General features: G+C 41.7%; 1 protein-coding gene across 3 annotated transcripts; it reads left to right on the top strand.

Annotated features, from left to right (window-relative positions):
- The first annotated feature begins 33,087 nt into the window (after positions 1-33,087).
- LOC307158342 (myosin heavy chain, fast skeletal muscle-like) lies at positions 33,088-47,614 on the top strand. 3 transcript variants are annotated; one of them, XM_079870825.1, is made up of 41 exons: positions 33,088-33,121; positions 33,256-33,291; positions 34,443-34,661; positions 34,749-34,892; positions 34,974-35,130; positions 35,237-35,264; positions 35,436-35,538; positions 35,719-35,811; positions 35,932-35,995; positions 36,089-36,187; positions 36,268-36,371; positions 36,454-36,592; positions 36,819-36,937; positions 37,030-37,179; positions 37,267-37,437; positions 37,530-37,830; positions 37,930-37,994; positions 38,093-38,180; positions 38,289-38,406; positions 38,489-38,612; positions 38,741-38,877; positions 38,966-39,221; positions 39,312-39,554; positions 39,661-39,837; positions 39,926-40,071; positions 40,160-40,250; positions 40,337-40,726; positions 41,647-41,773; positions 43,886-44,004; positions 44,085-44,281; positions 44,365-44,548; positions 44,654-44,819; positions 45,299-45,423; positions 45,535-45,843; positions 45,975-46,178; positions 46,262-46,387; positions 46,473-46,643; positions 46,728-46,832; positions 46,956-47,051; positions 47,153-47,284; positions 47,501-47,614. In XM_079870825.1, exons 3-41 carry the CDS (start codon positions 34,455-34,457, stop codon positions 47,513-47,515), a joined length of 5,790 nt encoding a protein of 1,929 aa, XP_079726951.1. In that variant the 5' UTR covers positions 33,088-33,121; positions 33,256-33,291; positions 34,443-34,454; the 3' UTR covers positions 47,516-47,614. The 3 variants fall into 3 exon arrangements, with proteins under 3 accessions (XP_079726951.1, XP_079726950.1, XP_079726949.1); XM_079870824.1 differs by having other exon boundaries at positions 33,256-33,295; XM_079870823.1 differs by lacking the exon at positions 33,088-33,121 and having other exon boundaries at positions 33,186-33,291.
- Positions 47,615-58,287: the final 10,673 nt, after the last annotated feature.

Here is a 58,287-nt window from a genome sequence, read left to right as displayed (position 1 = left end):
CGTGAGCAACCTGTCTGTCTTCTAGTAGCTGTGCCAAGAGAAATCTGAATCATTCCCTTCCGAAACTTGCAGAGACGGAGAGTGTGAGTAGGAGGTGTCCATGAGCTAGGAGCAGGAGAAACTTTCTACTGTGCGACAGAGGGTCGCGTGGTTATGACGCAATCGTTAGCCAATTTTTACAAAAACAATTTTTACAATTTTTAAAAAATAAATAATGGACAAATGGAGTCTTTAAACGCCTCAGATGTAAAGTTATTCGCTGTCAAAGTGACGCCAAAATGAATGGGAATCAATGGAATGCTAACAGCAGGTGGGGGTCCGCTAATCAATGGCGGCGCCCGGGGAAGCTTCAGTGTTTTCCGAAACATTGGCCCCCTGATTCTCCGCCAAGGACCTCAGGTTTAATCGACTGAAGTGATCCCCTGATCAATGCACAGAGCACGGTGGGTTACGCAATACTCGTGCCCTCATCTCAGGGAACCGAGGTTACGTTAGTAACCGAGACGTTCCCTTTCGAGAGGTCTCTCGTATTGAGTAAGGCTAGCTTGCGCTATGGGAACCCCCTTCAAAATGCCGTGCATGCTTAACTTCGCTCCATAGAGTATCCCAAGGCAAGATGCCTGAGGCTTATAGAAGAGTAAAGTATGAACCCAATAAAAGCCAGTCCGTGACAGGCTTTGTATAGGGAAAACACAAGGAATGGGCCTAATGAGAGCCAAACCTTTACTGTATATATAATATACAGTCCCTCCAGAAAAACGTGATTATGCGATCGCATTCAATGCATAATCAGCCAAAGTCTGCATATTTTGGGGGGCCGCATTTTTTCAAATACGTCGCACTTTCGCCGCATAAATTGCCGATTTCCGTGCGCAAAATATGCTGGGCTTGCATGATTTCATAATACCCTCATTTTCGTTGTAAAAAAGTCACATATATCTTAGCAGAAAGTTGAAAAATGTTGCGTTTACTTCACACAAGAGCAGCCATTTTCCCCTGTTGCCATGGGAACGTTAGGAAGTGACGTTATTACAGTTGTAAGTATATTAGTAGTATGTACATTTACGTTACAGTAAGAGATTGCACTTTGTGCATTGGAAGCACTTATTTTAACAGAAGATGTCTGTTTTGTATAGTTTCCTCTGTAAAACAGGAAGCACACATTTTATTTTTTTATATTTTATTTATTCATTTATACAGAAGTTGTAGCATATTCCTTTTGTAAAGCTACAGAACTTGTTTGACTCATCAGTGTTTTGTAAGTTTGAGCCATGTGTTTATTAAGGTCTGAAATAAAATAAATTATAAGAGAAATTATATATTCCCAGCACTTTCTGTGATGTAGTATGCTTGCTTATCATAGGAAGTAATAAGAAATGACTCTTTACATTAAGGTAGTAGTCTAGTGAGAACAGGGTGTTGGGAGAATCACTTTTTTTTCTCTTTTTCATCAAACCGCAGTTTTTGCAAGTTCCCGCAATTTTTGCAAGTTCCCGCAATTTCATCGCATAAAATTGCATAAATATCCCGCATATTTATGCAATAAATACTATTGCAAAGAACTAGGCAAAGCTAGACAGACTTTCTTCTCAAATATTATAAACAGCAATTTAAACAACACACGCACTCTTTTTGCTACTGTAGAGAGACTGACAAACCCTCCAAGCCAGATTCCCAGTGAAATGCTCTCAGTGAACAAGTGTAGTGAGTTTGCTTCGTTCTTCTCTGAGAAAATCAGTAATATCAGAAAGGTGATCAGCACACCCTTGAGTTGCACTGAGGTCAGACAGATCAAACCACCTGAGAAAGTAGTTACTATGTCTGATTTCAAAGATATTGATGGCAAAATTTTGGAAGAAACTGTACAGCACCTTAAAACATCAACATGCGCTCTTGACACACTTCCCACATCATTTTTCAAAAGTGTGTTAAACAGTTTAGAAGCAGATCTCCTAGAAGTGGTAAATGTCTCACTTCGCTCTGGGAGTTTTCCAAACTCCCAGAAAACTGCAGTTGTCAAGCCCCTCCTGAAAAAGAGCAATCTGGATAAGACCATATTAAGCAACTATAGACCGATCTCAAATCTTCCTTTCATAGGCAAGATCATTGAAAAAGTTGTCTCCAATCAGCTGAACAAATTCTTGAGCTTGAATGGATACTTTGACAATTTTCAATCTGGTTTCCGACCGCAGTTTCCGACAGCGCTCATAAAGATAATAAACGATATTCGCTTAAATACTGATTCAGGCAAATTATCAGTGCTGGTACTACTCGACCTCAGTGCTGCATTTGACACTGTTGATCATAACATACTTCTTGACAGGCTGGAAAACTGGGTGGGGCTTTCTGGGATAGTCCTAAAATGGTTCAGGTCATACTTAGATGGGAGAGGTTATTATGTGAGTATAGGTGACCATAAGTCTGAGTGGACATCCATGACATGCGGAGTACCTCAAGGCTCAATTCTTGCACCACTCCTGTTCAACCTGTATAATGCTCCCAATGAGCCAAATAATGAGAAAGAACCAAATTGCTTACCACAGCTATGCAGACGACACACAGATCTACTTAGCCCTATCGCCTAACAATTACAGCCCCATTGACTCCCTGTGCCAATGCATTGACGAAGTCAACAGTTGGATGTGTCAAAACTTTCTTCAGTTAAACAAAGACAAAACTGAAGTCATTGCGTTTGGAAACAAAGATGAAGTTCTCAAGGTGAACGCATACCTTCACTCTAGGGGCCAAACAACTAAAAATCAAGTCAGGAATCTCGGTGTGTCCCTAGAGTCAGACCTTAGTTTCAGTAGTCATGTCAAAGCAATAACTAAATCAGCATACTATCATCTGAAAAATATTGCAAGAATTAGATGCTTTGTTTCCAGACAAGACTTAGAGAAACTTGTGCATGCTTTCATCACCAGCAGGGTGGATTATTGTAATGGACTCCTCACTGGCCTTCCCAAAAAGACCATAAGACAGTTGCAGCTCATACAGAACGCTGCCGCCAGGATTCTGAGCAGAACTAGAAAATATGAACATATCACATCAGTCCTCAGGTCTTTACACTGGCTCCCAGTTAAATTTAGGATTGATTTTAAAGTATTATTACTGGTATATAAATCATTTAATGGCCTAGGACCTCAATACATTGCAGATATGCTCACTGAATATAAACCCAACAGATCACTCAGATCACTAGGATCATATCAGCTAGAAATACCAAGGGTTCACTCTAAGCATGGCGAGTCCGCTTTTAGCTATTATGCCAGCCGCAGCTGGAACCAGCTTCCAGAGGAGATCAGACGTGCTCCTACAGTAGTCACATTCAAATCCAGACTCAAAACACTTCTGTTTAGCTGTGCATTTACTGAATGAGCACTGTGCCAATGTTCGTCCGACTGTTTGTACTGTATTTTATTTTATTTTTCTAAACTGTTTTAATTATTCTTATTTCTTTTATTATTTTAATTTCTTCTATGTAAAGCACTTTGAATTGCCATTGTGTATGAAATGTGCTATATAAATAAACTTGCCTTGCCTTGCCTTGCATATTCCATTGCATTTTTTAAGAAAACGTGCCGCATAATAAAGGAAATTTGCCCACAACAATCACAAAAAAAATAATTTTTCTGGAAGGACTGTATATACAGGTGCTGGTCATATAATTAGAATATCATCAAAAAGTTGATTTATTTCAGTAATTCCATTAAAAAAGTGAAACTTGTATATTATATAGACTCATTACATGCAAAGTGAGATATCTCAAGCCTTTATTTGTTATAATCTTGATGATTATGGCTAACAGCTTGTGAAAACCACAAAATCAAAATCTCAGAAAATTAGAATATTACATGAAATCACACAGTAATTACACAGTAATCCCATGGTCATTGAACCAGGTTTTGGTTATTTTGGCAGTGTGGGCAGGTGCAAATCCTGCTGGAAAATGAAGGAAGCATCTCCATAAGGCTTGTCTGCTGAAGGAAGCATGAAGTGCTCTGGAAATGTCCTGGTAGACGGCTGCGTTGAGTGGACAGCACAGTGGACCAACACCAGCCGATGACATGGCTCCCCAAACCAACACAGACTGTGGAAACTTCACACTGGACTTCAAGCATCTTGGATTGTGTGTCTCTCCATTCTTCCTCCAGACTCTGGGATCTTGGTTTCCAAATGAGATGCAAAATTTGCTCTCATCAGAAAAGAGGACTTTGGTCCACTGTGCTTTATTAAATCCAGAGTCAACGCAGCCGTCTACCAGGACATTTTCAGAGCACTTCATGCTTCCTTCATTTTCCAGCAGGATTTGCACCTGCCCACACTGCCAAAAGAACCAAAACCTGGTTCAATGACCATGGTATCACTGTGTAATTACTGTGTGATTTCATGTAATATTCTAATTTTCTGAGATTTTGATTTTGTGATTTTCACAAGCTGTAAGCCATAATCATCAAAATTATAACAAATAAAGGCTTGAGATATTTCACTTTGCATGTAATGAGTCTATATAATATACAAGTTTCACTTTTTTAACGGAATTACTGAAATAAATCAACTTTTTGATGATATTCTAATTATATGACCAGCACCTGTATATGAGAACCGTAGTTCAAATTAAACCAGGACCAGATATGTATCGGGCCCTAAATGTGATGATACACAGGGCAACTTTTTGAGCAATGTTGCTGAGCAATGTTGCCATCAACAGGCAACCAGACGAGACTCAGGGCCCACGACCAATCTAAATTATCCAGATAGAAATGTATTGCCCATTTTCAATGGGAAAGTGCCCAAGCAACAATCGCTCTGCAAGATTGCCCAGCAACATTGCTCAAAAAGTTGCCCAGTGTATCATCACCTTAAGGCTCAGGGGGTTTGTGCTTATACGTTTTGTAGGGGTGTAACGGTACGTGTATTCGTACCGGACCGTTTCGGTACAAGGCTTTCGGTACGGTGCACGTGTGCACCGAATGACCGAATGCAATATTTTGTGTGCGGAACATAGGTACATTTTCGTGTTTCCACACGAACATATTAAGAGCGCAAATCCCGCCCTGCAGCTGATTCTAAAGTTTTACCCGTCGTCACTGTAACCTAAACCAATGAAATCGACTGCAGGGCGGGAAAAAAATAATAAAAAAATCACACACCGCGGTACGCGGTACACAACATACACGGCACGCTTTAGCCCAGCCTCTCGCTAGCTAGCGTCATGGCCAATGCAGACAAGCCTTTTTTTTACAGTCTATGAGACAAGCCCATAGACAGTATGGACAAGCCGGAGCTTGAAGAGCCACCCTTTACACTTTGGAAAAGTTATATATATTTTTTTTTTTAAATATGAGCAGGCCTACAAGCTGGGATTGGTAATGCTGCACTGTAATCATAGTTATTTATTTATATTTTTCATTATATTTTGAAATGATTTTATAGATGTGTTGTATTTTATTTTATTGTATTGTTTTGTATTTCACTCATTTATTTTTCGCCTTTACTTTTGTCTCTGTCCAGCGCTTTGATCAACTTTGGTTGTTGTAAAGCGCTTTATAAATAAAAATTGATTGATTGATTGATATTTTATTATGTGATATTGGTTTGAGACTGAGAGTATTTTATTTAGTGGAGAACTTTGCAGCAGTATTTTATTTCTAATTCTTTTTTTATTTTATATATATTTTATTATATTTTATTAAAAAGTGTTTAAAAAAGTATAAACAAATTGTTAAAAAAAAGTTTATAGTAATAAACAACCTGCAGTTTAATGTTTGCATTTTTTTCCCTTACTGTACCGAAAATGAACCGAACCATGACTTTAAAACCGAGGTATGTACCGAACCGTGATTTTTGCGTACCGTTACACCCCTAACGTTTTGTATTGAAAGCACCCTTGCTTGCAAAGTGGGAACTTCCAGGTTATAAAACCTCATAAATGTGGACAGCAAGGCCGTCGGCTGCCGCACAGATATCTTCAATGGATATTCCACTTGACCAAGCCCAAGACGAGGCCATACCTCTAGTGGAATGAGCTCTGACACCTAAGGGGCAATTAAGGCCCTTAGACTCGTAAGCCAGCGCGATAGCATCAACTATCCAGTGCGATAATCTTTGCTTTGAGGCGGCGAGCTCTTTGCATACCGCTGCCAAAGCATACAAAAAGCTGTTCCGAATGAGGTAGAATGCTCCAGATAAACTTTGAGAGCCCTGAGGGGACAGATTAAATTTGCGTCTCTTTCATCCTCTGTTGAGGGAAGAGCTGCTAGCGAAATAACCTGTGCTCTGAACGGAATCGAGAGCACTTTAGGAATATAACGGTGCCTTGGCTTAAGGACAACTCTGGAGTCGTTTGGCCCAAACTCAAGGCTGGACGCGTTTACTGATAGCGCATGTAAATCGCCCACTCTCTTGACTGAAGCGAGTGCCAGTAAGATAGCGGTTTTGAGCGAGAGATGCTTCTGGTCCGTAGACCAAAGCGGCTCGAATGTGGCACCCTTCATTGCTTCCAGGACCCTGGAGAGGTCCCAGATAGGCACAGAGGGGGGTTAGGGAGGGTTTAGCCTCCTTGCCCCTTCAAGGAAGCACACGATGAGGTTGTTTCTTCCTAGAGATTGTCTGGCCACAAGAGCGTGACATGCTGTTATGGCCGCCACATATACTTTGAGTGTGTAGGGGGTGCGACCCGCGTCCAAGAGCTCTTGCAAAAAGGAGAGTACACAGAGAACGCCACCCATTTCTGAGTGTAGAGGCGCTTGGTCGAAGGCGCTCTTGCTTCATTGATGGTTTTCAGCACCCTATCCGGGAGACACCCGGGTACCCGTTGAGGGGCCAAACATGAAGGGCCCACAAGTCAGGACGGGGATGCCAGATTTTCCCATTCGCCAGCGTGAGGAGATCTCTCCTCAGCGGTATTGGCCACGGGGCTGATTCCAGAAGTTGTGTCAACTCGGAGAACCATAACTGGGTCTTCCAGAGAGGGGCTATTAGTAGCACTGCACACTTGCTTTCCCTGATCCGTTCGATGACCTGTGGTAGCATCGTGACCGGAGGAAATGCATATAGCGGACTGCTCAGACGGTCATGGGCTAGCGCGTCCTTGTTCTTTGAGAAAAATGTTCGGCAACGAGCATTGTCTACTGAGGCGAAGAGGTCGACCTCTGCCTCGTCGAAGATGCTTCACCGTCTGCAGGACCATCCCCCTGGGGGAACATTGTCTCTGAATAACATATCCACACCCTGGTTCAGAATGCCTGGCACATGCGCTGCCCTCAGCGAGCTCAGATTGTGCTGAGCCCATAGAATGAGACTCCTTGCCATGGCATGCAGTTTGCTTGACCTGAGACTGCCATGGCGATTTATGTAGGACACCACTGCCATGTTGTCCGTTCAGACCAGGACATGGTGGCCTTTTAGATATGGGAGAAAAGCTTTCAGTGATAGAGCAACCGCTCTCATCTCTAGACAGTTTATATGTATCACTTTTCTCCTTGAAACCACACCCATACTCACGCCTGACTGATACCAGTCGGCTGCTTTCCAGGGAGCCAGGGCTTTGATACAGCCGTGGTTCGCTCTGATTTGTAAGTGGCCAAATCGCCATGCGTGAGCCGGTACTCTGGGTTTTAGTCAGCGCTGGAGAGGACTCATGTGCAGTAGTCCGAGCTGGAGTACTGATGATGCTGAGGCCATGAGACCCAACATCCTCTGAAATCTCTTGAGAGGCTCTGAAAGATGCCGCTAGGCAGTGAATGGTGAGCGCACGCTCTGACGTAAGGCGTGCTTTCATTTGTACAGAGTCTATTACTGTACCCAGGAAAGAAATACTCTGGCTGGGAGACAGTGTAGAGCTGAAGATCTTTGCCCGAACCCGACGGGACCCGACGGGACCCGATGGGTTTGGTCGGGTTCGGTCTTAATTTCTATTATTTTACACGGGCTCGGGCCGGGCTCGGGCTCGCGCTTCGGGTTGCGTGGTAAATGAGCGGTCAGGTGATGTGTTTAGATTAGCGTGAAAATGGATCTTGAGGAGGTGAAACGGAGGCTGGTCTCTGGAGGACTTATTTTATTTCTTTGTTCCAACTTCCAAGTGGCCTCTAGCCTCCGTTAGTCATGAATAAATGATGTTAAAAAATGTATAAATTACTCCTTTTTTACGAAAGACAAAGGTGCTCACGTGTGCGTGCGGCGCAGTCTCTTTTTTTCTTTCTCTCCCTTTTCCGCCGAGTGGTGCGTGTGCCGGCTCGCGGTGTGAAGCGCGTGTCCGCGCTATTCTCCGACACTCTTATCACTGCTGATAGACAGCCTTTTGGACAGTCGGGCTGTAAACGGGTTCGGGCTTTTAAAAAGCTGTCAATCAAAATGTACTTGTCGGGCTCGGGCCAAACTCTGTCGGGCTCGGGCCTTTTCGGGCCGAACTTTTAAGGCCCGATTACAGCTCTAAGACAGTGTGCTCTTGGAAGCATTGATCCTTAGACCCAGGCATTGTAAATGGCTGAGGAGCCAGGATCTGTGAGTTATCAGCTGTTCCTCCGATTGGGCTAAAATCAGCCAATCGTCGAGGTAGTTTAACACTCGCACTCCCCACTGTGTCAGGGGGAGAGTGCTGCGTCTATGCACTTCATAAATGTACAAGGTGCCAGTGATAGGCCGAACGGTAGTACTGTGTACTGGTAAGCCTGCCCCTCGAAGGCGAATCTCAGGAATGGCCTGTGATGGGGCTATATTTGGATGTGAAAATAGGCATCTTTCAGATCCACTGAGAATCATGTATCATAAGCGCTTTGTTCAGGTGTCTGAGGTCTAGGATGGGCCTGAGTCCGCCATCCTTTTTCGGAACAAGGAAGTAACGACTGTAAAAGCCTGACTCGCTTGAAAGAGGAACTGGTTCGACAGCTCCCTTTTCTAACAGTTTCGACACTTCGGTGCAAAGGATGTGCGCCACATCTCTTCTCACTGTCGCCTCGACCATGGCTCGAAAGCGCGGGGGTCTGCGAGCAAACTTTAGCGAGTAGCCTCGTTTTATTATGTTCAACACCCATACTGATATACCGGGGATGGTCTCCCAGGCCTTGACCCGCATAGCTAGGGGTTGCATGAGAACTGGGGACGGGCCGCTCTGTGACAGGGACCCGGTCGCCCAGCCATCTTGCAATGTTGTGTGAACAGCGCTTATGTGCAGGGGCGCGTGCTTTACAGCGGGCACACCTTTCATCACATTTCCAGCACGAGCTAGAGTGAGAGCTGAAACTGTGGGAACAGTTTTCATGTGTAGGGGTGCGCACTTCGTAGTGGGCACACAACCTGCATTTATTACATCTCCCGCACGAGCTGGGGGGAGAATTGGTACTGTGGTGGCAGTGCTTATGTGTAGGGGTGCGTACTTCATGGTGGGCACACGTGCTACATTCATCACCTTTCCCGTGTGAGCTGGAGGAAAGTTTGATACTGTGGGAACAGTGTATGTGTGCAAGGGTGCGTATTGTGTTGTGGGTACCTGGCCTGCATTTATTGCATCCACAGTGTGAGCTGGAGGAAAGGTTAATACTGTGGGAACAGTGCTTGTGTGTAGGGGTGCATACTTCATAGTGGGCACACGCACTACATTCATTACCTTTCCAGCGTGAGCTGGAGAAGAGGTTAATACTATGGGAAAAGTGCTTGTGTGTAGGGGTGCGTACTTTATTGTGGGCACGTGACCTACAGTACATATGACACAGACAGAAAAGAGCTCTTTTCGTGCTTTATTTGCTGTAAAAACAGTGTTTGTTTGCAGGTGTGCATGTTTCATAACAGACCCATTTACTGCAACATCGATATTTCCAGCCACCTGAAATGAGGGGACTGGGAAATTTGTGAGACGCTTTTTGGAGAGTGGTCCGGCCTCGGCGGGACTCAGGCTCTCTCTTTTCCTTCCTAAAGCTAGGAAGGCTTACGAGGCTCGGGGTCCAACACAATCTTGGGTCAGGGTCCCCGTCTCTCAGGGAACTGCTAGCGCTTTGCAGAGCGAGAGCGGTGACGGACTTCAGCCGCTGGATGGGGCTGGGAGACCGGAGGCGCTGATTTTACCTGCTGAGGAGGTGGCGCCTTCTTGTGTTGGCTTGAAGCAGAGCTGGAGCGTTTAGGGAGAAAGTGGTGCATAGCCTGCGACACTTTCTGAGCCTCAGTTTAGCCCTCGCGAACCCCTTGACTGCTGGGCCGAACAGACCGGTGGTGGAGATAGGGGAGTCTGCCCTATCTGCATCCTTCATATCAGTCTAGTTACGCCAAAGGTGCCGCTAGAGCACCGTCAAGCTGGCCATGCTTCGTCCAATCGCCTGGGCTGTTGACTTTGTGGCTCGCAGGGCCAGGTCTGTGGCTCTGCGCAGATCCCTGAAAGCCTCCAGTTCAGGTCCAGACTCGTCCAAAGAGGAGAAGGAGGGCTTTAAGCGAGCTGAGTGTGGCACCTTCCACAACTTAGTCAGCCTGTCATGCACTTCTGGGAAGAAGGGGGCGGGTCTCTGCTGAAGGGCCTGGCGGCGCCCCTGCAGGAACCACTCATCAAGCCTGCTGCGTGTGGGCTCGTAGGGCGAAGACCACTCGAGCCCAAGGTCTTCAACGGCCTTGGTAAGCACACGGAGAAGCTCTGCGTCAATGCTCGTTCTCGTGCTGACTTGTGTTGACGGTGCAGGGCCTGAAATGGAGCCCGCCGACTCGTCGCATTTGAGTGCAGCGATGGAAAGGCCATCATCCTTCTCGTCCGATGCCCCAAAAGAGACGAGACCTGACGCTCGCATAGAGGGGTGCTGGTCTGCCTGAGTAAACAGGACTGGCGAGGGAGTTTCTCTAGGAGAGAGCGAGGCATGCTGGGACTGGGCCGGCGTGTGTTTGCTCGCATCCATCCGCTCAGGCATCCTTTGTGAACGACACTTCTTTTTGCGCGGCTCAAGCAAAGGGAGAGAGGTGGGAAGAGCGGGGTCGTCGTCGGTGAATTCAGCCAGTCGAGCCCGCAGGGTTTATTGAGTTTGATAATATAATTTATTTCTTTTAATATCAGTCTACTGCATTAAGCCATGTTAGCGTTACAGAGCGTCCCCGAGGACGCGGGTTTCGTGACATCATTGCGTACAATTGAAGTCTCATTTCATTGGCTAGGCGCCAACCAATAACACGGCTCCTTTGAACAACCAATAAGAACAACCAATAAGAGCAACGGAGTAAGTGACACATGTTCTTCATTCATCTTTCCGATCGACAAATATCTTGATCGCGGTTCTCTGTTCCTCTTTTAAAATTAATGCATTGTCGATATATTCTATAACAGACGCGATGGCGGAATCTACACATCTCAATTCTCCAGCGACAGACGTCTTTGTTGTAAACGAATTCAGCCCAATTATGTTACTGTTGATCATCTGTCCATCATCGTATAAAGCCCGCCCTGACAATTTGATTGGTCCGAACAGATCTGGTTTGAGCATAGTTGCTCCACAACGGATCAAGTCCAGACCGAACTTCCCGACCTCAAATGTTGTGGGCAGGGCTAATTTCAGCTGGCATCTAGGCTATAGTTTTGCACCTAATATATCGTGAAAAGAGTAGCAAAAGTCAAGGCACGAAATTTGAAATTGCAGTTACAGATTTGAGAAGTTGCAAGTGCCTAATTGAGGTTGTACTGCGAATGTGAATGTAAGATTAAATGCAAATATATATTACAAGTTTGTGTCTGTCATTGTATTTCTGTGAATGGCATTTTACACATTTGTGACTACTTGTCTGCAGCTTCAAATTCAGAATACAGGTTTGTGACTATTGTCTGCGAGTGCAAATTTCAACATTCAACTTCAGAATTTTATTTTACAGGTTTTCACATTGGAGCTGTGAGTGTAAATGTTCACGTACAAGAATATTTATTGTACAAGTTCTCAAATTCACATCTACGTGCTCTTGATTTTTGCTACTCTTTTACCTTCATACATCAGAGCCAGCGGCAAACGTCAGAAGGACTAGCCGAGGTAAGGCTGTTCCAGGCGGGGTACATGAGTGCTGAGCGCCCAGCGATCGCCTCGATCTCACAACTCCGAAAACGTCAGATAAAATTTTTAAATAGGCGCTATAAATAAACCACAGATTTGAGCTTTAAACAACTATATTCTCGACTGAAAAACTCTTAGAACTACAATAACAGTAGTAGCCTATTTTTTTATTTTGTGGCCTTTCTCCTCTGCTATTGACGCAACTGTAAGAATTGTGAAATTAGAAAATGCCGGACAGTCTGGTTGAGGAGCAACCAGACCCTGAGAAGACAGGATTTTGCTGGAAATTACCATTTGAACTCACCATTTGAGACAAAAGTCTCACCTCAGAATACATCTCTTTCCCTCATCCCCCACTCCTTCTCCCCCATGTGAAGATCACCAAAAACTCACCCAAGAATCTAAATGGTTTAATGTGAATGATTATCATCAAGTATTATACATGTTTAGTATCATTTGAAATGTTTCAGTGCGACTGGTACAAATGTCTCATTTCCAAATAAGTAAAACAAAAGGTAATAAGGTTTTTAAGAGTTTAGAGATAACTGGCACACAAAGGAAGGTGGTTTCCTGGCAAATGGTCTCATACCCCCAAAAGGTGTAACCTCTGAATGCAAATTTCCATTGTTAGCACATGTTTCCATGTGAAAGAGGTTCTGTCCATATAATGGAATGCAGCAAAGGGCTCTGCGCCTTTTTGTAATTCAAGTTGGCCCATGATGCTAAGAGTGACCAAAAACTCTTAGCATTATGTATTTTAATGTCGGGTTCGCATCTCTTAATTTATTCCAGAGCATTTGATGTTTTGTATCGATTATCTTTGAATTGATTATGAAATTGGCATGATACATTTACCTGGCATAATGAATTGTTACATTTGATTATTCTAACTGACTTTGACATTATTTTCATTAAAGAGTTAAAAAGAATAGTCAAACATTTGCTTACATTTAATGATGCACAGATATCATTAAAACCTTTTCATTTATGGAGTCAGATGAAATAATGAGAGAATACATATTCAAATGTATTGCATTTAATCAAAAAATACTTTGCCACGAGAAAAGACAGTAACACGTAAAGACCTTCCACGCTAGTCGGATGCCTGACTTTGGGCCGATCGAGCGCAAGCTTACACAATCTACTATGAAAAGTTATAGAAAATATATATTTGTACTAATTGGAAGTCAATTTTTAATATTTATCCAACTCTACTTACTGGAGTGGACTTCCATTAATATGTCTTGTCTCAGTTCTTACTGGTTGTATATAGGGCCTACATTGTGTAGGAATTATTATAGGATTTAAAGTATTACAATTCAGTGTAGTAATGTTTCCGAGACAAACAACCTCCTGATATTTGTATCGAGAATGTTGCTATTTAAGCTCCCATTACACCCCTTGGCAGAATACTACTTTGTCTGTCTTCCCATTAGAAATGGTTGCTAGAGAGTAACATTTGCCATCCAGTTACACTAGTTGACCACACGCAGGGATGGGCAGTATTTCAGATACATGTATTTAAAATACTATTTTGTATTTTAAAGCCTTTGGAAAAAATCAAATGTAATTTGTATTTAAATACATTTAAGATGAGTATTTTTGTATTTTCAAAATACATAAAATACTTTTTTGCCAGTCAACCTCTTTATCAGGGTACTGATTTTGTTCATCAACTAGTTCAGACATTAGCTCAGCATTGGATCAGCGATTTTTATAAGGTGAGAATGTCATGATCAATTCTACTTGTTGATTAAAGTTAAAATAGTGCATTATTCACTTCAGTTAACATGAAAGAATAAAAGAGCTCAGACAAGTGGGAAAATAGCGTAAGCCAATTAGTCTTGACTGGTTGTTGATTTTTGTTCAAGTAGCTTGTCAAATGTGTTTAAAGCATTACTGCATGTTAGGGCTGGATGATATGACACTACATATCATAGCGATGATTTAAAGTTTGAATTGATGGAACTTTTTCTAAATCGTTTACATAGATGGGCCTATTTGTGGGGTAAGCAAATTTATCCGTGCAGCTTTTAGTGGGCAGGAATTATTGGAACGTTGGATTGGAGAAAGAAGCACTGATAAATGATACACCACAAAAATCTTCAGCTTTATTTTTATTGTACAAAAAAAATAATAATCAAAAAGGGGTAAACAGTGTCAAATGAATCTAAATTCTAATTTTAAATTGTAGATACACTTTCTATTTTTAATAAACTTATAGAAACAAATAAACTTTACATAAAATAAACATAAAATTACTTAAAAAGCATTCGACTACCTGCACAAAAAAAAAAAAAAAAAAAAAAGAAAAAAAAAGAGAGAGTTTGAAATTCAGTTTATGCTGTGGAATCAAAACTGATATTGAGAATTGTGAAACCATGATATTGTTACTGTGACGTAAAATTTAGATTTTGGTCATACCAACCAATCCATATTCTTTGCTAGATAGCAGGAAAGGTTCCCACAGTTTTACATACAGCATGAATTTTTTAATAGTGTTTACCACAAGTACATTGTAACCAGAAATAAGTAGCCTATATAAATGGCTGCTATTTTGCATAAGTTTATTTTTAATTGCCAGAAAGAAAGAAAGAAAGAAAGGGCAGAGATGAGGTTAGGAATGAAAAGTCAGGCCTATGTGGTTTCTTCATTCACTGTGACCTATACCTGCACTGGATGGCTAATTTCACATGTATTTTGTGTATTTTCAAAATACAAAATATGTATTTGTATTTAAATAAAAAAATTTCACACAGTATTTTGTATTTGTATTTAAAAAAAAAAATTCCCCACAGTATTTTGTATTTGTATTTTAAATACATTTCCATGTATTTATGCCCATCTCTGACCACACGAGGGAGCACGCTAAGATTTCTAAATAAATAATGTGTATATTTTCGAGTCTCTTTTACAGTTCCAGCCAAAAGTTCTGATACACTGCATGTTTGTAATAATCTGACCCTTTACTTCAGTGCTTGAAATTTAGAATTATTACAAATATAAAATTAATTTAAGTAATAATTAAATAGTTAATTTGGACAAGAATGAAGAAAAAACACTCATAACTGACCCATTACTTTAAAGAATCTAGTTTTGTGATTTTAATACACTGCATAATAGCCTTCTATATTTTTTTTTTTTTTTTTTGTCTTTACTATTATTCTAAAATGTGGTCTAAATGTATCAGTCAACAGGATGTATGAAATCAAAATTGCATTCAAAATATAGAATAATAGTCTAAAATATAGACATACATTTGTTAGGAATTCATACACCCTTGTTATTTAAAAAAATCATATGACCCATGAGTCATAAGTAATTCATTTACACAGCAGTAAAGAAACTATGAAAAGAAGAGTAATCTTTAAAGTCCTCCATTAGAGAGGTTTACTCTTAAGCAATTCAGCAACATATGATTCTGATTAATTCAACACACACACACACAAAAAGCTACCATTAAATTAAACTGTTACCTTTAGGTTGGTTATCAAGAAAGTGAATTTATGAAGACCTCAGACCTAATTTGTCATAACGTGTTGCTATTAATAATTTATTTGAAATAAAATATTTAATATACACATATACAAAGCTCAAGACTGCAGTTAACTAAATTATGCCAGGTAATTAGTTGGTGCTGATGCTGATCTAAGCTTGCAGCTGTTTGTTCGAACTCCTTATGGTCCATGTTAGCAGTTGGCATGATCAGAAATAAATGTAGCTTTGACAGCGGAAACCAGATAGAGGAATGTGGGTGTCCAGGGTGTCAGGACAGGAGTCTTTTGAATGGGGTCACTGCAGCCAAGTGTCATAATTCAGGACCTTGTATGGAACAAGATGACTGTCTTGATAAAAAAGTATTAAACATTTTTCCTTCATACATGATAAACAAAATAATCAAACATTTATGGCTTAAAGAAAATGTAGATTGAAAAGATTGTTCTTTCTATTGCAACCTTATGCAGCTGAATTATTCAGTTTGTGGATAATTTAAAATATTAACTTTGATTAAAAAAGTTAGAAATCATAAAGCAAAATGGTTTATATTTATCAAGTCTAAATGAGGATAGATCAATGAGTTTTGACATTTCACGTGTTAAAACATTTAATGCACTTTTCTTTAATTTGTAAAATGTATTTTTTAGAACTCAAAACACAATATATGCTGTGTGTAAATCATGTTCTGCTTTATCTGTTTATTTCTGAGCTTGTAAGAATTGAGAAATTAGAAAATTCCGGACAGTCTGGTTGAGGAGCGACCAGACCCTGAGAAGACAGGATCTTGCTGGAAATTACCATTTGAACTCACCATTTGAGACGCAAAGTCTCACCTCAGAATACATCTCTCCCCGTCTTCCCCACTCCCCCTCTCTCACGCTGAGACCACATGAAAATTACCCCAAAATACATATGGTTTAATGGGAATAATTATCATCGAGTATTATACATTTTTGGTATCATTTGAAATGTCTGTGCGACTGGTACAAATGTCTCATTTCCAAATAAGTAAAACAAAAGGTAATAAGGTTTTTAAGAGTTTAGAGATAACTGGCACACAAAGGAAGGTTGTCTTCTGGCAAATGGTCTCATACCCCCAAAAGGTGTAACCTCTGAATGCAAATTTCCATTGTTAGCACATGTTTCCATGTGAAAGAGGTTCTGTCTATGGAATGCAGCAAAGGGCTCTGCGCCTTTTTGTAACTCAAGTTGGCCCATGATGCTAAGAGTGACCAAAACTCTTAGCACCACGTATTTCTTAATGTTGGGTTCGCATCTCTTCTCTTTATTCCAGAGCATTTGATGTTTTGTATCGATTCTCTGAAATTGATTATGAAATTGGCATGATACATTTACCTGACATAATAAATTGTTACATTTGATTATTCCAACTGACTTTGACATTATTTTCATCAAAGAGTTAAAAAGAATAGTCAAACATTTAATGATGCACAGATATCATTAAAACCTTTTCATTAATGGAGTCAGATGAAATAACGAGAGAATACATATTCAAATGTATTGCATTTAATCAAAAAATACTTTGCCTCGAGAAAAAGACAGTAACAGCCAAAAGTTCTGATACACTGCATGTTTGAAATAATCTGACCCTTTGATCTAAAGATGTATACTTCAGTGCTTGAAATTTAGACTTATTACAAATATAAAATTAATTTAAGAAATAATTAAATACCGGTAGTTAATTTGGACAAGAGTGAAGAAAAAGCACACATAACGGACCCATTACTTTAAAGAATCTAGTTTTGTGATCTTAATATACTGCATAATAGTCTTTTTTTTAGTCTTTACTGTTATTCTAAAATGTGGTCTAAATGTATCAGTCAACAGTATGACTGGTTTTTGTTTAGTCTACATTAAATTTTCTTAAACATTTTCATGTTAAAGTGAAAAATTTAAATGATAGCATTCTAAAATATAGACATTTGTGAGGAATTCATGCACCCTTGTTATATAAAAAAATCATATGACCCATGAGTCATAATAAGTAATTAATTTACACTGCAGCAGTAAATAAACTATGAAAAGAAGAGTAATATTTAAAGTCCTCCATTAGAGAGGTTTACTCTTAAGCAATTCAGCAACATATGATTCTGATTAATTCAACACACACACACAAAAAAAGCTACCATTAAATTAAACTATATGTTACCTTTAGGTTGGTTATCAAGAAAGGGAATTTATGAAGGCATCAGACCTAATTTGTCATAACATGTGTTACTATTAATCATTTATTTGAAATAAATTATTTAATATACAAATATACAAAGCTCAAGACTGCAGTTAATTAAATTATGCCAGGTAATTAGTTGGTGCTGATGCTGATCTAAGCTTGCAGCTGTTTGTTCGAACTCCTTATGGTCCATGTTAGCAGTTGGCATGGTCAGAAATAAATGTAGCTTTGACAGCGGAAACCAGATAGAGGAATGTGGGTGTCCGGTTTAGATGCTTTTCACGTGTCAGGACAGGAGTCGTTTGAATGGGGTCACTGCAGCCAAGTATCATAATTCAGGACCTTGTATGGAACACGACCAATATAAGCAAACGGATGTCTTGATGTCTGTCTTGATAAAAAAAAAAAGTATTAAACATTTTTACTTCAAACATGATAAACAAAGTAATCAAACATTTATGGCTTAATGAAAATGTAGATTGAAAAGATTGTTCTTTCTATTGCAACCTTATGCAGCTGAATTATTCAGTTTGTGGATCATTTAAAATGTTAACTTTGATTTAAAAAGCTCGAAATGGTAACAAAGCAAAATAATTTATATGTATCAACTCATAATTTATATGAGTTTTGACATTTAACGTGTTAAAACATTGAATGCACTTTTCTTTAATTTGTAAAATGTATTTTTTTTAGAACTCAAAACACAATAAATGCTGTGTGTAAATCATGTTCTGCTTTATCTGTTTATTTCTGAGCTAAACACTATATCCCCTGAAGGTATTTAGGGCTGTGAGTGATGAGAAGCTTGATAGTTGTTGGCTGTTTGTGGCTATCAATTATTGCTGTAGAGAAGCCTTTATGAGCTGCTGAACTCAGACTATTTACACAATGAGAGCTATTCCAAAACAGTTTAAAACACAGCAGGTGTGAAGTTGTCAACCTCTCATCTTAATGTGTTTTAAATGTTAAATAGTCTATGAAGCCAAGCTGCCTTACTGCATACTTCTCTAATATGTTTTGGCACGTTACTGACAGTACTTTCATACAGTTCATTCACTCTGAGGGCATTGCAATGTAGGCCTGAATATACTTTATACACAACTATGTACTGGTCATTCCCACTACAGTCCCTTACAAACATCTTGCCACTACCATACACTGAGAATGTCTCATATATTTCTCCACTTTTTGTCTCATATAAAGAAAAAAAGTGACTTTTAATTTAGTTTCAGGCAGGGTTGTAACCATTACTGACATCGACAACATTCAGAATAGCATTTGATTTTTAAACATATTTTTTTCCTTATATTTTTCTATAGGATTATTTACCATAATTGAACAAGGATTGACCCCACCCTCTGAATTCCTTTTGAGCCACTTACATCGCACAGGCATATATAACACGTCCTGTAGGAGAAATGACCAAGAGAGCAAGTATATATATATATATATATATATATATAGTACATATTTCTGTAGACTGTTTGGCTCGGACAAGACTGAGCTGCAGGGCAGTCGTCACGGTTGGCATTTGGCAACATTTGCAGGAACGTGCAAATAGGATGCCAAGCAAGTTTTGAAACATTAAGGAAATGGCTTTGAATGCGGTAAAGACCTTAAAGCATAGCAGATTTAATTTCTTCAATAACATCCGACTTTTGCATGGAATGACAAATGTAATTTATTACTCAAAGCCAATTAGTATTGAATGCATGATGGAAATTGGCTACTAAAAATGTACGACTACTAATTGGCAGTAAATATTGAACATTTATCTAACTGTACTAATATATATAAATGTCATGTTTCTATAAAAAAAAAACTATATATATATATATATATATATATATATATATATGTATATATATATGTATATGTATATATATATATGTATATGTATATATATATATGTATATATACGTATATATATATATATATATATATATATATATGTATATGTATATATATATATGTATATATACGTATATATATATATATATATATATATATATATATATATATATATATATATATATATATATATACATACATATATATATATATATATACATATATATATATATATATATAGTTTTTTTTTTTTTATAGAAACATGACATTTATTGAATACAAACATCATTATTGCCCATGCAGGAAAAAATATACCATTTATGATTAATGCCTTTAAGTGGTGTATGGGGAATGTTGACACAGCAAACTTTTTTTTAATGTTTTTAATTTATGAAAGGTTTTAGCAATATTTTAAGCAAGTAAGTCTATTGTGGAAATATATTTAGTAAAAGCTCAAAAATGGAAAAAGTAATATACAACTAGAATTTCAGGAAAATCTACAAAGAAAATGTCAGTGGTGCATGCCCATGCAAACTTGTTCTGGGTGCTTGCAATAGTGTTACTATCCAGTTGCTAATGTGTCTTCAGTGGTTGTTAGCATATTGCTGTGCTGTTTCTAGAGTTGCTGGGTGATTGCTATGTGATTAAGTACTGGCCCAAGTCAAATGAGCCCAGCCCAAAGTCTCTATGAGATTCATTAGATCTGGCTCGGGCCCCTCCTTCATTGCAAATTTATGGGGTATATTGTACTGTTTTATTTATTTTGAAAAGTTTTAAATATGAGCCATTGTTGTGAACTTGAACATTTTTAGTTATTGATTTGTATAAAAATACAACATGTACAACAGAAACAAATGATAAAAGTTTGTATTTGTGTTTATGTGTGAGTATGAGAAATCGATGTGACGTAAGAACAAATTTTCAGTTAAACTTTTCAGGTCACTGATATAGTTCAGCATTGCCTTAAGTTGCGTGGCCTTTAGATTTACTCTAATTTACTCAATGACTGATACAAAAAAAATCATAAAGAGATGTTTAAATGTGGCAAAAAGGTGTTTGAAACCAACATTGCTAGACAAAAAGCTTTTATGCAGAAGGACTTGTCCTCTGTCCCATGAAAAGTTTGCTCTGTGAATGCAATAATATGCATTTTCAAAAACTGGGTACAATGAGATGATATTATTCTACTCACCCTTCAACCATCAAACATTAAAAGTAAATTTTAAAATATTTCAATAATAAAATATTTCTTTGTAGTAATATATGTATTATGTAACATATGTTGCCTTTATCAAAAATGTTCATTAACTGGAACATTAAGTGATAATATTTCAGTGATTTCTGTAATTTTGACAGACAATAAATATTGTGTTTCCTGCTTTAGAAGCATCAGTTTTAATAAACTGATTACAAATTATCATTGTGTCATTCCATCCAAATCATAACTAAACTTTTAATTTAGGAAAGCTAATTAATTTCCCTGATCATGTTCACAGTGTGTATATCTATTGGTTGTATAAGCTGAAGTTTGTTCAGCAATGTACATAAAATCCTAAAGCATTCTTTTGCCTTTTAAAAACAATGTATAAGAAAATGAAACACCAACATGAGTATATTCCTGTATGTGTCTAAAGAAAAGAAAGTGTTTTCCAAGCACATGTTTTTGCTAGAGTGGTAGATGAACTAAAATCACTTTACCCCCCTTTACCATTTACCCTGGCCTCAAGTAACATCAGGTCATTTTTACCATCATGCAAGTCCATCATTATGCAAGTCCAATGTCCCCTTAATAGTCCTACTGATTACATTTCTTTCACATGTCATGTCCAGACACTCACTTGATGCTTGTTGATTTAGCTATTAAAAGACCCACTGAATATTTACATGACCCTTGATATTGTAATTACGAACAATAACTTAGAATTGATATTAAAATACTTATTTTGTGTGGGTCCCATTATATTGTTAGTCTTAGCCTTGCAGTTCAGTGCAAACTCACTAAGGGTCTGTGTGCAGAGTTATTTACACCATGCCTATTCCTTTTCGCATTCAGCATTTGTGCAGGAAGGTACCTCACAAAACTGGCATCATAATGGTTTGGGGATCTACAACAGTATAGGGAGAGCTTTGGTGATAACTAAGCAAATATTTGATTACTACAATTCTAATTTCTCGCTAGAAATGACAAGAAGTAGACAACATAGATTTACACACAAACTGACCACCAACTGCGACTTTCAGACATTATTTTTTAGTTCAACTGTCACAGAATGGAACGCACAGGATTGTGGGATTTAAGGCAGAGAAGGATACATCTATGCTGCAGTTCAGAAATCGATCAGATGAAGGTATCCATTACAGTTCCCCTGTACTTTCCCAAGTGTTCTGTTGCCATGGTTACTAATTACCTGCACCTGGTCCTCACCAAGACACTAATCAGCTCCCCTCCTAAAGGTACACACACTCACTCAGTCTTATAGTATAGGTATGTCAGAAATGAGTATTTTAGAAAAGAAAATGAAGACTCAAAAATATTATATTAGTATGGTGTATTATATAAAAAAAAAACTATACAGAAAATATGATATATAAACTTTCTTTTAGTTTATGTAATACACAGACAGGTATATAGGCTAGCACTATACCAAATCAAACCCGAGTGTGCTTTTTTTTTTTTTTTTTTTTATCCGCAGAGTTTGCTGTCTCGTAAACATATCGAAGTATGACTAAAACAACATGATCGGAAATGTTTTTTTGGCTGTGTTTGTTGTTTATAATTTACATGCAAATGTTGTACACCTCCCCCAAATGACCAACTTCTAAAAACAAATTTATAGTTGTCTTTATAAAGAAATGCTCGCTTATATGTAGCCTTGGAGCCTCTGCATGACGCAAACGCTTCCAGTGTGACGCTACGTTCACACTGTTAGTCAAAATCAGATTATTTGTGTGTCCGATTGGAATCTTATCTAAAATTATTGATGTCCACACTGTGTATCGCAACAGTTCAAATCTTATTTGTGTGTCCATGACGCTCTTTCATTTTCCGGATTATCTGAATTGGTTTCTATGGCAATGAAGTTTTGTAGGTAGGCATACGGCAACAACAACCGCAACATGGAGGGGTTTGCAATACAGATGTTGTCTGATTTACAACATGGCAATGTGTTGCTGCCGCGCTGGACTACTGTCTTCTGAGGCAGCGGCAGAACCGTAGGAGGCTAGTATGAGTGGCTTTATTCCGTGCTGTCATCGCCACCGGTTTCAAAAAATGTCTCTGTTATATTGTCATTTTCTGCTCGTCCTGCACTTTAAAACAACACAACCTTGTTTCTGCAGTGACTTTCAGCATGTTTCCTATAACAACATCTGACATTTGCATTTTACGTAACGTGAGAAAGTTACATTAACCACGCGAAATCCGTTCAGAACGGTCAGACTGAAACGGATTTCCAGAAATGCGATTTTAATAGTATTTCAAACCAAATATGAATGTAGCTCAAAACTGATTTGTAAAAAATGTGTGTGATTTTTGGCCGATCACACTTATCATCTTATCATCTAATCGGATTTCAAACGATATGCACAAAAATCTGATTTGGACTGACAGTCTGAACGTAGCCTTATTTCTGGCCTCATCAAGCACTCAGACTTCCTTACCCGCAAACTAACAGTACCTTGTGGATTTATCTCCTGTGTAGCCTATATATTGTCCTGCGATCCCCTGTGTGGATCTGTAATCCTGTGTCTGTGCATGCTGCTCGGGACCTAGTAAGATAATAAATCCCAAGTTATTTATCTGAATATTACATTGAACTGTTCTTCTTCAAATTTACTTGCCTGTTTCACCTGTTCCTGCACATACTGTTCAATAAATTAAAAATTAATGACCTGAAACTGAGTTATACCACTCCTTGTCTCTTGAGCATGGTAAATACTGACTGAAGGCCAGAACTCTTACAACAAGTACTTTGCAGGAACCGGTATGACTCCAAACCGCCCAGCCGACCTGTTGTTCTCCCTTTCCCAAAATGGCCACCCGATAGAGGAGAATGCATTAGAATTCTGAGAACTTTCTACAGCTGTGTATTTTAATGATGTGACATTAATGGCTCTTTTCCATGAGGGCTTGGATGAGCCTTTGTTTCCACAGATGTCCTAGGAGACAAACAACTGCACACTGGATCAGTATATCCTCCATTCCCTCCTAAGTGGATCCAACTCCGTGAAATCACTCCTCACGCCTGCCCCTGAGTCTCCAGAGTCCGTTTCAGCCCCGGAGCTCATCCCAGAGTCTGTTACAGTCCCAGAGCTCAGCCTAGAGTTCTCTTCATCCTCCAGTTTGGACACCAAATTGACTCCAGCACAGAGAGGGAGGCATTTGGGGCTGGCATCCAAGTTGGCGGATGTCGGTTCGTGCGTCTATGAAAATGTTACTGGTGGTCCCATAGCTCCCTCCCCAGTCAGGTGGTCCCAAAGCTCCCCAGTCCAGTGATCCCAGAGCTCTCCAGTCCAGTAATCCCTAGTCTAGTGATCCCAAGTCCAGTTGTCCTGGTGGTCACGAGTCAGGTGGTCCCGAGTCTGGTGGTCCCGAGTTCGGTGGTCACAGAGGTACTTCCACCATTGGCTGTTCTTCCTGTGATGGCAACTGCCTTCTCCTACTCCTCTCGAGGTGGCAGCAATGCTACAGCTCCTGCCAAGGTGGTTATCAACTCTCAGAAAAGTTATTTTCGTGGCAACAGAAAAATATCTTTCTTACGGGGTACAGTTACTACTCATAGGATGTAGCTGTGATCGCATTGTCAAAGGGACTTTGTTTTGCAAGCAGTGACCACAGAATCATTACAAAGGTGAATGTTCACAAAAGTTTTATTCAACTTAATCATGAACATTAATTTAATTTAATTAATCTTAATTTAAAGCACCCTGTTATCAAGGGATCTGCCGCTTAGACTAAACCTCTGTTAAACCTTAGTTAAATGTGGGATACTTGCAATGCCTTAGTCGTTGAACCAGCATCCAGATGCTGTCTTAAAGGAAAGTCTTCATGGTTTATTACTTCGATGGTGGTGAAGTTGCAATGGAACATGGAACATGTTCTTAATGTGTTGAGCCCCTCCATGAGGAGTCCCACTGTGTTGCAGAGTCCCAAAGTGAGGTCCCACGGCATTGCGGTTGGACCGGGTGTCTCCACTCTTTTCCAACCCTCATTAAATGGTTTTACTTCAAGTTTACTTGCATGTTTCTGTTTCTGCACATACTGTTCAACAAATTATCTGAAACACTTTACACCTTTTTTTAATTTCGTGAGTCTGGTAAATCCTGACAGTATCTCAGGACACACAAAGTGAAGCTAATATTGGAATTGGACGTGGCTTGATTCCTTCCCACCTTGGAATGCAACTTCCAAAGGCCGCGTTTTTATGATTTCATTCGCAGCCACTGACTATGCTCCTGTCTTTTGGATTAGGCAGGATTTTCACACGATTATTTTTGGTCAATATTGAAATCACGATTATTTAACATGATTATCGGTGGGCGATATGATCAAAGGCTTATTACATGATATGAGTAATTTTAAATATCAGTGAAATTTCACAAAACAATTACATTAGACAAGTAAACATTCAGCAATTCAAAAATAACAAAGAAGCTAATTACAAACAGAACAGACAACTAAATATAATGGAACAAAAATACAAATGAAATAGTGTTTTAAGTATTTCAGGAAGATGTACTAATGATGATATTCTGTTAAGTAATAGCATACAACAACAAAAAAATTAATATTCAAAAAAAGTAAAATAACACTGCATAGTCTCATTGTACACATTAAATATAGATGAAGCCTTATTAAAGCTAATTAAGTTATTCAGTCAAGATCAGTGATTGATTTTCCTTTGTCATTTGTTGTTTGATTATCATTAATGACAGACTGCAGCAGGTATATTAGGCTGCTGTCAAATTAAGAACTAATGTACGGATCCAATATACTGTTACACATGTGTTTTCTTTCTCAGCTGTGAACGTTTACTTAAGACATAACCCCTTGTGTTTACTTGAATACTCTCCAAAAATACATATTTACATTTTTGTGTATACGTGTTTAGGCTCGTATCCGAAGCCATTTGCTTATCCGTGTTGAGCTCCGACTCTGAGCGCGCACAATGAAATGCGCTTTTTAATGTGTTTTTAATAACACTGTTTAATATCAAACATGTAATAATAATAATAATAATAATAATAATTTGTTATATTTATATAGTGCTTTTCTGGGTACTTTACATGGAAGGGGGAATCTCCTCAACCCCCACCAATGTGCAGCATCCACCTGGATGATGCGACGGCAGCCATACTGCGCCAGAACGCCCACCACACACCAGCTTATTGGTGGAGAGGAGACAGGGTGATGAAGCCAATCAGTATATGGGGATGATTAGGAGGCCATGATGGCAAATTTGGCCAGGATGCCGGGGTTACACCCATACTCTTTTTCGAAGGACATTCTGGGATTTTTAATGACCACAGAGAGTCAGGACCTCGGTTTAACGTCTCATCCGAAGGACGTTAAGTTTGGGCTTTTAGAGAGAAATGCAAGTGCACCACAGTGAAAGATTTGAACTTTAAATACAATCTGTCAGGCTTCTGGGTGGATGAAGTAGTAGACGAACACGAAGATGATGAATTCCAAGGTTTTAATTCTCAATATTAAACAAATACAAACAAAAGGGAGCGTGCGCTCAGAACAAGGATAACCTAACATTAAACATTGACCGACAAGTGATGAGTGAACAGAAGGAACTTAAATACACAGACAGATGAACACAAGACAGGTGATGCAGATGATGATGATGACGAACAGGCGGGTAATGAAGGGAGTGAGTTCAGGTGTGGAAACAAGGAGGATTCTGGGAACTGTAGTGCAGACAGGACGATGACAGACGGTGAATGTGACATTACTCCCCCCTCCCGGTAGGCGCGTCCTCGCGCCGTAGAAAGACCAAAGGGGTGGGAGGGTGGGCGCCCTGGAGGCTGACGGGGAAGACAAGGCAAGGGAGACAAGGCAGGAAGCCTCCAGGGCGGAGCAGACTGTGGGTGTGGTCACGGTGGAGCAGGCTGTGGGCGTGGCCAGGACGGAGACGACCCCTCGGGCGGCCACGGCGGTGAGGACCCTTCGGGTGGCCACGGCGGAGAGGACCCTTCGGGTGGCCAGGGCGGTGATGTCCCCTCAGGCGACCACGGCAGTGAGGACCCTTCGGGTGGCCATGGCGGTCCGGACCCTTCGGGTGGCCAAGGCGGAGAAGACCCTTCAGGTGGCCACGGCGGTGAAGACCCTTCAGGTGGCATGGCGGAGAAGACCCTTCAGGTGGCCACGGCGGTGAAGACCCTTCAGGTGGCCATGGTGGTGAGGACCCCTCAGGTGGCCATGGCCCCTCGAGTGGCCAGGACGGAGCCCTATGGCCCCCCCCAAAAAAATACTTGGGAAAAGTCCCGGGTACCAGAGAGGGCTCGGTGCTGGGCAGCGACGAGGGCTCGGTGCTGGGCAGATCCAGCGACGAGGGCTCGGTGCTGGGCAGATCCAGCGACGAGGGCTCGGTGCTGGGCAGATCCAGCGACGAGGGCTCGGTGCTGGGCAGATCCAGCGACGAGGGCTCGGTGCTGGGCAGATCCAGCGACGAGGGCTCGGTGCTGGGCAGATCCAGCGACGAGGGCTCGGTGCTGGGCAGATCCAGCGACGAGGGCTCGGTGCTGGGCAGATCCAGTGATGAGGGCTTTGTGCTGGGCAGATCCAGCGATGAGGGCTTTGTGCTGGGCGGAACCAGCGGTGAAGAAGGCTCTGAGCTGGGCAGGACCAGCGGCGAAGAAGGCTCTGAGCTGGGCAGGACCAGCGGCGAAGAGGGCTCTGAGCTGGACGGAACCAGCGGCGAAGAAGGCTCTGAGCTGGGCAGGACCAGCGGCGAAGAGGGCTCTGAGCTGGGCGGAACCAGCGGCGAAGAGGGCTCTGAGCTGGGCAGGACCAGCGGCGAAGAGGGCTCTGAGCTGGGTGGGACCAGCGGTGAAGAGAGCTTTGAGCTGGACGGAACCAGCGGCGAAGGGAGCTTCAAGCTCGGCGGAATAAAAGAAAACAAAAGCTCTGCGGGCATGACGCTGTCTGTCACAGGCGCAGCGGGCATGATGCATACTGCCTTGGCTTCGGCAGATCTGGCGTGAAGTGCAGGCTCGGCTGGACTGGCGTGAAGTGCAGGCTCGGCTGGACTGTTGGGACGAAACTCTGGAGGAGCTGCCATCTTGGCAGATCGCACTGACATCAGCGGAAGATCTGCCAAGCTGGATAGCAGTCTGTGATAAAGCGATCTGGTGGCAGGCCTGATGTGAAGTGGTGGAGAAGGGAGATCGGGCTGGACAAGGGGGTCAGGCTGGATGAGTGGATCGTCCACAACTCCCACTGTGAGAGAAGAGCCACACACCCACAGAGTGCGATCAATGAATTCCATGAAGGGGAGATGAAAGTCGCCCCACAAGAGCATCTGATCCAGTGGATTACTCAATCCACTCCAAAACGTCATCTTCAGAATATGTGGATCTTTACTTACATCTTGGAAGTAGTCAAGATATATTTCAACATATTCTTCCAGAGACAAACTCCCTTGCTCCATGTTTGGTTTGGTCGGTCAATCTGTCAGGCTTCTGGGTGGATGAAGTAGGAGACGAACACGAAGATGATGAATTCCAAGGTTTTAATTCTCAATATTAAACAAATACAAACAAAAGGGAGCGTGCGCTCAGAACAAGGATAACCTAACATTAAACATTGACCGACAAGTGATGAGTGAACAGAAGGAACTTAAATACACAGACAGATGAACACAAGACAGGTGATGCAGATGATGATGATGACGAACAGGCGGGTAATGAAGGGAGTGAGTTCAGGTGTGGAAACAAGGAGGATTCTGGGAACTGTAGTGCAGACAGGACGATGACAGACGGTGAATGTGACACAATCAGATTATTAGGGTCCATGTAAAAGCAGCTTCTGTCTCCACCTTAAAAGGGATGATTATCAGCCCATGACCTAGACCAGCCATTCCCAAACTGTGGTCCGCGGACCACTAGTGGTCCGTGAGGGTACTGCAGGTGGTCCGTGGAAAGGCAAAATAAAATATAAAATAATATTTTTTTACCTTAATTTTACCAGAAAATTCCCATAAAAAAAAAAAAAGTAAAAAGAATATGTAGGCCTATATTGATATAACATTTTAATTAAATTGTCAAGTTATTGTGTGATTACTAAAATAGCCTAGTGGTGTTCGGCCGTGACATTCAAGTTCAGTGCCGTTAGAACCACAACATTGGTTCGGTGGATAGCAACAGGTTCTCTGAAGAGAAAAGGGCAGAGGCAAATATGTTCTCATTATCACATCACACGCATAGCCTTTAATGGTGCGTTCACACCGGACGAAATTTCGCTTCAAACTTTTGTTTTTACGCGCGTCAATTTCGCTCTCGACGCGCGAATTGATACAAAGTGGTCAAGCGTATCACTAGACGCGGTAGGCGCGAATTTGACATATGATCCCTTTTTGAATTTGACGCGCTATTCGCGTCCGGTGTGAACGCAGTTAGGCATAGGCAGTAACGAAATGTTTATAAATGGAATGAATAAGGCCTGTTATTATTTTAATTTCCAGTTAGTTTCTTGATCTCGCGTTTCTGAAATGTTTTCCAGATGTGCTGTTAAGTGGACAAACTCAAGCCTATAGGTACTTTTTGAGGACTTGTAAAACTAAAACTCTGAAGATTAATAATCCCCTAAAATCGCCAAAGGTTTTGAAATGTTGACTATATTCCAGTGTACTGTATAGATTTCATACTCCATTGCTATGGAAATAAGCCTGTTGTTCAAATGAACCTGATTATGCCCTCGGGCGCTTGAGTAAATAAATAAATTAAATATGTGGCAGCCATTGTGTGCAGTAGCCTAAACTTTCTTTTAACAAGCCTGTTGTACTGATGTGATGACCAATGATAGTTTTAGAGCTAGTAAGCCTATTTAGAGGTGCAGATTAATTCAGGTAGGACTCTGTGTAGACATATTTTATTATGTGTATTATGAGGTGGTCCGCGAAAATTCTTGATTACAAATAGTGGTCCACACACACAAAAAGTTTGAAAACCCCTGACCTAGACACACATGAAAGACAATACTTATTACACTCAAGAGAACCACCAAAGAGAAAATGTCAACAAAACTACTTCTCACTGGCAACAACCTTTGCGGTAACATACAAATCTGTTTAATCTACTTGGGAAAACAATTTCAGAGTCAGTCGGAATAAATCAAATGTAACAATTTATTATGTCAGGTAAATGTATCATGCCAATTTCATAATCAGTACAAAGATAATAAATAGAAAACATCAATTGCTCTGGAATAAAGAGAGAAGATGCGAACCTGACATTATAAAATACATGATGCGAAGTGTTTTGCATACACTCAGCATCACGGGCTAATTTGAATTACAAATCACCCCGAGCCTCTTGTTGCAATTCATTATATACCCAGACCAAGACAGAAACTTCTTTCACATGGAAACATTTGCTAACAATGGGAATTTGCATTCAGTTTACACCTTTTGAGAGCAGGAGGCAATTTGCCTGGAAGACGCAACCTCCTCTGTGTGCAAGCTATCTCTAAACTCTTAAAACCGTTCTTTGGGAATGAGACATTTGTATCAGTTGCACTGAGGCATTTCAAATGATACCAAACATGTATAATTACTTATTGTACACATTTAACATTGCATAGGTTTTTAGTGAGTTTTAGGTGAGGAGGAGAAGAGAGGGAGCAGGGGGAGATGATGAGACTGTAAAAGTGAGGTGTGAGCTGCACTGTGTGGTGCATCTCGGATGTTGCTGTTACATATGCAAGAGAGAGTTCAAATGTTAATTCTCAGGAGAGCCTTTTGCTTTCTCGCGTGGTAGCCCAGACTTACTGGCACCCGCCTTACGATAGGTTGTCTTGATGACACCCAGATCAGTACAACCATCCCTTGTCTTTGCTCATAAATACTTTTCATATACACAGTTGCACAACATTAAACTTCAGGTTAAATGATGAAACTTGGGTGTAAAAATAAATAACCTACAGTATATATATGGCACACATACAGTATGTGGCATACAGCTGATAACATATGTTAAAGCAGAGATAATGAATTTTTTATTAGGTTAAAGGGCATACTATGGGTTAGATCAGTCCAAAATGACCATGTGTGTTTCACAGGCTGGAATAGAAATAAGATTTTCCAGCATCTAAACTCATGTTGCCATTTAAGAAAGTCCTAATAGAAAATAACTAAAAAGATTTAATTACCAGATATGCATATTGAGATGTGGAAAACTTGTTGAGGAGGCTGAAATTACAGCTTGGTTAACTGAAAGGTCAGGCTAAGGGGAATGACACTGAGTATTTGTATAAGGTAAGCTTGCCAGCAGGATCAGGGGAAGGTATCTGTTGGTATAGAGTGTTATGAGATAACACATTTTTGTTATGAAAAGCAGTTTAGATCAGTTCATCAAATGAATATATGATCATCATCGTTATTCATATATGCTTAAATGATTGGAAAATCTGGTAACACTTTATTTTACATTGTCATTGTTACACATGTTGTAATAACTATAAATTATGCATAATTACATGCAACTAACCCTACACCAAAACCCTATTCCTAACCCTAATTACATGTAGTTAATTAGTATTACTCTTTACTTAAATATATAATTATACTGTAACAAGGACACCTTAAAATAAAATGTAACTGAAAATCCTCCTAGTAGGCTTTTAGCTGTGTCCGGAAATGACATCACTCATAGTTCTGTCATGACAACTCTCTGGAAATTGGCATGGTAATGGATATAGCAATGCTAATGTATTTGGTCTTGGTGGAAAATATCTGCTACGCTGCTGCAGCAGAGCAAGTACTGAGACTTGCTACTGCGAACACCTTCACAGACATTTCTGTGAGCATTTAAGACATGCTGCTGCTGCACATGTGACATGAATTAACCCCGTAGCAGATTTATGCAGGTGGAGCTGGGGAAGGTGGAGGGTTCTAAAAGTGTGCTGCAGACTGTAACAGCAAACAATGCCAACTATTTGAATGTTTGAGCAGCAAGCTCATTGGCCGCTGATGCAACACTATCTGTGCTATTTAGATAACGACATGATTGCTACCAATAAAATAAAGACCTATCAGCCTGCACCATTCAGAGTTTCACGCCAGAGCTATGTAATTAGAAGTCACAGAGGAAGGCAAAGAGTGCTGCCAGTGAGAGGATGGTTGTAGTCACCCTTTGACCATTGGCACTTTTAATTAAGTCTAGTGGGCTTCTGGGTGTTTAAATTAGAATTTTTGTCAGTTGGAGTTTAAACAGCCTTGGCTCATTTGAACATTCCATCAATGTAAGTCTATGGGACTTTTCCGAGTTTTGATCATCATTTTAGGAAAACCGAAAGTCCAATAGAAAAGATATAGCAACCCGAGTCAGAACAGTCTGAAGGTCTGAGCCAAGTTTGGTGGATGTAGCTTTAAACCTCTAGAAGGAAGCTCTAAGGCCATGTAAGCACTGCAGCTAAATTCAGCTAGTTCACCTTTTAGTGCTTAATCCTGTTCTGTACACACACAGTTTAGTAATTTAAGGTAGTGACAACTGCATTTACAAAAAAATTACAAAAACTGAACATCTAGTTGTTAATGACGTACAACGAGAGATATGAGAGACGACAGACGAGATATTCTGTTTACAGCATGGTAATTAGCATTGTTTGCTGGCTTTGACCACTCAAGGGTGAACATGTGGCTGAGGCTTAGACTGTAGCTGTTGAAGATCAAGAAATGTCTACAATCTTTGAATATTTGCAGAAATTATAACAAAGGGATTTTTGCAGGATGGGAATGTGCCATTTTAATCAGTACCGGCTTTCTTCTACAAAGAAAAACTGACACTTGTTGTGTGTTTTCACTGTATTAGATATATTTTACAGTGTTTTTCTATATTCTTCTATATTCTTGAACAATATATATTGTCAGATCTGTAACATATTTTATTGTTTAGCCCAATTGCTGCCATATTAGCCTTCTACAAGAACTTCCATGGGTGAAAAGGTGAAATGTTTTCTGATTCAAAAAAAGGGGAGGGGGAGGGGTGGCTGAATGTACCCTCATCCCAAAAAAGGATTTATTTACTCCAGTGTGTGTCATATGTCAAAGTAAGATATTAATAGACTAAAAATAAATAATTATAATACACAAGAACTTTGAAATGGAAGTTGTGATCTATGTAGTTTTGAGCAATAAAGGTTTGACTTATAACTGATTTCATCAGGTAGGATGTCTGTCAGTCTGTCCATACATTTCTTATAAAATGGGTCAAGAAAGCTCATCATATATCAAAATATATGAGGTTGCCCATGTATAGATTCTGCTTAGTGTGCATGATCAACTTCTATAAAAGCCAAGAGGGTAGACCAGAAGAGATGCAGAGAAGACCTCAAAAGTTTCATCAAGTGGTAAGAGCCTATGCTGACTGTGACTGAAAGGAATTTAACATCATCACTTATGCGTCTGTACTCAAAATAATTGTGTTTTTTATTTATATTAATACATTGTAATGATTTTTTTTTATTTATTTTTTTTATCCAAGGGTAGTGAACATTTCATCTGGTCTCAAGGACAAAAGGCAAGTGAGTTTATGATTCAGTGTGTGGATTAGGGTAGAGGAAAACAGTCTGTATTATAGACGGAAACTGGTGAAGCATGCTGTTTTTAAAAACCTGTAATTTATTTACAAAGAAATGTGTTTGAATTTAAGGAAGGGGTCCCATTGACCCTTTATTTTGGTGCCAAATATACCAACTATTGTGTTCGCTTTTATTGTGTTGTATTGTATTCTGTTTTTCTTCTTCCACTTTTGAGTCTATGAGAGCCCATAGAACCCCTTGTGGGAAAGTTATACAAATTTGGCCCAAATGCAGAGGACATCTGACACATTTCTGTGCAGACTCAGTCTGAGGAAACAAAAGAAGAAGCGGGAAAGGGCCAATTGATGATGCTATATAGAGCAAAACATGAAATTGGTTCAAACTACAGAACTGATGGTCTGATTAAATTCAAACTTGGGATGCAGTGTTGCTATCATAATCCATCATGAGATTTGCATACATATAAATCATTAGAAAAGTTAATATAATGAAAACAAATCTGTGACATAAATTTCTTAATATTTGTCAGGAAATATTTGTCTGTTTCATACATACTCGTAGCAGGAGGATGCACTCAGGCAGAGAGACCACAAGTGAGACTCATAGTCGGCAGTGAAAATCTCTGTATTGTCCTGAAACTTCATATACACTCTCAGAAAAAAAGGTACAAAAGCTGTCACTGGGACAGTACCCTTCAAAAGGGTTCTAATATGTACCATTTAGGTACTAATATGTACACTTTTGGTACCAATGTGTACATTTGAGGGACTAATATGCACTCTTTAGGTACCACCACAGTGACAGCTTTTGTACCTTTTTTTCTGAGAGTGTGTGCCACAATTCACATTGTACTGTATGTGCCATCCCCTGACACCAGCATTTCAATTTCATCACCAGAAAGACATATTCAATCGACATTTTTCCCATTAATGGGCCCCTTACCTGCTTTTTGCTTGCTATTTAAATGTTTATCTAGTATTGTTTTATGTGTCTGTATTCATGTGTAAGCCTACACTTAGGAATATGCCTCTTTCCTAACACAATTCATGTGTTTTATATTTTATGTGTCTTGCCTTTGTTAAATATTTATGAAATTTGTAATGGATAAGTTTATATTTTCTCTCTTTAGTAAGCCGCCACCATGAGTACAGACGCGGAGATGGCCGCTTATGGCAAAGCTGCCATTTACCTTCGTAAGCCTGAGAGAGAGAGAATGGAGGCTCAGGCCAAACCGTTTGATGCCAAGGCTGCCTGCTATGTGGCTGATGTCAAAGAGTTGTACCTCAAGGGAACAATCAAGAGCAAAGACGGTGGCAAAGTCACAGTTGTTTTGCTTGACACTAAGGAGGTAAATTTGAATTTCCATTTCATGTAGATGCTCATTAAATTACTTATTAAATTGTTTTCTTTTATATCTAATATATCAAATTTATAGGAGAGAGTTGCTAAGGAAGAAGATGTCTACCCAATGAATCCTCCCAAGTATGACAAGATTGAGGACATGGCCATGATGACCCATCTCAATGAAGCCTCTGTGCTGTATAACCTCAAAGAGCGTTATGCTGCATGGATGATCTACGTAAATTCTGAAACGACATAAGCATTTAAGTTAATTTTTTTGTGTGTTGTTGGAATCTGACCATGTCTCTGCTCATTTCAGACCTACTCTGGACTCTTCTGCGCAACTGTGAACCCCTACAAGTGGCTCCCAGTGTATGATGCAGAAGTGGTGTCTGCCTACAGAGGCAAAAAGCGTATGGAGGCCCCACCCCACATCTTCTCTGTCTCTGACAACGCATATCAGTTCATGCAGTGTGGTAAGACATTATGGAATTAAATTCTACAGAATTAATTAAGATGAAGTAGATGTTGCTGTTAATATAATAAATATTAACTGGATATTTTACAAATTTCAATCAACAGATAGAGAAAACCAGTCTGTCCTAATTACGTAAGTATTTTAATTTAATTTCAGACCATGACACAAAAGAAAAGTATAACATAGATGGAAAATTTATGGAGATATTTACAAAACAGAATTTAAGACTGAACAAAGATTGAATATACTTTGATAAGTCTACATGTCTTTCAAATTTCTGTCTTCTAATCTCTTATAAACCAGTGGAGAATCTGGTGCTGGAAAGACTGTGAACACGAAACGTGTCATCCAGTACTTTGCCACAGTTGCAGTGTCAGGTGTCAAGAAAGAGGCCAGTAAAATAAAGGTATGAGATACAAAACTATGTCAAATATATTTTTTTAAAAGATGATGATTTACACTCATCTCACTAACTATATGATTTGTGGATTTGTGAATTTGTGAAATGCCTATAAATTGTGTTTAGTCATGAAATAGAAAAACATAAATAAAAAATAAAAAATTGAAAACCCTTCAAACATCACAGGGCTCTCTTGAGGACCAGATCATTGCTGCCAACCCTCTGCTTGAGTCTTATGGTAATGCCAAGACTGTGAGAAATGACAACTCCTCTCGTTTTGTAAGTTAACCACTGTTTATTTACAGTAGATGGTCAGTTGTGTTCAGTTTTACTGTACAGAGTTTTCTATAAAGAGTTTTATATTATTATTTATGTATTATACTATTATGATTTAAACAGGGTAAATTCATCAGAATTCATTTCGGCACCACTGGAAAACTGGCTAGTGCTGACATTGAGACATGTAGGTGGACATGATTTAATTGATCCATCCTGAACAGTTGTCTTTATCTGTCACTCTTCAGATGATTGTGACTCAAGTACATTCTCTCAACAGATCTGCTGGAGAAGTCTAGAGTGTCATTCCAGCTTCCAGATGAGAGAGGCTACCACATCTTCTTCCAGATGATGACCAACCATAAGCCTGAGATTGTTGGTAGGTGCACATATTTCATTCATTCAATGTTTCAGATAATATTGTAAGATGCTCTTTCATAAATGTTGTGTATTTTACAGAAATGTCGCTCATCACCACCAACCCCTATGACTTCCCCATGTGCAGTCAGGGTCAGATCACAGTGGCCAGCATTGATGATAAAGTTGAGCTGGATGCTACTGATGTGAGTCATTGCTATTTGAATATTGACATATTCTATTTAAATATGGTAAATCATATATTTTATTATTCTCTGTAATTTACAGGACGCTATTGACATTCTTGGTTTCTCAAGTGAGGATAAAATGGGCATCTACAAGTTCACTGGTGCGGTGCTACATCATGGCAACATGAAGTTCAAGCAGAAGCAGCGTGAGGAGCAGGCTGAGCCTGATGGCACAGATGGTGAGACTTGTGTTATCCTGGGCTTTAAAATAGTAACCATTGCACCGACTTTGCTGATAACAGAAACTGTGTATAAAATGTTTAGTGTAAATATAAACTAGAAGTTGCGTGCACATCAATAAATCTAAAAATGAAAGGGAAAGGGAAAGTAGTGCCTGATTTATTATAATTTTACACAAAAGACTCTATAGAGCAAAGATAATTTATTTATAAATGTATTTAACAGAGGCTGACAAAATCGCCTACCTTCTGGGTTTGAACTCTGCTGATATGCTGAAGGGTTTGTGCTACCCTAGAGTCAAGGTCGGAAATGAGTATGTGACCAAAGGCCAGACCGTACCACAGGTATAGTAACATTAATACATATGTGTTTAACCTAAAATTCTGGCTAATTATTGCAGAAGCAGAATAAAATATCCACTCTATTCTACTTACAGGTGTACAACTCTGTTAGCGCCTTGGCCAAATCTATCTATGAGAGGATGTTCTTGTGGATGGTCATTCGTATCAACCAGATGTTGGACACAAAACAACAAAGAAATTTCTACATTGGTGTGCTGGATATTGCTGGCTTTGAGATCTTTGATGTAAGAATGATTCTTTTATCTCTTTTTATGTCAAAATGAATGATATTCAGAAGGTAGTAAATGTTTCTGTCATTTTTTGCCCTCCAGTACAACAGCATGGAGCAGCTGTGTATCAACTTCACCAATGAAAAACTGCAACAGTTTTTCAACCACACCATGTTTGTGCTGGAGCAAGAGGAGTACAAGAAGGAGGGCATTGTTTGGGAGTTCATTGACTTCGGCATGGACTTGGCTTCTTGCATTGAACTCATTGAGAAGGTTATCAATGGTTTATGAATTTATTAATTTCCATTGATCCTATTCTCCAAATCTCACATTTTTGATAATAAACAACATTCTTTTATAAACAGCCCATGGGTATCTTCTCCATCCTTGAAGAGGAGTGCATGTTCCCCAAGGCTTCAGATGCTTCCTTCAAGAACAAGCTGTATGATCAGCATCTTGGCAAGAACAAAGCTTTTGAGAAACCAAAGCCTGCCAAAGGCAAGGCTGAAGCCCACTTCTCCCTGGTTCACTACGCTGGAACTGTGGACTACAATGTCACTGGCTGGCTGGACAAGAACAAGGATCCACTGAATGATTCTGTTCTGCTGCTATACCAGAAGTCTTCTGTCAAACTGCTGGCTACTCTCTACCCACCTGTTGTTGAGGGTAAAGAAAAAAAGTATTTAACAAAACTTTGATTCAGTTTTGAACTAACTTTCTTGTTTTTGCATTTATACATGTTACTTTGCATTTTTATCTCAATAGATACTACTAAAAAGGGAGGCAAGAAGAAGGGTGGCTCCATGCAGACTGTGTCCTCCCAGTTCAGGGTATGTATAGAGATGACATCACAGCAATATTGCTTTATTTTAGAAAAAAAGAAAATAAAGAAATACAAAGCATGCCAAACTTTTTCTATTCTCCACAGGAGAACTTGGGCAAACTCATGACCAACTTGAGGGCCACTCACCCTCACTTTGTGCGTTGCCTGATTCCTAATGAGTCCAAGACTCCAGGTAAAGTATATATTTATATATATATATATAAACGTACAGATATTTTGGTTCTCAATATATATGATGAAGTTAATTTACCAAGTTCATGGTGTAAATTGTTCGTTTTAGGTCTCATGGAGAACTTCCTGGTTATCCACCAGCTGAGGTGTAACGGTGTTCTGGAGGGCATCAGAATCTGCACAAAGGGCTTCCCCAGCAGAATCCAATATGGTGACTTTAAGCAGAGGTAAATGGGACCACATGAAAACAACATTTCCTACGAGGCTCCTAATTAAAAGATATGAAGTATTTTGATAAATTTTCCACAGATACAAGGTGCTGAATGCCGGTGTTATCCCAGAGGGACAGTTTATGGATAACAAGAAGGCCAGTGAGAAACTCCTGGGATCCATCGACATTAATCATGACGACTACAGATTTGGACATACAAAGGTTCACTATTTATTATTATTATTATTAATTATTTAGCTTTACAAATTTCAAAGATTCAGTGATCATGGTCATTTAGCTTATACAGTTTAAATCAATATATTTTGATTTACTGTTTTACATAAATTCAGGTGTTCTTCAAAGCTGGTCTTTTGGGTGTTCTTGAGGAGATGCGTGATGAGAAACTGGCTGCTCTGGTCACAATGACTCAGGCTCTCTGCCGTGGCTACGTGATGAGGAGGGAGTATGTGAAAATGACGGAGAGGAGGTGATTATTGTCATGAGTAAAGATGACATCAATGATAACTGTGCAAACTTAATAATGATTATGCCATTTAATGATGAATTATTCACAGGGAGTCGATTTACACCATCCAATACAACATCCGTTCATTCATGAATGTCAAACACTGGCCATGGATGAAGGTTTATTACAAGATTAAGCCTCTGCTTCAGAGTGCAGAGACTGAGAAGGAGCTGGCAAACATGAAAGAGGACTATACAAAATGCAAAGAGGCTTTGGTTAAGGCTGAAGCCAAAAAGAAGGAGCTTGAAGAGAAGATGGTAGCACTGCTGCAAGAGAAAAATGATCTGCAGCTGCAAGTTGCATCTGTGAGTATATTTTAAATTTAACTGAATTTTGGCTACATTAAAAATGAGCAAGGTTGTTTCCAATGAAATAGCAATCTATTTTACTAACAGGAATCTGAGGGTCTCTCAGATGCTGAGGAGAGGTGTGAGGGTCTGATCAAAAGCAAAATCCAGCTTGAAGCTAAACTCAAGGAGACAACTGAGAGACTGGAGGATGAGGAAGAAATCAATGCTGAACTGACAGCCAAGAAAAGGAAACTGGAGGATGAGTGCTCTGAGCTGAAGAAAGACATTGATGACCTGGAGCTCACCTTGGCTAAAGTGGAGAAGGAGAAACATGCCACTGAGAATAAGGTTGGAGATTGAGTTGGTTTAAGATTAGATTTAATCTCTATTTTATATATTGATATAGAATATGAATTGTAATATTTAAGCTTATTTGGAACAAAAAATCCTACAGGTCAAGAACTTGACTGAGGAAATGGCAGCTCAGGATGAGAGCATTGCTAAGGTTACGAAGGAGAAGAAAGCCCTCCAAGAGGCACATCAGCAGACACTGGATGATCTTCAGGCCGAGGAGGACAAAGTCAACACCCTGACCAAATCCAAGACAAAGCTTGAGCAGCAAGTTGATGATGTGAGTTGATTATGTAAATTAATTATATCAATTCATCAAATCAACTGTTTTCTGCTGTGAACATATTTTATATATCATTGTCCTGTAGCTTGAGGGTTCCCTTGAACAAGAGAAGAAGCTCCGCATGGACCTGGAGAGAACCAAGAGAAAGCTTGAAGGAGACCTGAAATTATCCCAAGAGTCCGTAATGGACCTAGAGAATGACAAGCAGCAATCTGATGAGAAAATAAAAAAGTAATTAAAGCAGGAAATCTTTGAAAACTTTGAAAAGATTTTTATTGTTGTGTTATGTTTTTTTTTACAAGTACTTATTGTTGAACAGGAAAGACTTTGAAACAAGCCAGCTGCTCAGCAAGATTGAAGATGAACAATCTCTAGGTGCTCAACTCCAGAAGAAAATCAAGGAGCTTCAGGTATTTTGAGATTTTTTTTTCAAACATTACATCATTACGATCAAATACAGATAACCAAAAATCTAATTAACTACTTACCACCATAGGCCCGCATTGAGGAACTGGAGGAAGAGATCGAGGCTGAGCGCGCTGCTCGTGCCAAGGTTGAGAAGCAGAGAGCTGATCTCTCCAGGGAACTTGAGGAGATCAGTGAGAGGCTTGAGGAGGCTGGAGGAGCCACTTCTGCTCAGATTGAGATGAATAAGAAGCGTGAAGCTGAATTCCAGAAGCTGCGTCGTGATCTTGAAGAGTCCACCCTCCAGCATGAAGCTACTGCTGGTGCACTCCGCAAGAAGCAGGCAGACAGTGTGGCCGAGCTGGGAGAGCAAATCGACAACCTGCAGCGTGTCAAGCAGAAGCTTGAGAAAGAGAAGAGCGAATTCAAAATGGAGATTGATGATCTTTCCAGCAACATGGAAGCTGTTGCCAAAGCTAAGGTTGGGAAATATTCTAAAGAATATATGTGACCCATGCTGGCAAAATGAGTCGGAATACGCATGTGCTAATTACGAGCTACAGGCAAATGTAAATTTTGGTCGAATTTCATTTTCATTCACAAAAAATGGTTCATTAAGCCCTCTTCTAGCGATCCCAATGCTCCAAATAGTAATGAAACATCTAAAATGATCTTTATTTTTACGTTTTTGAGAGGTGTACCTTCCTAAATCTTTCCTTTGTTTTAATAATCCATGAAAAATTGCCATTTTTCTTTACTCGCAACAACTGCACAAGTTTTAATATTCATAGCTAATTCTCGATGGCGTAAGCCTGAACCAATGAAATATGATTTTTAAACTCATGCTGATGTAAACTAAACGATCATACTCGCACTGACTGACAGATCAACACAAAGCACTAAGCGCAAACCTTATCTGTTATGCTTGAACGTTTGGTTAACTGTTGGAGAAAAACATATGATATGTAACATTATATTAGATTACGTGCATTACAGTAGGTCTCAATATACAGGCTGCTGTCTCATTAATGTTAATCAAACAATTGTGGTATCATGGAAAAAAAAAAAATATATATTTTTCCTATAGATATTTGGTTTTGATTTGGTGTGTGCCAAATTTGGTGGTATTACCAGGGATTTTAAGGTATGGTTGCAAGGTGATTTTGTTTTGGATCCTTCAGAAAACTTTAACTAGATTTTTCTCAAAATATACTTTGCACAGTCCTTTTTTGTCTCATTCCAACAAATCATACATCATCATAAATGAAGGTTTTTTAATAACAATAAAAGTAAATAACTCATTTTTGAAAATGTGCTCATTGTGACTCATTTTGCCAGCACGGGTCACATACAACAAGTCTTGAAGTTCTTTCAAATATCTAATGACTTTTGTATTTGCAGGGCAATCTTGAGAAGATGTGCCGCACACTTGAGGACCAACTTAGTGAAATTAAGTCCAAGAATGACGAGAACATTCGTCAGTTAAATGATCTCAGTACTCAAAGTGCAAGATTTCAAACTGAAAATGGTAACTCATGAACAAATATTATATCAAAAGTAATTAATGTCAATAATTAACAATAATTATCAACAATAATCAATATTAATTATTAACAATAATTAATCAAAAATAATAGTGTATTAAAGCAGCACTAGGTAACTTTTCAACCTTCATAATATATTTCCAATTTCTCTTGTGATGGTACATCGACTTACAGTAGGTTGAATGACACGTCTGCCATAGCCTGACGGGGTCTGTATCGTTTTTAATCGTACTTTTAAACTTCGGGTTTCGGGTAGTAACCCGCGAACAAAAAGAACTACAAAATTCGACTGCTTTACGGCATATACGTCACTTCCACCACCACCCCCACTTCCTTAAATTCGGACGTGCGAGCCTAGCGTTTGTTTGCCAAATGTTATAGTCATGGCCGAAGCAGCACAGAAAAGCAAGAAAGCAAAGGTTTTGTCGGAGGAGAGCAAAAAGAGGAAACGAGAAAGTGATCGCATTAAAGGCAGGACGAGGATCAACATTGGGCCAGCGTTTTCTCGCTGGCGTGAGCTGAAGGAGGAGGAGGGGTGCCCGACCGATGCGGACTTGGCTGTCATGTTTATTTGTCTTGCCTCAAGCTATAATGCAAATCGATTTGTAAAATTTGCAGATTCATCTATGGTAGCTTGATATTATAATATTGGCGATATATGGTTATTATCTACCACTCAAACATTGCATTGAAGTATCATATAGATTCAGTAAAACGGTAACCAATAGACTAGGCTACTATAATGACGCTGGCTTGTAAATGTGAGCATCGCGATCATTTGGCGTTTGAAAAAAAAAAAAACACATGAAATTATATTCATATGACATGCTGAAATATATGCCACTGTACCTGGGATGAAGACATTTCACACGCGGCGCAAGCAGAACACCTGCATGTGAACTACAGTGTTCAGGGCTATAATGGTTGTCAACAAATGCACGTGCATGTAGGATGACAGAGTTTACGACAGTAGTAGAGGACAATACTGTTTCCCAACTGTAGGGGGACCCCGAGAGCAAAAGTTACCTAGTGTTACTTTAAGATTATTCAGCAGTACATTTCTGACTGTGATACTGATAAAATCTTACATCCATTTGTTTTTAAAGGAGTCATAACCTAGTATTACCTTGGATACCCACGCTCTATTATAGTCTTTCAGGCCCTTCTAAAAAAGAAAAGTGGAAAAAAAATAAACACAGAGCTCCTCAGACCCTTATTTCTGAAGGCATTATTGTCTCGCGAGATCTGATGCGATATTTTGGCTGTCGTGGACGGTCATTTTAATAATGCAAATGAGGGGCGCGTTGATTGGTTGCAGGAAGGAGGGGGGTTGACACCGCAGGTAACGCTTTAGCATATCATTCCAAAATGACATCATGGCGCAAGTTGTGAATGAACCCGACCTGGCCGCGACCGGCTTCCCGGCCAGTGTATAAGCGTTAGGCAATCAATATACAACAATAGCCGAATTCAGGATGATCTCAGTCATTTGTTTTTTGCAAAGTAACATTAGCAGCCATTCCCCATGTTTACCTCGAAGCTAATACTCCCGCCAGTGTTGTGCCTGAACGCGTTCATTGAACGATAGTTCATGAACTCGTTCATATTTTGGGCGAACGTGAACTGAACGTACCGCATTACTGCCTGATGAACTCCACTGGTCCCTGATAGCTAGGTCCGTTCTTGGTAGAGAAAACACATTTACATGTTGATTCTGGCAGTCAACAACAGAGCAACTCACGTGTGCACTACGTTTCTGCATCTTTCTCGACTGAACTGAATATGAGGGGGAGAGGGGCAGGGCGCCCCTCCTGCAGCATAGGTCTGCGGTGTCCATATATGGTATATTGACGTCAAGACGGGGCAGAAATCAAAATCTCGTTTTTTAGTGCGCGTGCACGTGGGCTATTTTACAAACCCTGAGGTAAACAAACGCTTCACTTTTAAATATCGGCTTCCCGGCCAGTGTATAATCATTATGCAATCATAACATACATTGATTCTCGTGGAAAAGTGAAAATTGCAGGTTATGACTCCTTTAAATAAACTGAGAGAGACATAGAAAAGTCTGACACAGTGAATCTAAATCTATACAGGTGAGTTTGGCCGTCAGCTGGAGGAGAAGGAGGCTCTGGTTTCTCAGCTCACCAGAGGCAAACAAGCTTCCACTCAGCAAATTGAGGAGCTTAAGAGGCATATTGAAGAGGAGGTTAAGGTAATACAGCATAATCAATTCATGAATTACTTTACTGTAGAAACAATAATACAATAATATTATGCAACTTTGTCCCTTAGGCTAAGAATGCACTGGCCCATGCTGTGCAATCAGCCCGTCATGACTGTGACCTGCTCCGTGAACAGTTTGAGGAAGAGCAGGAGGCAAAAGCTGAGCTGCAGCGGGGAATGTCAAAGGCCAACAGTGAGGTTGCTCAGTGGAGAACCAAATATGAAACTGATGCCATCCAGCGCACGGAGGAGCTTGAAGAGTCCAAGTATGTATATTATCGTATAATATTCCTAACTCTCACAGCTATTTTATAGATTAGAATTCAAAATAATATGTATTACTTAACAGGAAGAAGCTGGCTCAGCGTCTGCAAGAGGCAGAGGAACAAGTTGAGGCTGTGAACTCCAAATGTGCATCTCTGGAGAAGACCAAACAGAGACTCCAGGGTGAGGTGGAGGACCTCATGATCGATGTGGAGAGAGCCAATGGTTTGGCTGCCAACCTTGACAAGAAGCAGAAGAACTTCGACAAGGTAAACAGTTTTAGTCATATTATATTATCTTTGTAAAGTATTGCTGGAATGGGCTTTGTTCAACATTTTTTAAACAAACTCTATCCTAAAATATCTCCACCAAAGGTCCTGGCAGAATGGAAGCAGAAATATGAGGAAGGTCAGGCCGAGCTGGAAGGTGCCCAGAAAGAGGCTCGTTCACTCAGCACTGAACTGTTCAAGATGAAGAACTCCTATGAGGAGAGTCTGGATCAGCTGGAGACCCTCAAGAGAGAGAACAAGAATCTGCAGCGTAAGAATGAGACCGTTAAATTAGAAAAAAAATCTTAAAGGGATCGTTCACCCAAAATGAAAATTCTTTTACTAATTACTGACCCTCATGTCGTTCCAAACTCGTGAGACTTTTGTTCATCTTCGGAACACAAATTGAGATCTTTTTGATGAAATCTGAGAGCTCAATTCATATGAATTAGTTTTATGCTCTTTTTATAACCTTTTTGAAGTGTCAAAGAATCAATTATGTAGCTGTCTATGGAGGGACAGAAAACTTTCAAATTTCATCAAAAAGATCTTCATTTGTGTTCCAAAGATGAACGACAGTCTTACGGGGTTGTAATGACATGAGGGTGAGTAATTAATTAATGATAACATTTTCATTTTTGGTTGAACTATCCCTTTAAATGTTCTAATTCTCAGTGAGCATTAAAAAGTAAACACCTATGATTAATGAATGTGCATTATGATACATATTATATGTTTTTCTCTCTATAGAGGAAATTTCAGATCTGACAGAGCAGATAGGTGAGACTGGTAAGAGCATCCATGAGCTGGAAAAGGCCAAGAAGACAGTGGAGACTGAGAAGTCAGAGATTCAGACGGCCCTGGAAGAGGCTGAAGTGAGTATCTGTAGATCAGATTCTTGCTAGAACCATCATACAGTGTTGTATTCATCAATACACTGTGTGTATTTTCATTCTTATATTTAAATGTTGTTTTATTTTTCATAGGGTACACTGGAGCATGAGGAGTCCAAGATTCTTCGAGTCCAGCTTGAGCTAAACCAGATCAAGGGAGAGGTTGACAGGAAGCTTGCAGAGAAGGATGAGGAGATGGAACAGATCAAGAGGAACAGCCAGAGAGTCATTGAATCCATGCAGGGCACTCTGGACTCTGAAGTCAGGAGCAGGAATGATGCCCTGAGAATCAAGAAGAAGATGGAGGGAGACCTTAATGAGATGGAGATTCAGCTGAGTCACGCCAATCGCCAGGCTGCTGAGGCCCAGAAACAGCTCAGGAACGTTCAGGGACAACTCAAGGTATGCATAATGAATTCTTCTTTTTGACTTTGGGATGTATTCATATATTTTTTTAATAATCTAACATATGGTAAGTACAGCCTAGCAGAAATCACATCGAAAGCTCATTCTACAGCTATTGTTATGTTCAGGATGCCCAACTGCACCTTGATGATGCCCAGAGAGGACAGGAAGACATGAAGGAGCAGGTGGCCATGGTGGAGCGCAGAAACACTCTGATGCAGTCTGAGATTGAGGAGCTGAGAGCTGCTCTGGAGCAGACAGAGAGAGGCCGCAAAGTGGCTGAACAAGAGCTGGTGGATATCAGTGAGCGTGTTGGGCTGCTGCACTCTCAGGTAAGGGCATATTGTTTCCCTGAAATTTAAGGGAATTGAGAGCATCATTCAAAATGTTCAAACTGTTGCTTTCCCTTTTGTAGAACACAAGTCTCCTGAACACCAAGAAGAAGCTTGAAGCTGACCTTGTTCATGTCCAGAGTGAAGTTGATGACACTGTACAGGAAGCCAGAAATGCAGAGGAGAAGGCCAAGAAGGCCATCACTGATGTGAGAAACAGTAGCTGCCAAATGTTTCAAAAGACACTTGTGTAAAAAAATGTGGATCTAATGACTTTCTGTATTAATGCAAAAGGCTGCAATGATGGCAGAAGAGCTGAAGAAGGAGCAGGACACCAGTTCTCACCTTGAGAGGATGAAGAAGAATCTGGAGGTCACAGTGAAGGACCTGCAGCACCGTCTGGATGAGGCTGAGAATCTGGCCATGAAAGGAGGAAAGAAACAACTCCAGAAGTTGGAGTCCAGAGTAAGCCTCTTTATAGTTATGATATGGGCAAGGTGAAGTATGTTATATTATGATTTGTTTGAATAAAAATAATATGTTCTTTAGGTCCGTGAGCTTGAGGCTGAAGTTGAAGCTGAGCAGAGACGTGGAGCTGATGCTGTTAAAGGTGTCCGCAAATATGAGAGGAGAGTGAAAGAGCTCTCTTATCAGGTATGACCATATTCCTCACAAGTTTGTTTGGACAAAAGAGTCTGTATAATAGTGTATGTACTGACAATGCCAATTTTTAGTAAAGGATCAATGCTTAATTTTGTAAATGTGTATTTTCTGAAGACTGACGAGGACAAGAAGAACATCACCAGACTCCAGGATTTGGTTGACAAACTGCAGCTGAAGGTCAAAGTCTACAAGAGGCAGTCTGAAGAGGCGGTATGTAAAATATAATAGAACATTTTGGCACTGTAATTATTTATATTGGAATTCTAATTTGATGAAACATGATACATGAACCACATAAAAAAAACCTTTAGGAGGAGCAAGGCAATGCTCACCTGTCCAAGTTGAGGAAGGTGCAGCATGAGCTTGAGGAGGCTGAGGAGCGTGCTGACATTTCTGAGTCTCAGGTCAACAAGCTCAGAGTTAAGAGCCGTGATTCTGGAAAGGTTAGACTAAGTAGATGAGTTTTTTTTGCATTATTTATTCAACTTGTTTATCCAAATACATGAACTACCTCTTAGAAGTAGTGGAACTATAATAATTGCTTTTTTCTGATGTTACATATCCTGTATGACATTTGCACATCTGTATTCTCTTCATTATGTAAAGTGAAGAACATTTTTGTTAATAAGACTAATGTTTAACTCTTCCTTCTTTCCCAGGCCAAAGAAGAATGAATCTTTAACACTTGAAAGGAGCATTTACTGAAGTCATATAATATGAATGTTTATTGTAAAAGTACCTTTCTTAATAAACCTGTTTATTTCAGCAAATAATTAGCCTTTGTGTGATTTTTCAAAGAGATACACTATTACAACACTAATATCTGATCTGTATGATTACATTAAACCTTATTATTCGCATCACAAGAGTGCTGAGTAAGTGTCTTGAATCCAAATTTGAACTTTTAAAGGTTCCATAAAAGTTCAAAAGGTTTCATAAATTTTAATTCTCATGTTTACTGAATGCATTCGCTCAAACATTTTTGCTATAAGGTTTCCACCCTGGACTGATGTTATTGACTTTTACAATATTCTGTGAACTAGCCTTCCAGTTAGCACAATTAAGCCTCTACAGATGATCCAGAGATCTAAAAAGTAAATATAATACCTGGAAAAAGCTATCTGTAAGCTATCACATTTATCATTTTCCTTAAATTAAATTATATTATAATATATATTTTATATAATATATATTTATTATAATTATTATATTTAATATAATATAATTTAATTAATTTATAATATAATGCATGCATTTATAATATAATACCCTATAATGAGCAAGCAACAAGGTGTTTTTCTGAAATACAAAAATATGAGTGAATGACACGTGTGGAGTACTATGATGTATCACACAACTCTCCCACACCAAGCACTGAATGAGCCAGAGATGGCTCAGTCACATGCAGTCTATGATATCTCGCAAATGTTTGCGGTGATGCCCAGCTCGCCACAGCACAAATGTCCTAAATAGAAACACCCTTGAATAGTGCCCAAGAGGTAACCATTCTTGGAGTGAGCTTGAAGCCCTGATGAAGATTGTACATTTTTGCGTCTTTGTAACACATTACAATCGCGTTTACAACTCAGTGAGAGAGTGGTAAAACGAAATGGGTCCCCCCTTATAATTGTCAGCACAAGAGGCGAAGAGCAGACTGCTCTTTCATAACAAACTCATCCTCTGCACATTGACTTTAGGAACAAACTCCGGATTAGATTTCAGTGTAACTTTCGATCCACCCACTAAAAACCGCATACAGTGAGAATGTACAGACAAAGCATGTAATTCACTCACCCGCTTTGATGTGGTTCAATAGGGGGCTGGAAGAGCACATCCAGAACCACAGATAAATCCAAGGATGGGATCACAGACTTAGTGACCGGAAGTAACCATCTCGCCCCCTCATAAATCGTTATACTGTATTAAGGGGTGCTGGCTTATTGTTTCTGAATCCAGCCCCACATGACAAGCTGAGATGAACTTTTACTGTTGAAAAGGCTCTACCTTTTTCTAATAGTTCCTGCACAAAGCAGAGAACATCTGATTACGACTGTAACAGGATGGTTCCTTACCCTCCATACTCCCCACCACCAGGATGGTCCCTGTCCATACCTCCCAGGGGGTAGGCTGCGCTCCACCTTCATCTTCAGGCAAGAAATGCAGATTCTGTACCCTCTGATTACTGATTGCGACTCGTACTATGCCAATAATATTTGCTTGGGCTGTTAATAAATGTATACTTTTTTCGGTATTTTGCCTCTCGAGTCTTTCTGGTAGAAATTAATCAACACTGAACTTTTTCTTCTAGAGCTGCTGTACAACCAAGACTAACTTTGTTGCATTATTTTCCTGTTATCTTTGTAAAGCTGCTTTGAAACAATCTGTATTGTAAAAAGCACTGTAGAAATAAAGGTGACTTGAAATAATTTTGTCAGATAAATACCTTAACTAAGTTTAGTGTTTTGTTCTTACCTCATATTTTTTAAAAATATAAATATAAAAATATTTTCCTTATAATTTGATGGTTTAAGCAAACTTGTAGGGTAATAATAAAAAATAAAAAAAAAACCTCAACACGTCACTTTTGGCCACTACTGTATATTTGGTGTGGTCAGTGCCACCGTCATCATTTAACTCCAAAACATCATATTTTCGTTGAAAAGTGTGTGACCGCGTCCTTTCCGCTGCCATCTTGTTACTCCTAACTAGGTTAAGAGACCTCTCCAGCTCTCTTAAATAATTTACGAACTGAGACCAAGTCTTAACACTTAGGAACCTTTATGAATCACACTTATTTTTAAGTTTAGGAATAAGAGTAAAATTATGTCATTCTTAGAATTTTGACAGACTTGAGACTAAAATTTTACTCTGAGTGGCTTTATACATACGGTCCCTGTTCTCAGGAAACATGGGTTACAGTCGTAACCTGAGACGTTCCCTTTCAAAAGGGAACCCACACTGCGTTCTGAGGCTAGCCTGGCAAGCCAGACCTACATCCAGATGTTAAGTCTGGCAACTCCCCATAGACACGGCTCAATCCGAGGGGCGGGATAAACGGCTGTCTTTCAAATTCCCTCTGCACGCAATAGGACAGCGCTTCAACCAACCAGTATGAGGCGCCGTCTAGGGCTTAAAGGGATAGTTCACCCAAAAATGAAAATTCTGTCATCATTTACTCACCCTCAAATTGTTTCAAACCTGTAAGAATTTCTTTTTTCTGCTGAACACAAAAGAAGATATTTTGAAAAATGTCTGTAACCAAACAGTTGATGGACCCCATTGACTTCCATAGTAGGAAAAAAAAAATACTATTGAAGTCAATGGGGTCCATCAACTGTTTGGTTACAGACATTTTTCAAAATATCTTCTTTTGTGTTCAGCAGATAAAAGAAATTCTTACATGTTTGAAACAACTTGAGGGTGAGTAAATGATGACAGAATTTTAATTTTTGGGTGAACTATCCCTTTAAATCAAACTTCATTCACGCACACATATGAAACGCTTGCATACACATATACTAAGTAGTCACACATACATGTATACTGCTGAATGCTCAAACTAATACATATGAAATGCACAACGTCACACCTAAAGTCGCTCACGCACACACACGCAAACTCTACACACACGAGACGCATATAGTTCTTATTCGATCTACGTCATCAATGTTCTATGTTGACATAGAAACCACGGCTACTGTCAGCCTGTCAATTGACCAGCGAGTCAGCGTCGTATTATCCATGGCATTATCGCTTTTTTTAATTTATTTTTAACAGCGCGATGGTGTGTTGTGTAATACCCGCTGTTCTAACAACAGCAATAAGTACCCCGGAGTTAGTTTTTATGATATACCGGCTGTCAGAAAACGTGAAGGGAAGGAGACAGAGGAGTTGAGCCAGCGCAGGAGAGACTTTCCCCACAGCAAAGTCTGTTCCCATCATTTGGATAAATATTAGGTGGGCTACACAAGATAGGCAGTAATTTTTCTCAAGAAAAAAACAACTCACCTAATGATAAAAATACAGAGAGAGAGATAATGCGTTTTTTATTATTATAATAATAACTTTATTTAATGATATGAGTAAAAATATAATAAATATGTAATATAGTACACATATTTAGCAAAATACTCTCTATAACTGCTACCTCTTTTTTTCTAGCCAACTAACTTGCTATAGCCTATATATTATGGTCATTAAACCAAATGTTATGTGACATAATTGTTCTCCAGCTGTTTTATTGACGCCTTTGTTTGATTGATTGGTCTATATTATGTATGAGGAATATACATTTCGATTTCGGTAAGTTATACTGTATCTTTCAACATTGCTCATTCTTGTTTATACTAGCTAACGTTAGATATGATCGATTCACGTGCCGCTAGGGATCTGTCGCATCACATTTACAAGCGCCAAAACGGTATTGTTTGAATTTTGTAATAAAAGTGACAGAACCTGAGAGCAGAGATTTTTTTTTTTATAAGTAACTGTCTAGTCTGTCGGTCTCCGTGTCCTCTTTGCTTCGCGATTTTTCTGTGCATGAGAAAATGGATGTGTGGCGTGAGAGCGTGTGAAAAGGGTCAATTGCCTGTGTCTCACGGTGAATGCATGAGAGTTGGCAGCTCTGATAAATATCCGGATAAGTTACGGCTGGCAATAAAGACAGATCTTTACTTAAGACTATTGGGTCTATTTGATATGGGTCCACACCAATCAAGCTTATTTTCTCTTGATACCGACGAGATGAAGCCATTAGGCTACTGCTCTGCTCAAGTGAAATCTGCGTGCGCTAAGGGCAGGACAGATGTCATGTCAACAATATGGCCGCGGTTAGCTACTTCCGGTGTTTGCGAATAAGGCCTATACTCATCTGAGACGCGAACACACACACACACACACACACACACACACACACAAACTCAGATGAGTATGTGCGCGGAGAGTTCCGCGCGTCTCGTGTGTTAGTACTACTTAGTATATGTGTATGCAAGCGTTTCATGTGTGTGTGTGTGAATGAAGTTTGATTTAAGCCCTAGACGGCGCCTCATAAACCAGAGCGTTTTCCTAACAGCGTAGCTAACGTTAGTTGATAGATTCAACTTTTGCCATATCTGGCCGGCAAACAACTACGAACACATCTTCCTTTTTTAAGAATGACTTAGGTGCCGTTCTTTGCTCTTTTCTCAAAGAAAAACTTAACTCCAAGTCATAGACTGTAAAAAATATAACTTAACTCCAAGTCCTCCAGAGTCGCAGCCAAAGTCGATTCGACAGACTGTTCACCAGCAGCAGCTGCCATTCTTTGTTTTCAAGTAGCAGGGGGAACCGTCGCAACTCTGTCGTCATTATGTTAAGCCCGCCCCGCCTACTCTATACACGATGTGATTGGCCTGACCCAATTTAGGTTTTTGCAGCTCGAAAGTCAATGGAGAGTTGCTAGACTACCCTGGCTGAAAAATACATTTTGCTGCCGCTAGGGTGCGTCTAGATTTCTAGGCTATTTTGAGGCAATTTGGGGAACAAAATAACCATGCTGCCTGCCATGCTGAGGGGATGTTTGCCAATCATGACTGTGATAACGTCTCGGTTACGTATGTAACCCTCGTTCCCTGAGTAGGGAACGGAGACGTTACGTCGGATGACGACGAATGGGGTTTCGCTTAGAAATCCTATCATCTTCGAGTATATAAAACGAGCCAATGGCAAAGAAATGCCATGGGTCTGCGGAATTTGCATAGCGTAACTCCGCCCCACGCAGGGGGTATATAAGGAAGTGCGCGAGCAACATGCAGATATGTCTTCGCTGAGGAGCCGAGACTGAACTCAGGCGTTCCAGTGGTACAGCGGAAGTGGCAGGGAGACGTAACGTCTCCGTTCCCTACTCAGGGAACGAGGGTTACATACGTAACCGAGACGTTCCCTTTCGTTGTCACTCCGAGTTACGTCGGATGACGACGAATGGGGTTCCCAGTGTAATCACGCCACCTCTCGACTGTCTTCCAGTGCCCTGCGTAAGTCTGAGCTCCCTGTCGTGAGACTAGCACGGACGAAGGAGTCCTACTTAACACAGGAATACCAAGGTACACTGGGAAGCATATCCAGTGGAAATATGCAATCATGCCCAACCCGAAGGGGGGGACTTAGAATACACATATGACCCCGAAGGGCTGCATACGGAGTAACACTGGGGTGTCCAGCCGCAGGTGGAATATTTCAACCCCAGGGGTGGCAAGGTGGCTTGCCAAGGGAAAGACACATGCTCAAAGAGACTTACAGTGGAATACACATGTGGGGGTCACCCGGAGGGGAACCATGCACATGGAGGCACCTAGCCAAGCGCGAAAGCTGCCGGTGGCATAACTCTGGCGTTGACGTCGTCAGTGCTGGAGGAGACTCAGGGCTTATTAGGCTCACCTGAGGAGAATATCGCACGTATCCCGTCCGTGGAGAGGAATGGCGAGCAAGCGAAGACACCTGAGCAGAATCTCTTACCGGCTAGTTGAAGCGAGTACATGAGAAGAAACTGGCTCCACTCGGAGATTATAGAATCTCGCGAATGTGTTAGGTGTCGCCCAGCCTGCAGCTCTGCAGATGTCTGTTAGCGAGGCGCCATGCGCTAGAGCCCAAGAGGATGCCACACTCCGGGTGGAGTGGGCCGTCACACCAAGGGGGCATGGTCGACCTTGCTGCTGGTATGCCAAAGCAATGGCGTCCACTATCCAGTGAGACAACCTTTGCTTGGAGAGAGCCTTTCCCTTCAGCTTCCCACCATGACAGACAAAGAGCTGGTCTGAGGTCCTGAAACACTGCGTCCTGTCAACGTAAGCACGGAGTGCGCGTACTGGACAGAGCAGTGCCAAGGCTGGGTCTGCCTCCTCCAAAGGCAGCGCTTGCAGGTTCACCACCTGGTCTCGAAAGGGTATGGTGGGAACCTTGGGCACATATCCAGGCGGGGTCTCAGGATCACGTGAGAGTTAGCCGGTCCGAATTCCAGGCACGCTTCGTCAACCGAAAATGCCTGCAGGTCCCCTACCCTCTTGATGGAGGCCAATGCAACCAGGAGTGCTGTCTTCATTGACAGGAACTTAAGCTCCACTAATTGCAGAGGCTCAAAGGGAGCACTCTGCAGGGCAGTTAAAACCACTGAGAGGTCCCAAGAGGGTACGAGGGGAGGCCGAGGAGGATTCAGTCTCCTGGCTCCCCTCAGGAACCTGACGATCAGGTCGTGCTTTCCTAAGGACTTACCATCAACTGCGTCGTGATGTGCGGCAATGGCGGCAACATACACTTTCAGGGTGGAGGGAGACAGCCTTCGCTCCAACCCTTCTTGCAGGAAGGAAAGCACAACACTGATGGGGCATTTCGTGGGTTCTAGATTTTTAGAAGAACACCAGTTGACGAAGAGGTTCCACTTCAACGCATAGACATGTCTCGTGGACGATGCTCTAGCGGAAGTGATGGTAGCCACCACCGCTGGTGGTAGGGTACTCAAACCTGCCTCGTCCCGTCCAGGAGCCACACGTGGAGGTTCCAAAGATCGGGACGAGGGTGCCATAAGGTGCCCCGTCCCTGAGAAAGCAGGTCCTTCCTCAGAGGAATTGGCCAGGGAGGTGCTGTCGCGAGGAGTACTAGTTCTGAGAACCAGGTGCGGTTGGGCCAATACGGGGCAACCAAAATAACCTGCTCCTCGTCCTCCCTGATCTTGCGCAAGGTCTGCGCAAGAAGGCTCACTGGGGGAAACGCATACTTGCGGAGGCCCCGCGGCCAGCTGTGCGCCAGTGCATCCGTGCCGAGCGTGCCCTCGGTCAGGGAATAAAACAGGGCGCAATGGGACGAGTCGTGGGAGGCAAACAGGTCTACCTGTGCGTCCCCGAACTGATCCCAAATCAGCTGAACCGTCTGGGGATGGAGTCGCCAATCTCCAGCGAGAGGCCGAAGCCGAGACAGCTCGTCGGCCGCCTGGTTCAGGTCTCCCGGGATATAAATGGCACGAAGCGACCTCAGATGCTTCTGACTCCATATGAGGAGGTGGCGGGCGAGTTGTGACATACAGCGGGAGCGCAGACCACCTTGACGGTTGATGTACGCTACAGTCGCGGTATTGTCCGATCGGACTAGTACGTGTTGACCCCTGAGCAACGCATGGAAGCGGTGCAGGGCAAGATGTACAGCCAACAACTCGAGGCAATTGACATGCCAAAGGCGCTGGGGTCCTGTCCAGGAGCCCGCGGCCGCATGTCCATTGCACATGGCGCCCCAACCCGTGGTGGAGGCATCTGTTGATACAACAACATACCTGGACACTCGTTCCAAGGGCACTCCGGCCCGAAGAAAACTGAGGTTCGACCACGGGGTGAAGGTCTGACGGCAGGCCGGAGTCACTGGGACTCGGAACGTGCCATGATGCCATGCCCACCTCGGGACTCGATCGCGAAGCCAAAGCTGAAGTGGTCTCATATGAAGCAACCCGAGCGGCGTGACTGCGGCTGCGGATGCCATATGCCCCAGGAGCCTCTGAAATAGTTTCAGTGGAACCACACTCTTGCCCTCGAACTGACGAAGGCAAGTCAGCAGTGACTGCGCGCGCTCGCTCGTAAGCTGCGCGCACATGGCGACCGAGTCGATCTCCATACCGAGAAAAGAGATCCTCTGCACTGGGCAGAGTTTGCTCTTCTCCCAGTTGACCCGAAGGCCCAAACGAGCTAGGTGCCGGAGCACTAGGTCCCTGTGTTCGCAAACCTGGTCTCGAGAGTGAGCTAGGATCAGCCAGTCGTCGATATAGTTCAGGATGCGAACCCCGTGTTCCCGAAGGGGAACAAGGGCTGCCTCGACGACCTTCGTGAAGACGCGAGGAGACAGGGCTAGCCCGAAAGGGAGAACCGCGTACTGGTATGCCTGCCCCTCGAAAGCAAACCGTGGAAACGGTCTGTGTCGAGGAAGAATGGAGACATGGAAGTAGGCGTCCTTCAGGTCGATCACTGCAAACCAATCCTGCGGCCGAATGCACTCGAAAATGCGTTTGGCCGCGAGCATCTTGAACGGCATCCTGTGAAGGGAGCGGTTCAAGACGCGCAAGTCGAGGATTGGTCGTAACCCACCGGATTTCTTCGGTACAATGAAGTAGGGGCTGTAAAAGCCGGACCTCATTTCGGCTGGAGGGACAGTCTCGATCGCACCCTTCGCCAGTAAGGTAGCGACCTCCGCTCTCATAACCGGGGCATTGCCACCGACCATAGTGAAGCGGACTCCCCTGAAGCGGGGAGGAGACCGTGCGAACTGAATCGCGTAGCCGAGCCTGATGGTCCTCGCGACCCAGCGGGACAGCCTGGGAAGCTCTAACCAGGCTTCCAGGAACTGTACCAGCGGGGTCATACGGACCACAGACGTACCCTCGGTGGTGCAGCGAGGCGGAATGACCGGCCCAGGCGTGGGTGGCATAGCGGCCCGGTGCGGGGGCACGGTCATTAGCCGCGTCCTGCCAGAGGAGGCCAGGGGAGGACCAGCGTCCCACTGGGGCGTGCTCTGGCAGGGGACTGGCGACAGAGGGGGACGAGAGTGGCGAGGCTCGTGAGCGGTGCGCACTGTCATCCGGACACTCTGTGTGCTCAGAGATGGGGGAGTGAGTTCTTTCTTTAACCACATTAGGGTGCTGCCCGTCGTGGGACGAGCAACGGGGTGGGGAAAACCAAGGATTCTCCCCCGGCCCTCCACCGGGGGAAGGAGCGGCCCTGCTACCGGCTCCTGAAAAGAACTCAACGCCATCTCTGAGCAGCCCGTCTCAGGAGCGCCGCTTGGCCTGGCGTTTAGCGGGGCACGGGGCGGGAGAGGGCTGTGGCGCCTTCCTACGGCGTCCTCCACGACGCGACCCGGATGGAGGCTGCTGCTGGGGCCGTGCGGGAGGGGCGGGAGCCGTAGAAGGGCGCCCTCGGCGGCGAGCAGACTGAGGGACCTGTGCCGGCGGCTGGGTGGAGGCAGCAGCTGGCCGTCGGGGCAGGACATGTCTGAGAGCCTCAGTCTGCTTCTGGGCGGTCGAGAACTGCTGGGCAAAGTCCTCAACCGCCCCACCGAAGAGGCCAGCCTGGGATATGGGAGTGTCGAGGAACCGGGTCCGCTCGGCCTCACGCATATCAGCCAGGTTGAGCCACAGATGTCTCTCCTGGACCACACAAGTGGACATCACCTGACCCAGGGAGCATGCGGTCACCTTCGTCGCTCGGAGAGCAAGGTCGGTGGCGGCACGCAGCTCATCAAAGAGCCCTGGGTCAGTCCTCCCCTCGTGCATGTCACGCAACATCTGGGCCTGGTAGACCTGGAGTGTCGCCATGGCATGCAGTGAGGAGGCCGCCAGCCCCGCAGCTCTATAGGCCTTCGCCACAAGGGTGGAAGAGAACCTACAGGCTTTGGAGGGGTGCTTTGGGTCGCCACGGGATGAAGCACTCTGAGGACACAGTTGCATCGCAACAGAGCGTTCAACCTGGGGAACCCCAGTGTACCCTTTGGCAGCCGCCTGATCGAGAGGAGGCAGGGCGGAGGAGGTCGCCGAGCGATCACGAGAAGACAATGGTGCCTTCCAGGACCTCGTGACCTCCTCATGCACATCCGGGAAGAAAGGCATTGGGGACGCGCGCTGACGAGGATCAGCGGCGGCACCCAAAAACCAATCGTCCAGCCGCGAGCGCACCGGACCAGGTGGCGGGGACCACTCAAGCCCAATGGCCGCGGCTGCCCGGGAAAGCATGGCAGTCATCTCGGGATCAGACTCGGGCAATGCTGGCACACCCGAAGGTGGCAGCACAGCCGAATCCTCACTTCCCAAGGACTCTTGCCCACCCTGTGATGCAGCGATCGACATTGAATCTTCATCTGGAGCGCCAAATGAGACCCGCGGCAAGTCCGAGGACTGTACTGCGGGCTCATTTGAACCACTCGCGGGTTGCACGGCACTAGAGGACGGTGTGGAGCGTGGAATAGTCGGCGCTTTGTCCCACACCGTAATCCTCAGGTCACCCTGGCCGCCAGCCGAAGTACTAGCTCTCGCGGAGCCCGTAGATCGGGGTGCGGATGAGGGGACTCTACCATGAAGGTCATTGAGTCTCGACCGTAACCGTGCGATGGGCATGTTCCCGCAATTGGAACATGACTCATCCACAAACGCTGCCTTAGCGTGCTCTAAGCCCAGACACACAAGACAGCGATTGTGCCCATCAGAATCAGAAACAAATAGACCGCAACCAGAAGTGCACGGGCGAGGCATCTTTAAAAAGACGTGCCGCGTGCAAGCTCTTTTAGAAAGGAGATTTCTCCACAAATGCTGAAGCGACCAGGGAGAGAACACACACACACTGGCAAATCACTGCACAGATAAGCAGGGAATGTGCACTCGCTGGAACTCGCTGTCACACCAACACTTGGAGAGAGGCTCGTCTCGAAGAGAATGAAGAGATGA

The sequence above is a fragment of the Squalius cephalus genome, assembly GCF_949319135.1.
Source record: "Squalius cephalus genome assembly, chromosome: 5".
NCBI classification, from domain to species: Eukaryota; Metazoa; Chordata; class Actinopteri; order Cypriniformes; family Leuciscidae; genus Squalius; species Squalius cephalus.
This window is presented reverse-complemented; position numbering and strand designations above follow the sequence as displayed.

Bases quoted from the DNA above. Each gene is read 5' to 3' on its own strand.
- LOC307158342 (XM_079870825.1), top strand. From the start codon at position 34,455: ATGAGTACAGACGCGGAGATGGCCGCTTATGGCAAAGCTGCCATTTAC. The intron at 44,282-44,364 runs GTATGTATATTA...ATTACTTAACAG, and splicing joins GAGGAGCTTGAAGAGTCCAA to GAAGAAGCTGGCTCAGCGTC. The intron at 46,179-46,261 runs GTAAGGGCATAT...TCCCTTTTGTAG, and splicing joins TTGGGCTGCTGCACTCTCAG to AACACAAGTCTCCTGAACAC.